The sequence below is a fragment of the Eucyclogobius newberryi genome, unplaced genomic scaffold (assembly GCF_026437365.1).
Source record: "Eucyclogobius newberryi isolate DKJ021-1_F unplaced genomic scaffold, fEucNew1.0.hap1 SCAF_9, whole genome shotgun sequence".
In the NCBI taxonomy this organism is placed as follows: Eukaryota; Metazoa; Chordata; class Actinopteri; order Gobiiformes; family Gobiidae; genus Eucyclogobius; species Eucyclogobius newberryi.
This window is the reverse complement of record NW_027316532.1, coordinates 6,588,078-6,650,090: the sequence shown is the minus strand read 5'-3', so window position 1 is coordinate 6,650,090 and position 62,013 is coordinate 6,588,078. Positions and strand designations below refer to the sequence as shown.

The 62,013-nt window shown below is 41.9% G+C and overlaps 3 protein-coding genes across 4 annotated transcripts in view; all 3 read left to right on the top strand.

Annotated features, from left to right (window-relative positions):
• The first annotated feature begins 1,349 nt into the window (after nt 1–1,349).
• On the top strand, nt 1,350–18,495 carry LOC140353964 (desmoglein-2.1-like). The gene is made up of 14 exons (XM_072438763.1): nt 1,350–1,482; nt 10,295–10,408; nt 10,818–10,973; nt 11,057–11,201; nt 11,526–11,683; nt 12,228–12,362; nt 12,445–12,630; nt 13,045–13,463; nt 13,925–14,067; nt 14,542–14,763; nt 15,523–15,768; nt 16,538–16,668; nt 16,769–17,149; nt 17,226–18,495. The coding sequence occupies exons 1-14, from the start codon at nt 1,435–1,437 to the stop codon at nt 18,258–18,260; spliced, it is 3,519 nt and encodes a 1,172-aa protein (XP_072294864.1). The 5' UTR covers nt 1,350–1,434; the 3' UTR covers nt 18,261–18,495.
• Nucleotides 18,496–21,759: 3,264 nt separating this feature from the next.
• Nucleotides 21,760–31,592, top strand: LOC140353969 (desmoglein-2.1-like). Its single transcript, XM_072438768.1, is given in 14 exon segments — nt 21,760–21,890; nt 23,183–23,296; nt 23,706–23,861; nt 23,945–24,089; nt 24,414–24,571; nt 25,116–25,250; nt 25,333–25,518; nt 25,933–26,351; nt 26,840–26,982; nt 27,457–27,678; nt 28,432–28,677; nt 29,625–29,755; nt 29,856–30,251; nt 30,328–31,592. Coding segments are annotated over 14 exon segments (3,534 nt in total). The 5' UTR covers nt 21,760–21,842; the 3' UTR covers nt 31,363–31,592.
• A 3,268-nt stretch (nt 31,593–34,860) lies between these two features.
• LOC140353416 (desmoglein-2.1-like) overlaps nt 34,861–62,013 on the top strand; it is a 35,317-nt gene continuing 8,164 nt past the window's right edge. The window contains exons 1-14 of one of the 2 annotated variants that reach the window (XM_072437969.1): nt 34,861–34,991; nt 36,284–36,397; nt 36,807–36,962; nt 37,046–37,190; nt 37,515–37,672; nt 38,217–38,351; nt 38,434–38,619; nt 39,034–39,452; nt 39,941–40,083; nt 40,558–40,779; nt 41,533–41,778; nt 42,726–42,856; nt 42,957–43,322; nt 43,399–44,076. In XM_072437969.1, the coding sequence (XP_072294070.1) occupies nt 34,944–34,991; nt 36,284–36,397; nt 36,807–36,962; nt 37,046–37,190; nt 37,515–37,672; nt 38,217–38,351; nt 38,434–38,619; nt 39,034–39,452; nt 39,941–40,083; nt 40,558–40,779; nt 41,533–41,778; nt 42,726–42,856; nt 42,957–43,322; nt 43,399–44,076 (3,147 nt within the window). In that variant the 5' untranslated portion in view covers nt 34,861–34,943. Of the gene's footprint in view, nt 34,992–36,283; nt 36,398–36,806; nt 36,963–37,045; nt 37,191–37,514; nt 37,673–38,216; nt 38,352–38,433; nt 38,620–39,033; nt 39,453–39,940; nt 40,084–40,557; nt 40,780–41,532; nt 41,779–42,725; nt 42,857–42,956; nt 43,323–43,398; nt 44,077–56,384; nt 56,470–59,507; nt 59,607–60,604; nt 60,764–62,013 lie in introns of those variants that run through there. The other variant, XM_072437970.1, reaches the window with a different exon arrangement.

The following is a 62,013-nucleotide window of genomic DNA, read 5'->3' as shown; positions in this document are numbered from 1 at the left end:
GGTAACTACTACAAAACGAGTATACTTCTATAGCCACAGCGGGCCTGGAAAGATCAATATGTCGAAATGCTTTGAATATAAACAGAATTTGAAACATGCACAATATCATCTACTATCTCTATTTCGATATATCGCCCACAAAAACATGCCCTGCAGATGGATAAGTTGATTAAAAAGGTCTTGAAACTATTGAGTATCTCTTTGTATCGAACCCAAACTGGACTCACAAGACTAAGATGGCAGAGTTAATTTTAAACCAATTATTTATACAGAAAATCAACAAAACAGCACATGTATTATTGAGTAAAAAGGCAAATTCTTCACATTTCGGTTTATTTTGTTGGCTATAGATTGAACTAAACAGACTTAATTCTTTCTCTAAAAATGTCACGATGATTATTTTTTGGTTCTTACAATTATATTGTGGCCTGAATAATCACAATTACCAATTAACCTAACAATCTTGACATCCCTGCAATACAAATTTCTTTTTAAACAGTTTAATTCCGATTACACACACAAAAAAGTCCTCTTGCTCCCTTTGAGGTTTCTTTTTCTCTTTGGGATGACTCATGTTACAAATGAACGACACTCCTTTCCACACCCGACTTCAGCAGAATTTCCTCATTATGAAACAACTGTCTGCTTGATTTGTCTTTGTTTGAATTCCACCTAAATTGGCTGAATGAGTTCTCAGACAAAAGTCACAGAGTTCTTTTTAATTTGTCGCTGGGAACAATAATGTTCAAGCCCAAACCTAGAGTAGATTTACTCAGTGTAATGGCTCAAGAAAATATGTTTCATACAACTAACAATACAACAAACAGTCATGGATCTACTGTGTTTTCACATGCTTTTCTCATACATTCTCAAACATTCTGCTTTGTCAGAAATGTTCCACAGTACTGTAAAAACGCACCTATCTTTCATTTATTCAGTGCCACTTTCTAATAACAACCTTAATTAGCCGTAATAAAGCATGAACAAAGACTTAAATCATAATGAACAGAGTTTATTAATAATGATTCAGGTTTAGAACAAGGCTACTTATGTAAGGGGTTAAGCTGATGCTTCATTTACATCGTGCGCGCGCTCTCTTTTCTGACACATGGCAAAGCGGCTGGTTGTTCGATGGACACCAGGTCCCGAGCTCCTAGTTACAGGACCCAGAGGCATTCTGCGCATGTTCCTCGTTCTTATTTTAGACTTGATTTTCCTGTCTAGTCTTAAGACTAGGAGGCGGTGAGAGGCGTACGAGAGTGATACGTGAGTGATACGTGAGTGATACGCGCGAGCCCTCCTCCCTGTTTATAAAAGCATCCCATGTGCCTGTTCCGCATCTCAGTTCAGTCCGGACAGAAGACTCCACGGACCAAAGCGCAAGGACAAACAAATAAAAGGACCGTATCACTTTACACGGAGTTTCCTTCAACGATGGGTCGCGTTTTTTCCCCCGCGTGCCTCGTCCTACTATTGACAATTGTGAGTTTTGTTTTACTATTTGTTTTGTAGATGACCTGATCTAACTCCGGGATAAGAGTAACATCAATTAAAGCCGCGGTAGCGGCGATGATGGCTCTCGGCACCCGCTTGACCGCCTTCCCGTGCTTTGTTGTTGTTGTTGCTGTTGTTGTTGTTGTTGTTGTTGTTGTTGTTGTATTTATTGTTGTTGTCGTTTTATGGCGGTTGGCATCCAAGTGTTACATTACCGCCAGACTTTATTCTTCAGACTTTGTAGTATTCTTTAGAAGTTCTTCTTCCATTACTTTGGTGTTTCAAAGCCCATGAGTTCATGAGATGTTTTTGTTGTTATTGTTGTTGTTGTTTTATGGCGGTTGGCATCCAAGTGTTGCATTACCGCTAGTGATGGGTCATTTGAAGCCGAGGCTTCGAGGCTTGTACCGAGTAAAAAGGGGCGTGTCAAATGAAGCCCGGCTTCGAGGCTTGTGTCAGTTTGCTTAAAAACACGTGACCGACAAAAGCGAAGCTTCACTTTTGTTTTTGGTCATGTGACTGGTTCAGGATACGTGTCACTTTCAAATAGAAGCGCGCGATGTCTCGCGGTGCGTCGTGGGTGTCGTGGGTCAGTCAGAAGAAGAACTTCTTTTGAAGTTCTTCTTCCATTACTTTGGCGTTTCAAAGCCTATGAGTTCGAAGCACATTAGAACATCCTCTTCCTCTTCATCCTCGGCACAGTCTTCAAGTTGAAGGTGACCCGGTCTGGGAGAGACGGGAGATGGCGGAGGAGAGTGGATCGGTGGTCGAAGACGTTCTGGACGGCGTGGAGGAGCAGCCTTTTCTGGCTGCACGTGCCCGGAAACGTAAAAGTCCCTTAGCTCGTCCGAGGGTTCTGGGAATGAGCAGCAGGATGAGGCTGAAGCTATTGATATCCGGGGTGAGAGCAGAGACTGTAAGGTGATCATAAAGCTTGCACAGGATAGTGCATCCTTTAAGGAGTGGAATTCAGTGGCATTGTCAAAGAGCCTAACTGTAGCTGTGGGAGTGATCAAGAGTGCGAGTGTCCTTAGAGATGGCTCGCTGCTGGTCGTGTGCAAGGACGCGGCTCAGCAACGGAAGGCGATTGGAACTAAACGTCTGGGTGGAAAGGACATTCTTGTGTCTGATGCTGAAAGAAACATGGTCAGAGGAGTTATCGTAGGCGTCCCTACGGCGACGTCTGTGGATGAAGTTAAGGAGAATTTGACTGGAGCTACGGTGGTGGACGCTAGGCGGTTGAAGGTGACCCGGTTTGGGGTAAGATGTGACAGCTTGTCGGTAATGGTAACACTTGAAGGGAGGTGCCTGCCTAGTAAGGTGTTCATTGGGTTCATGTGCCATGACGTTAGGCCATATGTTCCACCGCCCCTGCGTTGCTTTAAGTGCCAGCGCTTTGGGCATATTGCAGCGGTCTGTAGAGGGAGGCAAAGATGTGGTAAATGTGCAGGAGATCATGAGTATGGGAAGTGTGACGTGGGAGCAAAACTGAAGTGCTGTAACTGTGGGGAAGAACATAGCTCTGCCTACGGGGGATGCAGGTTTAGCAAAAGAGCTGCTGAGGTGCATAAAATAAAGGTCTCTCAAGGTATATCCTATGCAGATGCAGTCAAGAAAGTTTCAAGTAATGAGTTTAGAGTAAATACAGAGAGAGGAGCCAGCGCTGCTCCCAGCCAGGGCGAAATGAGAAAGGCCAGCGTGGCTCCCAAGAAGTGTGAAGGTTTCAAGAGTGGAGGTCCCAAGTGTGCAGGTTCCAGAATTAATGAGAATACCCTGGTTGTGGATAGAGAGGATTTTGTACTCTTTATGGTGGATGTTGTAAACTGTGCTGCTCAGACTCAAAGCAGAACTGAAAGGATCAGGATCATTGCTAAAGCTGCAGGGAGATTCCTTGGAACAAAGGAGCTTGATTGGGCAGATATAGAAAACAGGCTAAAGGCGCTAAATGGGAGTCGGAGTGATGGGGGTCTGCTTTTGGGGAGTCAGAGTGATCAGAGTGACGAGATGGGGGTGGGGGTGGTCTCCTGTCCTCGCCCAGTCTCGTAGACGCACGACTACCAAGCAGCGACATCAGTGGAAATATTGGGGCCTATAGAATGAAGCCTAAAGAATAAAGCTGTACGGTGGAAGCACCGAACGTCAAAGAAGGAGAGGAAGATGAAGAAGGGTCTCCCTGGAATAAAGTTGTTGTTGTTGTTGTTGTTTTATGGCGGTTGGCATCCAAGTGTTGCATTACCGCCAGACTTTATTCTTTACAAAGCCCATGAGGTCATGATATGTCTTTGTGACTAGAATAGTTGTTGTTGTTTCAGAGACCAACCGGCTTTATTCCAGGGAGACTCTTTTTCATCTTCCTCTCCTTCTTTGACGTTCGGTGCTTCCACCGTACAGCTTTATTCTTTAGGCTTCATTCTATAGGCCCCAATATTTCGTCCCCACAGTTACAGCACCTCAGCTTTGCTCCCACGTCACACCTCCCACACTCGTTGTTGTTGTTGTTGTTGTTGTTTTATGGCGGTTGACATCCCAGTGTTGCATTACCGCCAGACTTTATTCCTTAGACTTTGTCGTAGTCCTAAAAGTTGTTGTTGTTGTTGTTGTTGTTGTTGTTGTTGTTTTATGGCGGTTGGCATCCAAGTGTTGCATTACCGCCAGACTTTATTCCTCAGACTTTGTCGTAGTCCTCAGACTCTGTCGTAGTCCGTAAAAGTTCTCCTTCCATTGCTTTGGTGTTACAAAGCCCATGAGGTCATGATATGTCTTTGTGACTAGAATAGTTGTTGTTGTTTCAGACAACAACCGGCTTTATTCCAGGGAGACTCTTCTTCATCTTCCTCTCCTTCTTTGACGTTCGGTGCTTCCACCGTACAGCTTTATTCTTTAGGCTTCATTCTACAGGCTTTAATATTTCCACTGATGTCGCTGCTTGGTAGCCGTGCGTCTACGAGACTGGACGAGGACAGGAGACCACCCCCACCCCCATCTCGTCACTCTGATCACTCTGACTCCCCAAAAGCAGACCCCCATCACTCCGACTCCCATTTAGCGCCTTTAGCCTGTTCTTCTTCCAGTGCCTTGACTTCCAGTGCTTTGTCCTCAGACTCTGTCGTAGTCCGTAAAAGTACTCCTTCCATTGCTTTGGTGTTACAAAGCCCATGAGGTCATGATATGTCTTTGTGACTAGAATAGTTGTTGTTGTTTCAGAGACCAACCGGCTTTATTCCAGGGAGACTCTTCTTCATCTTCTCCTTCTTTGACGTTCGGTGCTTCCACCGTACAGCTTTATTCTTTAGGCTTCATTCTATAGGCTTTAATATTTCCACTGATGTCGCTGCTTGGTAGCCGTGCGTCTACGAGACTGGGCGAGGACAGGAGACCACCCCCACCCCCTCCCACACTCGTGATCGTCTCTGAAACAACAACTATTCTAGTCACAAAGACATATCATGACCTCATGGGCTTTGTAACACCAAAGTCTAAGGAATAAAGTCTGGCGGTAATGCAACACTCGGATGTCAACCGCCATAAAACAACAACAACAACAACAACAACAACACCAAAGCAATGGAAGGGGTACTTTTACGGACTACGACAGAGTCTGAGGACAAAGCACTGGAAGTCAAGGCACTGGAAGAAGAACTTTTAGGACTACGACAAAGTCTAAGGAATAAAGTCTGGCGGTAATGCAACACTCGGATGTCAACCGCCATAAAACAACAACAACAACAACACACCCCAACTCTATAAACGTTTACCCAACCCTGTAAATAAGTAAGTAACTACAGTAGAGATGCACCGATTGCAAAATTCTTGGCCGATACCGATTTCCGGTTTTTAAGGAGGTCTCAGGTCAAAACCGTTTTTTCCGATACCGATATTCTATCTAGCCACTGATTTTCCCACAAACTACCCAGTATTATATATATGAAAAAGGTGCATGTATACAGGACACACGTTTTATAATATAAAATGTAATTTATTTTGTGAAGAAATAGAAGAATAAATATCTAAATATAAAAATAATATATATATACAGAACAGGAACAAAAAGTAGCGCCATCTCTGATTGGCTGCTGCGCTGCCTCGCCACAGAAAAGTTGAACAAATCTGAACTTTTCTGCGGTGAACAATTTTAACGCCTTGAAGCTTATACGTCTGTCAAAGCGTCTAGAGCGGAAAACACAAAAACGCACCCTACAGCGCTCCACACCGAAAAAGCGGGTATCGCGCCGCGGAAAACGCAGGAGAGGTTCGACGCATGTTTACATAGACTTTGAACTGGACGCTTTGGCCGCGGCGGTCTCTTGCTAGTTTTTAGCTGTTGCGCTCTGGGAGCGTTGAGCTGCTACGCATCGAGCAGGTCAGTTTGATCGGCCAAAAACCGGAAATTACGACCGATATTACTATATATTGTCACCGATTGGGGCCGATTGGACATAAAAACGGCTTTTTTAATCGGCGGCCGATTGATCGGTGCATCTCTAAACTACAGCATTACACAAACCCTGTGACTAGAATGTAAGAACATTCCGCAGATTGAACTCCCGCCCATTATTCCGAAACCACAAGCGAAACAGCACGTGCTCGACAGTCTCTGGCACCTGACAATAATTACACAGACCTGTCGGATGTTTGCCTATCCTACTCAGTGACCAATTGAGTCCAGTATGGCCAATCCTCATGTGAGCAAAGGCCCTTTCCTCCCCCGCGTTCCTGCCCATGGATCTACAAGGACCGACACTACCCTGTATGTGATAGAGATGCCGTCCAGTATTACAATGACTCCAAAAATTCCTGCCAAAGGCCATACACGAGAATCTTGATAATGGGCTTGATTTCAGATCTGCTTAACTCACCCGCCACATCAATCGATGGCCGCCTAAGGGAACGTTTTGCCAGCGAATCAGCCATTTGGTTACCATCCACCCCCACATGTGCAGGAACCCAAATGAAGGAAACCCTCACATCCTTCCTGGACAGGGAGAGTATCAGACAGAAGATGCCATACAACACATCCTGCCTGCAATCCGATTTCCCAGATTTATTGCTTTGCAATGCAAAAAGGCTGTCAGAGGCCACCACAATGCCGCAACACAGATTCCGCCCATTCCAATGCTAACCGTATCGCTATGAGTGTCGAGGTGAAAACAGAAAGGCAATCTGTTAACCTCTTCTTGACCGCCAGCTCCAGGATAGGCACAAAATAAGCAGAGCTGGTACGCCCACTCTCAGGATCCTTAGACCCGTCGGTATAAATAAATACATCATCTGAGTGCCTATCAATGAGCTCTTCAACAACAAACTGCGGTGCCCTCCCAGTGACTCCTTTAAGTTTGCTATGCAAGCTAATATCAACAGGAGCCGGAACAAACTTCCAAGGAGCTATAGCAGACAAAGCCACCGAAGGGCTCACACTTAGATCACCAACCCCAGCAAGTCGCGCTTTCGCATTTCCTACCCAGCTAAAAAACATACTGTCAGCCTCATTCTGTCCCCCATCATCCCTGAGAAATTCCCTTACCGGGTGCGAGCTTGTATGACCTTGCACATTCACCCAGTAAGCCAACAGAAGTTCTAGCCTCCGGAGCCGTAACGGCAATTCTCCCAACTCAACCTGCAGCGCCGAGACAGGGGAGGTCCTAAAAGCCCTACAGCAGATGCGCAAGGCCTGGGCTTGCTCCACATCAGGTGTCTTCAAGTTAGTCTCAGACGCAGACATGTAGGCTATACAGCCATAGTCAATAGCTGCCCTCATGATAGCCCAATAAATACTCAGGAGCGACCTTCTGCTGGCCCCCCAGTCATGGCCGGATAGACAACAAAGCAAGCAATTCACCTTTTTGCATTTACCACTGACCTTATCAATGTGCTGTCACCAACTAAGCCTCTCGTCAAAGGTGACCCCCAAGAACCTCACTTCCCTGACCTGTTCGAGTACCTGCCCGTGCAGTCTAAGGGAGACGTCCCTATGCCCATTGAAAAAACAAATCACTTGAGATTTAACAAATACGATTGAAAAGACATAGGACTAGACCAAGCGTGGCATCAGTTCAATGAGAGAGCATGTCATAGCACACCTCATCTTTACCCGGAGTCGTCTGTTTCGCCTTAGAAAGCGCTCTCCTTAGCTCAAACAAACTAAACGGAAGGTCAAGGTCATCTTGAGTCGAAGGCTGGTGCCCAATCAGCTCAGAATTCTACATGAGTATTATCCCTGCATTGCCTTTCCGCAGGTGAGAAATTGTCAGAGCTGTGCACCGACACAAAGGTACTGGCCAACAGTTCAGCTTTGTCAACGTCGCTGACTGCTTCAACACCATTCTTCATTAGGACTGGAGTCCCGTAACAGCGTTCAACTCCATTCATACGCTTAATCATCCCCCAAATATCCCGAGTCATGTTTCTCTCCCAATTTTGGAACAATACTGCCTCCAAAAGGTTCTCTTGGCCGTTCTTACAGTTTTACGCACAACAGCATGAGCCCTCTTGTAGTCAGTGAGGGCATCCTCAGTGTGATCAACCCTTAGCCATTCAAATGCCGTAGTTCTTGCCTTAATAGCATCACCACATGCTTCATTCCACCACCCGCTTCCTATGTCCACCACCGCTACTCTTTGGAATTGCGCCTTCCGCTGACTGCGTGATGAGCGACACAATTGCACTATTTAGATCATCCACCAGAGTCAACCCTCCTTCCTGCAAAACCATAGAACCATCAACAGCATTCCTTTGGAAAGCCTCCCAGTCCGCACTTGCCAACTTCTACCTCTGGATCTTCGTCCCCCTGTCCACATAGCTTCCAACGCCAATCTCAGTGCGTGCTAGATAGTGATCGCTACCAAAAGAAACACTACCAAGAACTTTCCAACTACAAACACCAGCCAACTCCTTGGACAAAAGTGTAAGGTCTATTGCACTTTCCGTATTGGTCCCCATATCATAGCGGGTCCCGCGCCCGTCATTCAGACAAACCAGCTCCCTTTGATTGAAAAAACCTTCTATCACCAACCCATTCCTATCGGTACCACTACCGCCCCATAAAGCGCTATGCGCATTGAAATCTCCACACCACATGGATTTTCCCCCGAACATCCTTGCCGATATAAAGTAAAGACTCTAATGTTAACTCACCACATTATAAAGTGGTGATTATAAAGGTTAACCACATTAACAGCATCGCCACCCAGCCAGACCCTAACAGCCAGAGACTCCGGCGCTTTACTCACACTGACAACAGCGTGAGATAATTTCAAATAAACACAGCTACACCTCCACCTCTACCCTGCTCCCTATCATTCCTAACACACACATACCCATGTATTCTAAAAACCCACCTAGGTTGTAACCAAGTCTCATGCACGCAAATAACGTGAGGCTTGTTCAACAAGGTAGAGACAAAGTGCTTAAATTCCTGGCCATTAGCGCGAAAACTTTGCGCATTCCATTGCAATACAACCACCGCCATTACGAGCCCCCGGAACCTGACGGCAAACCGGGAGCCCCCCCACTCCAACACCCTGAATGGGCCAGGGCGCCTTGACTCCCACGCAGCGCATTCTCTATCTCTGCCCACTCAGGACCCCCAGCTCCAAGGTACTTCCCTGCAGCCTTAGCGATGATCCTAGTCTTTTCAGATTTCTTATCTGTTTGACCAGTACAGTTAATAACTTCCAGCATAAAGAGGAAGAAATCTCAACTCTTCCCAACCAGGACATCCTCAACACAACGCATCCACCTTCACCTCACTACCAGACACTTTCTTGACAGCATTCGCATAGGATATGCCTTGAGAGACTCTAACTCTTTGCACCTCAGCAGCCCTTTTGCTAAACACGCATCCCCGTAGGCAGAGCTATGTTCTCCCCCACAGTTACAGCACTTCAGTTTTGCTCCTACGTAACAATTCCCATACTCGTGATCTCCTGCACATTTATCACACCTCTGCTTCCCTCTGCAGACCGCTGAAATATGCCCAAAACGCTGGCACTTAAAGCAACGCAGGGGCGGCGGAACATATGGGCGTACGCCATAGCGCATGTACCCAATGAACACCCTACTAGTCAGGCATTTACCTTCAACTTGTATCATTATTGACAGGCTGTCACATCTTACCCCAAACCGGGTCACCTTCAACCGCCTAGCGTCCACCACCTTAGCTCCAGTCAAATTCCCCTTTACTTCATCCACAGACATCGTCGTAGGGACGCCTACGATAACTCCTCTGACCGTGCTTCTTTCAGCATCAGACACAAGAATGTCCTTTCAACCCAGACACTTAGTTCCAATCGCCTTCCTTTGCTGAGCCGCGTCCTTGCACACGACCAACAGCGAGCCATCCCTAAGGACATTCGCACGATTGATCACTCCCACAGCTACATTTAGGCTCTTTGTCAATGCCACTGCATTCCACTTCTTAAAGGACGCATTATCCTGTGCAGGCTTTATGAAGACCTTACATTCTGAGACCTGATCCCCGATATCTGCAACCCCCCCGCCCTGCACCTCACTGCCAGAACCCCCCGACACAGACGGGCAAGAGGACATCCCACGTTTCCGGGCACCAGAGTCCCCAGGAGTGTCCTCCCCGCTGTTCAGATCGCTACTGACCAAATTCATGTACTGTTACTTCAATAAAAACAGTCTGACGTGAGAAAAATGTACATGCAACTGAACTATTCATGTATTTTTCGGTACTGTAACCGATAACAGGCGATATCACAAGGACTTTCCCTGTATTGCGGTTACACATTTCTCATGGTTCAGATGCACTCACCTTGGATATATCACCGTGTGTCCTCAGGTTGTTGCTGCGGCTCAAGCTCATTCCCTGGTGAGACGAAGACGAGAGTGGATCCTGCCTGCGAAACCTCTGAGGGAAAATGAGGACTACACCAAAAGAGAGTACATCGCAAAAGTGAGAGACTTTACTTCATTCAGCGCCACTTTATAATAACTACACCTTAACTACACAGACTTCAATCAAACAAACAACAAGCAATGGAAGTCTTTGTTCAGCTTTTATTAAGGCATTAAAAGTGTAGTTATTATAAAGATGAGCGAGAGTCGTTTCAGATTTCTGGAAACATTTGCAAAATGGCTCACGGCAGCGCATAGATTGCCATTTTATTTTTCTCATATTATTCTTAGTTAATCCAACAAATGGAAAATATTAACAATAATTCATAATTTCACATGTGCATATTTTTTTTTACTAAGGATATAAGTGCTATGTAGTTCAATCGGTTAAACAAGATAAGCACCATAATACTTATTCATACATTTCTACATTCTTTTTTCTCACAACTTTCTGCATTTTGTTCCAGATCCGCTCAGATTTCGAGGACCATGCCAACATCATCTACGGTCTGGAAGGGATTGGAGCAAACAAGGCGCCGTTTAATGTGTTTACTGTGGATCCCAACACGGGATTCATCAAAGTGAATAAAATCCTGGACAGAGAGGAGATTGACACCTACAATGTGAGAAATATATCAAAAGTTACTTTGTAACATCCCACTAATGTTCAGCCAATGACTTCTGTTGTTACGCTTTGGTTTTCCAGCTCTCTGGGATTGCTACTTATCCGGATGGGCAACACGCAGAGACCAAGATTGACATTCGAATCAAAGTAGTGGACGAGAATGACAACGCCCCGATTTTCCCCAGTGTCATCAGGTCTGGAAAGGTGTTTGAGCGCAGTCCAGCTGGTGAGAGCCTCATACTGCATCACTAACTACATGTACTATACTGTGCATTATGAAGGCTTTTTAACACCGCAGTCTGAGCGTAAGAGACACTAGCAGAAGGTTCAAGAGTGCTTACACCGCTTTAATTACAATATTAAAATGTGGGGCACTGAAATGATCATAATCTGGTGAAGGAGACCAGACTTTAAAATCATGGAGGAGAACGTCTGGGGCAAATGATTGTAAAGGAAGATGTTAAGACAAAATGAATGACAAATAGTCTCGTGTAGCATTGATAAGAGAACAACTCAAGCTATAACTCTGTGCTGTTTGTCTTGTTTTCAGGCACAGTGGTGATGAATTTGAAAGCCACAGACTTGGATGAACCTGGGAACATAAACTCTAAGATCTACTACAGCATCCTGAGGCAGGAGCCGGAGGATATGTTCTACATTAAGCCAAGTGGGGAAGTCTGCGTGAAGTCGGACAACCTCGATAGAGAGGTAACGTATGGGTTAACGTCACTCTGTCCATCGCTATCGTAGGCATCAGACCCTTTTATACATCTAAAGGACACATATTATGCAAAATGTACTTTCTTGAGCTTTTAATCATGTTATAACAATAATAATGATAAACTAATCAAAACTTGCATTGTAATTAGCTTTATTTGTGCGGGTTTGATGAATCGTGTAGTAAGTCCTCTCCCTCTGAACTTCACAAACGCACCAAGTAGAGCTCTAAGATCTATTTTGCTGTATTTAAGTCCATAAATCATCACCGTTCTGAGCATTTCTGGCACAAAAAAACGTTCATTAGCTCTACATACCTGCATTAACATGTTGAAAGCTAACTTAGTTTATCTCGCCTGTGTAATTCTCTTTGCCACCGGTAGATGGAGCTCTAACTTAGTTTCTGTCCTGGGAAATGCCCGACTCATGTGAAGTCATGTATATTTTTTCTAAATGTATAATGCATATAATGTGTCCTTTTTCGTTATAGAAATGATCTATAGATACATTTGTAATCTTCACATGTATTTTTTAGACTTTGGATCGTTACGTCCTGATAGTGAAAGCTACAGATTTGAACGGTGACCTAAGAGGCAACACTGGAACTGGCACAGTGACCATTAACATCCAAGACGTCAATGACAATCTGCCAACTCTGGAGAAAAGTAAGGTACAGCACAACTCCTTTGTTTTTCTAATGTATTTTAAGGTTATTCTGTACATTTTATATATGCATTCTTTTTGTCTTACAGTATACCGGCACTATTATGGAAAACACGCACGGCGTGGAGGTGATGAGGTTCAAAGCAGTGGACAAGGACTTGGTGGGCACTGCAAACTGGGAGCCAGAGTTTTTGATCGCCAAAGGGAACGAGGCGGGATACTTCAGCATCGTAAAAGACCCCAAGACCCAGGAAGGAATCCTGATGCTCGACAAGGTACGGCTAAAGCACCGGCGTCGTGAAGGCATTATCATTTTAAATTAGACCCCAGGAAGAACAGCAACTGATATTTAGGAGATAATCTGAGAAGGAGGGTCTAAGGACAGTTACCCATTTGCAAAGTTCCTGTGAACTGTTTCTGATTCTCTCTAACCCTCTGCTGGTTAAATCATGAATTTTCTGTATGGTGCTTCCTTACGATAATTGTAGAAAAGCGTGCCACACTGCAGGACAGAAAGAAAGTGTTACTCTACCAAATATCAAGGTCTCATTTACATAGTTTGTGCTATAGCTACTTTTATGCATCAAGGCTAGTTTTCTACCTAATAGCTAACATGCCTCAATATCATTATACTGTTCATACTTTATACCTCAGGCTGTATTTAAATATGACTATTTTGAATCCTGCAGGCTCTTGACTACGAAGATATAAAGCACCTGGACCTCGGGGTGATTGTAAAAAACAAAGCCGAGATGTTCGATGGCTCCGTGTTTTTCACTAATATTGGATTAAGTGGTGCTAATGGGGCCGGTGGGGCGGGCGGGGCCAGTGGGGCGAGCGGTACCGGTGGGGCGAGCGGTACCGGTGGGGCGAGCGGTGCCAGTGGGGCGAGTGGTGCCAGTGGGGCGAGTGGTGCCAGTGGTTCGCCTGGGCGTTACCCTATGCATTCAATTGAGATAAATGTGGAGAATGAGCCTGAGGGACCACGTTTCGACCCCAAAGTCAAAGCGATCCCCGTCTCTGAGGGAAGCACCACCATCTTAAAGGAAATCATCGTTCACTACAAAGCCATAGACCAGGACACGGGCAAACCAGCGGAGAACGTCAGGTATGCCCAAGTCATTACCATAAACTAACAGGAAGTTACTTTAAAGGGGACATATTACACTAAATCAACTTTAGTGAGCGTTTGGCCATGTCACAATCGTGTTTGCTCATCATTAGTTTACTAATTGTTTTACTAATTACTTGTATTTTGAGTGATTTGTGCATGTTTGAGTAAATTCTGCAACTGAGGATCGAGTGTGCTGAAAATTCCTGTTTTCATCTACCACTTATCCCCCCACATATCAGCGCCTAGGTGGGATTATTTGTGAAACTAAGACTCTGAGTGATACAATACATTTTCAAAAATAAAAACAAGCAAACAACATTTTTTTTTTTTTGTAGTTTTGAACAGGAAGTCAATGAACGTTTTAGATCAATATTGCGGTTTACAATGAACAAAGAGTAAAATGATCATCTACACTTATTTGTCTTCTTTAACACTTAAAAACACATGTTCTTTAGGTATTTCAAAGGCAATGACCCTGGAAACTGGCTGATCATTGATCCAGAGACAGCAGCGATCAAACTGAACAAACTTCCTGACAGAGAGTCACCCCTACTGGTCAACGGCACTTACTACACTGAAGTCCTATGTGTTAGTGAAGGTACCTGTTATATTTGTTCATTCATCTCAATGCAGAGTAGCAAAAACAAATGTAAATTCATGTATACGTTTTGGTATTTTCTTTTATGTGTATTATACTCTATATGTGCGCTGTTATAGGACACATACTATGCATTTAGCTTCATTCATGCTTGTTTGATTAATCCTGTTTGGAAAGTCCTCAGAAAACACACATTTTCATAAAATGTTCTAGTTTTGTGACGTCATAAGTTGAGCTCAGAGAGTCATAAATCATTGCCAGACTAGTTCGGAGCATTTCTGCCGTCAAATCACATTCATTACAACTGTGTGCTTACATTAGCATTTAAATGCCAATAAAAATACAAATAATGCATAAACTGTGTCCTTTAAGTATAGCGTATTGTTATAGCAAAAGGGGAAATACACCAAATCTAGACGGTTGGTCCAAGTTATATCCGTTTGCATTTTTAACCTGCTTTCTACCTCCAAACAGACATGCCTGGTCAAACCGCCACAGGGACCATAGCCATCCAGGTGAAGGACATGAACGACCATTGTCCCACTCTGACCAGCTCCGTGCAGACCCTGTGCCTGCCGGACGACGCGGTCCTGGTCAACGCTAACGACGGGGACGCGTTCCCAAACGGGCCGCCTTTCAGATTCACCATCATCCCAGAGAACACGCAGGGAAAGTGGCAGGTGGAGCATCTGAATGGTGAGGACTCTTTTTAAATATTTATTATTCATTTGTCAGACATTTGTTGGCAGTGTACTGTACAAGGAAATCAAGTATGGAAATGAGTTCACGTGCATACAACTTAACAATAAATTACATGTATTAGACAATTGGTAACACACAGTATGATCAGGCTATGGTAATGTCATTTATTGTATTATTTACACACATTATTATTTACATTTATAAATGCTTTGTAGATATGTTTTATAGATAATGAATAGGTGTTTGTTGATTGTTTTCTGTTCAGAATTTGCAAATTATTAGTGGTATTTCTAATTTGTTAATAATGATCAAACATTTGTTAATGATCCCTCAGGAGTGGGATGAAGTCATTTATTCCACCTTCATCTTGAACATTTAATACACGTGTGGACTTCCTGTGAATGCATTATGCAGTCTTACTGTGAAAAATAATAATAATTACTAATATAATTATAATCATTTGAATGTACTGTTAAAGTAGGGCTGAGTCGACTAAAGAAATTCAGTATTTGACAAAAAACTAGGAATGAATTGTTAATCATAATCTAATTTGAAAGGTTACAGTGAGCAAATTGCAACAAATATTCATTGTTCTACGCGGCTTGACCTGTTCATCAATTTTTAAAGTGTATCACAGAAAATATCGCCAATACGACATAAAAGAGTTTCACGTTTCAAGTCAACAGGAAACAAGCTCGGTCGCTGTAGCACTTTAGCTCACAATCAACCTGGAAATGTTGCTCTGCTTGACAGACACAGCGGTGGTTCTGAGGACAGAAGAAGAGCCCCTTTGGCCTGGTGTGTATGAGGTGGAGTTTATCGTCACTGACCAGCAGGGGGAGTCGTGTCCTGAGCCGCAGAGAGTCCAGGTCCGAGTGTGCACGTGTGAGGATGGAGTCAAGTGCGGCAAACGAGGAGGACAGGGAAAACCAGAGAAGAAAGTGAAGTTTGGTCCAGGAGGCATCGGTCTGCTGTTCCTTGGACTGCTTTTGCTTTTATGTGAGAACACTTTCAATCTATATTATTTCTTTTATTTTCTGAGATTTCAGTTTCAAGAATATTTAGCTTAAAGGTTGAATGGACGATTTTTTTGGCCCAAATCTGAGTCTTATTTCCTCGTGGCGTGGACTGCCGATTAGTCCTGCCACGTATCAAACATAAAACGCACCTACCGCTCACCTGCAGCCGCGTGCGGCTCGTCCCACGTTTCTGCGTGCCTAAGCGCATTGATCTAACATAATATAGTTCCCTCAGTGTACGGGGCAAAATGAAGACGGAGAAAGACAGTTCGAGCTGACGCAGAAGTGGACAGAAATCTACGGGAGACGAGAGATGTGATGCGATCCGTCGCGCTAATAAACAAACGCACGTGTGTGTTGTATCGGTCCACACGGGGGAGTGGCATGAGCACTTCCACCTGAGTTCTCAAATCGACGAAAAATCGTCCAATGCGCCTTTAAGATTTTGAGGAACACTTAGTTCATAAACAACATGATTCAGGCCATTTATTAAGTCGTTTGTAAGCCTGAATCTGAACATTCTTAATAAACTACGGTATTTGTTCATTATGTATTAAGTCTTGTTCATGCTTTAGTTATTATGAGAAGTTATTATGAAGTTTACCCCATTTGCTTAACGCATTGGAAGTGTAGTAAGTCAGACAGACATGCCTTGAAACAAGTCAATAATAAGTCCGTGAAGAAATAACACCAACTTACACAACCTATTATTTTGTTGCTCAGTCCAATAAAACACTTTATTTTTGCAGTGCTCCCACTTTTGGCTCTTTTCTGCATGTGCGGAGGAATGGCAGGAAAGGGTTTCACAGAGATGCCGTACGATGGCGATACCAAATCTCATCTCATTAACTACCACACAGAGGGCCAAGGAGAGAACACGGTAAGAGTCTAATAAATGGCTTCCATTGTTGCATTATGTTCAAAATGAATATGTTTAATTCACTAATAAGTTTATTTAAAATGCCTGCCCTTTGTCTCAGGATGTTCCACTGATAAACATGCAAACAGCAGAAGTGGATGGAACGTTGACCAGTGTGACGAAGGGCAATGCCCAAATGTCTAATATGGCGTTCCAGCAGCACACAGGAATGTCCAGAGAGGTCAGCAGTGGATATTATCAAGGCTATGGTGCCGGTCAGATGGAGGGCACCTGGATGGGCATGAGCCAGATGGGCATGAGCCAGATGGGCATGAACCAGATGGGCATGAGCCAGATGGGCATGAACCAGATGGGCATGAGCCAGATGGGCATGAACCAGATGGGCGGCAGTGGTTTCCAGTCCGAGTACAGAGAGAGAGAGACTGGGATGTTTGACGGCATGTCTCTGCCTCTCCACTACCTGGGACAGTACTACAACCAGGTCAGTGTCGCTCACACGCGTTCATAAACACATTTACTCATGAAAGTTTTAACCTGAGTCTCTGTGTGTCCCACAGAAGGTACAGAGCTCTGATGACCAGGCTGGGAAGGACAGTTTCCTGGTGTATGACTATGAGGGCCAGGGCTCCTGTGCTGGCTCCGTGGGCGCCTGCAGCTCTCTGGCTCCGGACAACGACCTGCAGTTCCTTGATGACCTGGACCCCAAGTTTAAGACTCTGGCCGAGATCTGTGGTGGCAAGACTCGGGCTGAAGTGAGGGCCCCCGCTCCTCCCAGCACCTCCATCAGCTCTCACACAGCAGTGTCCAGTGTGATGGTCCAGGGGCCCCTACTAAACCCTGTGCCCACACCACTGCCCGTCCCCAAAGCAGAGGTCATCAGCAGCAGCGAGGTGCGAGAGAGCTCTGACCATTCTCAGACAGTCACAGTCAGAGAGGTGATCAGGGAGGCCCCCAGGGGCCCAGCCCCTCAAGGCCAAATGGTGCTCCTCCAGCAGCAGCAGCCGCAGCCGCAGCTCTACTATACCACGGCTCCGGTTCTACAGCCCATGCACTACATGGTCCAGCCTTCGGTCCAGAACACAGTGATGCTCAGGGAGGCCCCTGGGCCCAACATGCAGAGTGTGATGCTGGTAAATGCCCCCCCGAGCGGCCCCAACCAGGGCCTAGTGATGCAGGGACAAACTACGATGTCCAGGCAAGTGATGATGCAAGGGCAGGTTGTGGGGCAGCCTCAGGTCCCTGGGATGGTGCTGGTAGAGAACACACAGGCGCCAGGGGCCTCTCTCTCCGGCTCACCGACGATGTTGCTGGTGGAGGGGGAGGGCCCGTTGGGCTCCAAACAAGTGGTACAGAGCAGCCAGAGCCAGGTACAGCCCGGACTCGCTGGCTCTCAGACCTTGCTGGTGATGGGCTCTAGCTCAGCTCAGGGCCAGCAGCCTGGGGTCAAGAGCAGTCTGTCAGGAGGATCCCAGAGGGTCCTCAACAAGAGCAGCTCCAGCAGCGTCAGGCACATGACAGGGAAAAGTGCGCCCTCTGGCTCCAGGAGAGTGTTGGTGCAGGAGACCAGGGAGGTCACTCAGACAAACCTGTGAGGAGTTATGGACTTACATAAAACATACACGTGTTGAACTATGAATCTATGAAAAGCCTTTACTAACAGCACTTACACAGAGCTTCACACTAATATGGACTTTACTGCCTATTGTTTTTGTACTTTTGACTTTGTATATTTCCTCTCTTCAGAATGTTTTAATTGTAATATGTATTTTTATTCTTGGTTTGGCATTAGTGATATGCATACAGTATTTTTAAATTGTTTCACTAATAAAATGTAATATAAACCCTATTTATGTATTTATTTATTTGGCAGGGACAATGCAGTCATACATAGTTACAAGCAGAGCATGATGCAACTGATGCAAAACAGTGAATACCTGGTGCTTATTCTCGTCTGTCCCTGGTTGAGCTTTTATCAATAACAGTTCAAAACGTAAAAACACATATCCAAACATGCTACAAGTTCAACACCATAATTAGTTTTAATAGTGCATGAACAAAGACCTGATTCATAATGAACAAAGTGTATTAAGAAGGGTTCAGGGTTAGCTACAGGGAGTTAGGGTATTATGAACTATTTATTCAGGCTAACAATGATGTAGTAATGTAATACCTTATTTTTTATGGCCAAAAATATATTTGGTATAAGTTTTGTGGCATTTTGTGGGAGATTCCTGGGAAAAAAAAACATCTCTATTGAACAATGCACAAAATGCCCCTTTAAATCCAACTTTTGTAAAAAAAATACTGGTTTTGGAACATTTAATAGTCTAGTTAAAATGCATTGTGTTTTTCAAAGTAGGATTAGGTCCAAATTACATTCTGCAAAGTGGATATTTAGTGTGAATATTACAAACTAGTTGTTCTGTATTCTAGTGCACAGCTGTGTGTCCTTTTGCGAGGCCCTGCACTTGACCTGAACGACCCTCTTTAGCCCGAGGGAGGAACACTCACAATCATTACGGATCATTCTAATCCTGCCCTTTATTACTCGTCAATGCCAACACTTCTCTGTAATACTACTTTTCCTCCTGTTTTAGTAACATCTTTTGACAATATGATTAATAAAAAGGGTTAAAACACATTTGTCACCTTTTTTTGCTGGATATATAGACCAAAAGTTTAATTGAACAAAGAGTATAAGAAATAGATTTGCTATCATTTGATCCCGGACAGGTAAAACTTCCTATTATCTGAAGGTGTGGCTTCATTAAACAGTTTCAGTCATTTATTTTTCCCCAAATACTCATGGCAGACAAAAGTACAACCAATTCCTGAAGTCACAGAGGTCTGTAGATAAAGAAAAACTCATCCATTAGGTTTTTGTTTTTTTCTTTTCTTTTTAAAGCCTACCAGCTCATTTCATCTTTTAGTTATATTGTAATGTAATCCCTTAATGTGGCTCTTGTTTGAAGATGTTAGTCATGCGTCCAAGTGGAGGATTTAATTTTAAGACCAATCTTACAAAGCCTGTAATGTTTTCTCTTTATTGAGGGTCTAGACTAGTTCTAGTTCTGTTTAGTCACATTCTAGTCCCAGGCTTAGTCCTATTTTTATTAAGGTGTGTGAAAGTGTTTAGTGTCGTAATCTCGCTCTAGTTTCTCGCCCTTTCCATGGAATCTGCGCCGCGCTCGTGCCCTCAGGCTGCGGATGGGAAAGATGAAGCTGCAGGCCGGAGGGACAGCACTCTGACGCTTCAGCCGCACTCTCGCGCTGCTGCGACACGTTTAGAGAGAGCGCGACCTACTTTTTTGCTCTTCTTCTTTTTTTGTTCTTTTCTTTAGTCTTTTTTTACAATTTGCATTATTTTTTATAATTGTTTTGCATTCTTATAGTTTTTAAATTGCACTCTTCTCTTTTATGCCTTAATCTGTTGTGTACGAATTGTGCTCTACAGATAAACTTGCCTTGACTTACTGTTTGTTAGATAAACTGACTGATGGATTCAATACTATAAAAGGCATTCTGTTTATATGTAGAATGACTAAATTGGTTAATATATAAATAGCAGCACAAAGTGGTAAAAATATGAACGTTACAAATAAATGCAAAAACGTATTCATAATGTTAATTCTGCACTTGTGATATGTGTGCATTGTAGTGCGAGAAGACGTGGCATCTTCTATTTAATGGAACGTGTGTCTACATTTAGTTAGTTAAAGAATGGAAATGTATTGAGGTTGAGATATTCACATTTTTGGACAGCACATTTCTTTTAAACTATTATTGCTTTGTTTCTTGAAATAAATAACTAAATAACAAACCATGAAACAGAAAAAAAACATTTGTCGGTTAAAGCTGTAGCAGAGGCAATATATATTATAATGTGTGCAATTGTTTATGTGTGATGTGTATGGTTAATGGCGGGGTAATTGTATTTTGATAATCGACTTCACTATACAGATTCAAAAACACATACGAAAATCACTTTATAACTAAAATATCAAAAAGAATAAACTATGTGTTCATTATTTAAGCTGATGCTTCATTTACATCGTGCGCGCGCTCTCTTTTCTGACACATGGCAACGCGGCTGGTTGTTCGATGGACACCGGGCCTGCCCTTGGAGCAGGTCCCGAGCTCCTTGTTACAGGACCCAGAGGCCGGTGAGATCTGTTTTCTCCGCGCGTGACGGGACAGGAACGCGCGCCGTGGCATTCTGGGCATGCTCCGCGTTCTTATTTTAGACCAGACAGGACAGAGACAACAGCCAGTGCCCATAGGTGCTCTCTTGTTCAGTGCAGGTGCTGGGCGTTGTCCCTGGTGGGGTCTTCTCTGCAGAGGGTAGAGAAGACCCCACCAGGTAAAACAGCTGATGTTAAATGAGCACAGTCTGCGCTTAAGGATTGCCACTATTGAACTGCATATCCATCTGGAAAAATAAATAAAAATAAGACACTGACAAGCCACGTTTCAGCAACATCCCACAGAGCACATTTTGAACATGAATACAATTATGGAGAAAATAATGTCATGGATATTAACATTGCATTGCAAAATAGACATAACATGTATTATGATTGAATTTATTGTGTTTTGCTTTCACACAAACTCCCCTTATAATATAAACTGAAGCTACAAAATGTGATACTTAAACATCAGGCATATTGTAAATACGTTTTTAATGCATTAAATCACTTTGTGAGGAAAATACACATTTTGTCATGAAATTACAATCGGAGCATATTATAATTTAGTTCAAAGTGATATGGCAAAAATAACTGAGGTGTTAAAATATGAAACATGTATTTTTCTTAATTTAAATGTATAATAATAGTAATGCATGAACATGATAATAAAACGTTTGCTCCCGTGTCCCTTGAGTTCAACATTAGGAGACGTGTGGCTTCCGCTGGCGTCAAACCGCTGTTGCTCCGGCCTGCAGGCTCATCCAGGAGAGATGCATGGAGAGGGGAGGGGCGCGCGCTGCAGGTGAGGGGCGTACGTAAGTGATACGTGAGTGAGACGCGCGAGCCCTCCTCCCTGTTCATAAAAGGGTCCCGCGTGCGTCCGCCTCAGATCAGTTCAGTCCGGACAGAAGACTCCACGGACCAAAGCGCAAGGACAAACAAATAAAGGACCGTTTTATATTCATTTTACAGGAGTTTCCTTCAACGATGGGTCGCGTTTTTTCCCCCGCGTGCCTCGTCCTACTATTGACAATTGTGAGTTTTGTTTTACTATTTGTTTTGTAGATGACCTGATCTAACCCCGGGATAAGAGTCACAACAATTATCGAATGATCAGGCTTTTCATTAGTAATAGGCTTAACAAAGCTTTAAAGTGAAAGATACTATGGCTGCAACGATTAATCGGAATCATCTTGATCACTATTAAAATAATCGTAATTGTATTTTGATAATCGACTTCACTATACAGATTCAAAAACACATACGAAAATCACTTTATAACTAAAATATCAAAAAGAATAAACTATTTAGCCTTCAGTCACTTTATTTTGTTAAAGGGAGTGTATGTTATTTTGTGCCGCGGCTCCTGAAACTCCTGGGCTATTTGACCGCGCCGGGTTAGACCGCGCTGGGTTAGGGTTAAGTTTAGGGTTAAGGTTAGGGTTAGAGTTCGCCATGAGGCTATATGGCCGTGTCGGATTAGGGGGTTAGGGTTCCTGAAACTGCTGGGCTATTTGACCGCGGCTCTGTAGACACTCCCTTAGCATTGAACAGTAATAATTATCGTCTGTCAAGTCTTTTCCACTACATTAAATACATAGGATATAATTGATTTAATACTCGCTGAATAAAGTCGTATATCTTTGACACTCTAGAACTAGAAGTAAGTAAACAAGTATATAGTAATCTAGTCAAAGTAGCTGTACTATGGAAAAAGTATTCAAATATGTAGTTTTTATTTAGGCCGTTATTGTTCTATGTTGCTTGCTGGGTTGTGTAAAATGCTTGTATTTGTATTCGGCGATTCATTTGTGTCGTTTATTTGATGCATGAAGCAACTTTAACTTTTTTTACCTTAAATGTCGTCAAATTTGGCACATTTGTAAAAGGACTGGTTAAATTTTGTGCTCATGGCAAAAGTACGTTTCAAGTATTGGGCCTGGACCAACCAAACGTTCAACCGTCTGAACCTAAATGTAGCACTAGCTTTATTTTAAACCGTTAGTTTTATGGGAACATTTCTTCTATAGTACAAGGAAGTACTGCAGTTTTTTATTGGTATTGTAAGCACAGTCTTAACATTCATGAGCAGATTGTTTTACCATGTTCATAACGTACTGCTTAACTTAACTTGCAGTAAAAAGTAGTGATACTTAAGTACTGCGTAATTGTTTGGACACAACATATTTGATTTATGATGAAATTCTGGTACCTTCATACAATAAACCAAAACAGCAGAAAATATTATCCATCTATTATCTTGCGATCCATGAAAGGCAAATCCATTTATCAGTAAGCATGAAGTTATTGCCTCCGTGTGTCCTCAGGTTGTTGCTGCGGCTCAAGCTCATTCCCTGGTGAGACGAAGACGAGAGTGGATCCTGCCTGCGAAACCTCTGAGGGAAAATGAGGACTACACCAAAAGAGAGTACATCGCAAAAGTGAGAGACTTTACTTCATTCAGCGCCACTTTATAATAACTACACCTTAACTACACAGACTTCAATCAAACAAACAACAAGCAATGGAAGTCTTTGTTCAGCTTTTATTAAGGCATTAAAAGTGTAGTTATTATAAAGATGAGCGAGAGTCGTTTCAGATTTCTGGAAACATTTGCAAAATGGCTCACGGCAGCGCATAGATTGCCATTTTATTTTTCTCATATTATTCTTAGTTAATCCAACAAATGGAAAATATTAACAATAATTCATAATTTCACATGTGCATATTTTTTTTTACTAAGGATATAAGTGCTATGTAGTTCAATCGGTTAAACAAGATAAGCACCATAATACTTATTCATACATTTCTACATTCTTTTTTCTCACAACTTTCTGCATTTTGTTCCAGATCCGCTCAGATTTCGAGGACCATGCCAACATCATCTACGGTCTGGAAGGGATTGGAGCAAACAAGGCGCCGTTTAATGTGTTTACTGTGGATCCCAACACGGGATTCATCAAAGTGAATAAAATCCTGGACAGAGAGGAGATTGACACCTACAATGTGAGAAATATATCAAAAGTTACTTTGTAACATCCCACTAATGTTCAGCCAATGACTTCTGTTGTTACGCTTTGGTTTTCCAGCTCTCTGGGATTGCTACTTATCCGGATGGGCAACACGCAGAGACCAAGATTGACATTCGAATCAAAGTAGTGGACGAGAATGACAACGCCCCGATTTTCCCCAGTGTCATCAGGTCTGGAAAGGTGTTTGAGCGCAGTCCAGCTGGTGAGAGCCTCATACTGCATCACTAACTACATGTACTATACTGTGCATTATGAAGGCTTTTTAACACCGCAGTCTGAGCGTAAGAGACACTAGCAGAAGGTTCAAGAGTGCTTACACCGCTTTAATTACAATATTAAAATGTGGGGCACTGAAATGATCATAATCTGGTGAAGGAGACCAGACTTTAAAATCATGGAGGAGAACGTCTGGGGCGAATGATTGTAAAGGAAGATGTTAAGACAAAATGAATGACAAATAGTCTCGTGTAGCATTGATAAGAGAACAACTCAAGCTATAACTCTGTGCTGTTTGTCTTGTTTTCAGGCACAGTGGTGATGAATATGAAAGCCACAGACTTGGATGAACCTGGGAACATAAACTCTAAGATCTACTACAGCATCCTGAGGCAGGAGCCGGAGGATATGTTCTACATTAAGCCAAGTGGGGAAGTCTGCGTGAAGTCGGACAACCTCGATAGAGAGGTAACGTATGGGTTAACGTCACTCTGTCCATCGCTATCGTAGGCATCAGACCCTTTTATACATCTAAAGGACACATATTATGCAAAATGTACTTTCTTGAGCTTTTAATCATGTTATAACACTAATAATGATAAACTAATCAAAACTTGCATTGTAATTAGCTTTATTTGTGCGGGTTTGATGAATCGTGTAGTAAGTCCTCTCCCTCTGAACTTCACAAACGCACCAAGTAGAGCTCTAAGATCTATTTTGCTGTATTTAAGTCCATAAATCGTCACCGTTCTGAGCATTTCTGGCACAAAAAAACGTTCATTAGCTCTACATACCTGCATTAACATGTTGAAAGCTAACTTAGTTTATCTCGCCTGTGTAATTCTCTTTGCCACCGGTAGATGGAGCTCTAACTTAGTTTCTGTCCTGGGAAATGCCCGACTCATGTGAAGTCATGTATATTTTTTCTAAATGTATAATGCATATAATGTGTCCTTTTTCATTATAGAAATGATCTATAGATACATTTGTAATCTTCACATGTATTTTTTAGACTTTGGATCGTTACGTCCTGATAGTGAAAGCTACAGATTTGAACGGTGACCTAAGAGGCAACACTGGAACTGGCACAGTGACCATTAACATCCAAGACGTCAATGACAATCTGCCAACTCTGGAGAAAAGTAAGGTACAGTACAAGTCCTTTGTTTTTCTAATGTATTTTAAGGTTATTCTGTACATTTTATACATGCATTCTTTTTGTCTTACAGTATACCGGCACTATTATGGAAAACACGCACGGCGTGGAGGTGATGAGGTTCAAAGCAGTGGACAAGGACTTGGTGGGCACTGCAAACTGGGAGCCAGAGTTTTTGATCGCCAAAGGGAACGAGGCGGGATACTTCAGCATCGTAAAAGACCCCAAGACCCAGGAAGGAATCCTGATGCTCGACAAGGTACGGCTAAAGCACCGGCGTCGTGAAGGCATTATCATTTTAAATTAGACCCCAGGAAGAACAGCAACTGATATTTAGGAGATAATCTGAGAAGGAGGGTCTAAGGACAGTTACCCATTTGCAAAGTTCCTGTGAACTGTTTCTGATTCTCTCTAACCCTCTGCTGGTTAAATCATGAATTTTCTGTATGGTGCTTCCTTACGATAATTGTAGAAAAGCGTGCCACACTGCAGGACAGAAAGAAAGTGTTACTCTACCAAATATCAAGGTCTCATTTACATAGTTTGTGCTATAGCTACTTTTATGCATCAAGGCTAGTTTTCTACCTAATAGCTAACATGCCTCAATATCATTATACTGTTCATACTTTATACCTCAGGCTCTATTTAAATATGACTATTTTGAATCCTGCAGGCTCTTGACTACGAAGATATAAAGCACCTGGACCTCGGGGTGATTGTAAAAAACAAAGCCGAGATGTTCGATGGCTCCGTGTTTTTCACTAATATTGGATTAAGTGGTGCTAATGGGGCCGGTGGGGCGGGCGGGGCCAGTGGGGCGAGCGGTACCGGTGGGGCGAGCGGTACCGGTGGGGCGAGCGGTGCCAGTGGGGCGGGCGGGGCCAGTGGGGCGAGCGGTACCGGTGGTTCTGGGGGTTACACTATTATACATTCAGTGAATATAACCGTGCAGAATGAGCCTGAGGGACCACGTTTCGACCCCAAAGTCAAAGCGATCCCCGTCTCTGAGGGAAGCACCACCATCTTAAAGGAAATCATCGTTCACTAAAAAGCCATAGACCAGGACACGGGCAAACCAGCGGAGAACGTCAGGTATGCCCAAGTCATTACCATAAACTAACAGGAAGTTACTTTAAAGGGGACATATTACACTAAATCAACTTTAGTGAGCGTTTGGCCATGTCACAATCGTGTTTGCTCATCATTAGTTTACTTAAAGTCGTATTTTGAGTGATTTGTGCATGTTTGAGTAAATTCTGCAACTGAGGCTCGAGTGTGCAGAAAATTCCTGTTTTCATCTACCACTTATCCCCCCACATATCAGCTCCTAGGTGGGATTATTTGTGAAATTAAGACTGAGTGATACAATACATTTTCAAAAATGAAAACAAGCAAACAACAATCTGCTCTTTGCTACGGTGAAATGTCACTAGGAAGAGGCGGGGCTAATCAGTTAGGTAGTTTGAACAGGAAGTCAATGAACGTTTTAGATCAATATTGCGGTTTACAATGAACAAAGAGTAAAATGATCATCTACACTTATTTGTCTTCTTTAACACTTAAAAACACATGTTCTTTAGGTATTTCAAAGGCAATGACCCTGGAAACTGGCTGATCATTGATCCAGAGACAGCAGCGATCAAACTGAACAAACTTCCTGACAGAGAGTCACCCCTACTGGTCAACGGCACTTACTACACTGAAGTCCTATGCGTTAGTGAAGGTACCTGTTATATTTGTTCATTCATCTCAATGCAGAGTAGCAAAAACAAATGTAAATTCATGTATACGTTTTGGTATTTTCTTTTATGTGTATTATACTCTATATGTGCGCTGTTATAGGACACATACTATGCATTTAGCTTCATTCATGCTTGTTTGATTAATCCTGTTTGGAAAGTCCTCAGAAAACACACATTTTCATAAAATGTTCTAGTTTTGTGACGTCATAAGTTGAGCTCAGAGAGTCATAAATCATTGCCAGACTAGTTCGGAGCATTTCTGCCGTCAAATCACATTCATTACAACTGTGTGCTTACATTAGCATTTAAATGCCAATAAAAATACAAATAATGCATAAACTGTGTCCTTTAAGTATAGCGTATTGTTATAGCAAAAGGGGAAATACACCAAATCTAGACGGTTGGTCCAAGTTATATCCGTTTGCATTTTTAACCTGCTTTCTACCTCCAAACAGACATGCCTGGTAAAACCGCCACAGGGACCATAGCCATCCAGGTGAAGGACATGAACGACCATTGTCCCACTCTGACCAGCTCCGTGCAGACCCTGTGCCTGCCGGACGACGCGGTCCTGGTCAACGCTAACGACGGGGACGCGTTCCCAAACGGGCCGCCTTTCAGATTCACCATCATCCCAGAGAACACGCAGGGAAAGTGGCAGGTGGAGCATCTGAATGGTGAGGACTCTTTTTAAATATTTATTATTCATTTGTCAGACATTTGTTGGCAGTGTACTGTACAAGGAAATCAAGTATGGAAATGAGTTCACGTGCATACAACTTAACAATAAATTACATGTATTAGACAATTGGTAACACACAGTATGATCAGGCTATGGTAATGTCATTTATTGTATTATTTACACACATTATTATTTACATTTATAAATGCTTTGTAGATATGTTTTATAGATAATGAATAGGTGTTTGTTGATTGTTTTCTGTTCAGAATTTGCAAATTATTAGTGGTATTTCTAATTTGTTAATAATGATCAAACATTTGTTAATGATCCCTCAGGAGTGGGATGAAGTCATTTATTCCACCTTCATCTTGAACATTTAATACACGTGTGGACTTCCTGTGAATGCATTATGCAGTCTTACTGTGAAAAATAATAATAATTACTAATATAATTATAATCATTTGAATGTACTGTTAAAGTAGGGCTGAGTCGACTAAAGAAATTCAGTATTTGACAAAAAACTAGGAATGAATTGTTAATCTAATTTGAAAGGTTACAGTGAGCAAATTGCAACAAATATTCATTGTTCTACGCGGCTTGACCTGTTCATCAATTTTTAAAGTGTATCACAGAAAATATCGCCAATACGACATAAAAGAGTTTCACGTTTCAAGTCAACAGGAAACAAGCTCGGTCGCTGTAGCACTTTAGCTCACAATCAACCTGGAAATGTTGCTCTGCTTGACAGACACAGCGGTGGTTCTGAGGACAGAAGAAGAGCCCCTTTGGCCTGGTGTGTATGAGGTGGAGTTTATCGTCACTGACCAGCAGGGGGAGTCGTGTCCTGAGCCGCAGAGAGTCCAGGTCCGAGTGTGCACGTGTGAGGATGGAGTCAAGTGCGGCAAACGAGGAGGACAGGGAAAACCAGAGAAGAAAGTGAAGTTTGGTCCAGGAGGCATCGGTCTGCTGTTCCTTGGACTGCTTTTGCTTTTATGTGAGAACACTTTCAATCTATATTATTTCTTTTATTTTCTGAGATTTCAGTTTCAAGAATATTTAGCTTAAGATTTTGAGGAACACTTAATTCATAAACAACATGATTCAGGCTGTTTATTAAAGGCCTAATGGACGATTTGATGCGCACTCCCCCCGTGCGGAAGCGCACAACAGCCTCGCGGGTACATGTGCGTTTGTTTATTAGCGCAACGGATCGCATCGCATCTCTCGTCTCGTCTTTCTCTGTCTTAATTTTGTCCCGTACACTGAGGGAACTATATTATGATGGATCCATGCGCTTAGACACAGGGAAACGTGCTGCTCTCCTGGGGACGGCGAGGCTGCAGGTGAGCGGTAGGTGCATCCTAAGATTGATATGTGGCAGGACAAATCGGCCGTCCACGCCACGAGGAAATGAGACTCAGATTTGGGCCAAAAAATCGTCCATTACGCCTTTAAGTCGTTTGTAAGACTGAATCTGAACATTTTCAATAAACTACTGTATTTTCTGGACTATAAGTTGCAATTTTTTTCATTGTTTTGGCCGGGGTGCAACTTATACTTATATTTATACTTATATACTTGTACTTATACTTATACTCCGGAGAGACTTATATGTGATATTATCTGTTATTTTCACACTTGCAACCGCATTTCATACTCCACTGCAACTTATATATTTTCTAATATGCATTTTTTGGCTGGTGCGACTTATAGTCTGGAAAATACAGTATTTGTTCATTATGTATTAAGTCTTTGTTCATGCTTTAGTTATTATGAGAAGTTATTATGAAGTTTACCCCATTTGCTTAACGCATTGGAAGTGTAGTAAGTCAGACAGACATGCCTTGAAACAAGTCAATAATAAGTCCGTGAAGAAATAACACCAACTTACACAACCTATTATTTTGTTGCTCAGTCCAATAAAACACTTTATTTTTGCAGTGCTCCCACTTTTGGCTCTTTTCTGCATGTGCGGAGGAATGGCAGGAAAGGGTTTCACAGAGATGCCGTACGATGGCGATACCAAATCTCATCTCATTAACTACCACACAGAGGGCCAAGGAGAGAACACGGTAAGAGTCTAATAAATGGCTTCCATTGTTGCATTATGTTCAGAATGAATATGTTTAATTCACTAATAAGTTTATTTAAAATGCCTGCCCTTTGTCTCAGGATGTTCCACTGATAAACATGCAAACAGCAGAAGTGGATGGAACGTTGACCAGTGTGACGAAGGGCAATGCCCAAATGTCTAATATGGCGTTCCAGCAGCACACAGGAATGTCCAGAGAGGTCAGCAGTGGATATTATCAAGGCTATGGTGCCGGTCAGATGGAGGGCACCTGGATGGGCATGAGCCAGATGGGCATGAGCCAGATGGGCATGAACCAGATGGGCATGAGCCAGATGGGCATGAACCAGATGGGCATGAGCCAGATGGGCATGAGCCAGATGGGCATGAACCAGATGGGCGGCAGTGGTTTCCAGTCCGAGTACAGAGAGAGAGAGACTGGGATGTTTGACGGCATGTCTCTGCCTCTCCACTACCTGGGACAGTACTACAACCAGGTCAGTGTCGCTCACACGCGTTCATAAACACATTTACTCATGAAAGTTTTAACCTGAGTCTCTGTGTGTCCCACAGAAGGTACAGAGCTCTGATGACCAGGCTGGGAAGGACAGTTTCCTGGTGTATGACTATGAGGGCCAGGGCTCCTGTGCTGGCTCCGTGGGCGCCTGCAGCTCTCTGGCTCCGGACAACGACCTGCAGTTCCTTGATGACCTGGACCCCAAGTTTAAGACTCTGGCCGAGATCTGTGGTGGCAAGACTCGGGCTGAAGTGAGGGCCCCCGCTCCTCCCAGCACCTCCATCAGCTCTCACACAGCAGTGTCCAGTGTGATGGTCCAGGGGCCCCTACTAAACCCTGTGCCCACACCACTGCCCGTCCCCAAAGCAGAGGTCATCAGCAGCAGCGAGGTGCGAGAGAGCTCTGACCATTCTCAGACAGTCACAGTCAGAGAGGTGATCAGGGAGGCCCCCAGGGGCCCAGCCCCTCAAGGCCAAATGGTGCTCCTCCAGCAGCAGCAGCCGCAGCCGCAGCTCTACTATACCACGGCTCCGGTTCTACAGCCCATGCACTACATGGTCCAGCCTTCGGTCCAGAACACAGTGATGCTCAGGGAGGCCCCTGGGCCCAACATGCAGAGTGTGATGCTGGTAAATGCCCCCCCGAGCGGCCCCAACCAGGGCCTAGTGATGCAGGGACAAACTACGATGTCCAGGCAAGTGATGATGCAAGGGCAGGTTGTGGGGCAGCCTCAGGTCCCTGGGATGGTGCTGGTAGAGAACACACAGGCGCCAGGGGCCTCTCTCTCCGGCTCACCGACGATGTTGCTGGTGGAGGGGGAGGGCCCGTTGGGCTCCAAACAAGTGGTACAGAGCAGCCAGAGCCAGGTACAGCCCGGACTCGCTGGCTCTCAGACCTTGCTGGTGATGGGCTCTAGCTCAGCTCAGGGCCAGCAGCCTGGGGTCAAGAGCAGTCTGTCAGGAGGATCCCAGAGGGTCCTCAACAAGAGCAGCTCCAGCAGCGTCAGGCACATGACAGGGAAAAGTGCGCCCTCTGGCTCCAGGAGAGTGTTGGTGCAGGAGACCAGGGAGGTCACTCAGACAAACCTGTGAGGAGTTATGGACTTACATAAAACATACACGTGTTGAACTATGAATCTATGAAAAGCCTTTACTAACAGCACTTACACAGAGCTTCACACTAATATGGACTTTACTGCCTATTGTTTTTGTACTTTTGACTTTGTATATTTTCTCTCTTCAGAATGTTTTAATTGTAATATGTATTTTTATTCTTGGTTTGGCATTAGTGATATGCATACAGTATTTTTAAATTGTTTCACTAATAAAATGTAATATAAACCCTATTTATGTATTTATTTATTTGGCAGGGACAATGCAGTCATACATAGTTACAAGCAGAGCATGATGCAACTGATGCAAAACAGTGAATACCTGGTGCTTATTCTCGTCTGTCCCTGGTTGAGCTTTTATCAATAACAGTTCAAAACGTAAAAACACATATCCAAACATGCTACAAGTTCAACACCATAATTAGTTTTAATAGTGCATGAACAAAGACCTGATTCATAATGAACAAAGTGTATTAAGAAGGGTTCAGGGTTAGCTACAGGGAGTTAGGGTATTATGAACTATTTATTCAGGCTAACAATGATGTAGTAATGTAATACCTTATTTTTTATGGCCAAAAATATATTTGGTATAAGTTTTGTGGCATTTTGTGGGAGATTCCTGGGAAAAAAAAACATCTCTATTGAACAATGCACAAAATGCCCCTTTAAATCCAACTTTTGTAAAAAAAATACTGGTTTTGGAACATTTAATAGTCTAGTTAAAATGCATTGTGTTTTTCAAAGTAGGATTAGGTCCAAATTACATTCTGCAAAGTGGATATTTAGTGTGAATATTACAAACTAGTTGTTCTGTATTCTAGTGCACAGCTGTGTGTCCTTTTGCGAGGCCCTGCACTTGACCTGAACGACCCTCTTTAGCCCGAGGGAGGAACACTCACAATCATTACGGATCATTCTAATCCTGCCCTTTATTACTCGTCAATGCCAACACTTCTCTGTAATACTACTTTTCCTCCTGTTTTAGTAACATCTTTTGACAATATGATTAATAAAAAGGGTTAAAACACATTTGTCACCTTTTTTTGCTGGATATATAGACCAAAAGTTTAATTGAACAAAGAGTATAAGAAATAGATTTGCTATCATTTGATCCCGGACAGGTAAAACTTCCTATTATCTGAAGGTGTGGCTTCATTAAACAGTTTCAGTCATTTATTTTTCCCCAAATACTCATGGCAGACAAAAGTACAACCAATTCCTGAAGTCACAGAGGTCTGTAGATAAAGAAAAACTCATCCATTAGGTTTTTGTTTTTTTCTTTTCTTTTTAAAGCCTACCAGCTCATTTCATCTTTTAGTTATATTGTAATGTAATCCCTTAATGTGGCTCTTGTTTGAAGATGTTAGTCATGCGTCCAAGTGGAGGATTTAATTTTAAGACCAATCTTACAAAGCCTGTAATGTTTTCTCTTTATTGAGGGTCTAGACTAGTTCTAGTTCTGTTTAGTCACATTCTAGTCCCAGGCTTAGTCCTATTTTTATTAAGGTGTGTGAAAGTGTTTAGTGTCGTAATCTCGCTCTAGTTTCTCGCCCTTTCCATGGAATCTGCGCCGCGCTCGTGCCCTCAGGCTGCGGATGGGAAAGATGAAGCTGCAGGCCGGAGGGACAGCACTCTGACGCTTCAGCCGCACTCTCGCGCTGCTGCGACACGTTTAGAGAGAGCGCGACCTACTTTTTTGCTCTTCTTCTTTTTTTGTTCTTTTCTTTAGTCTTTTTTTACAATTTGCATTATTTTTTATAATTGTTTTGCATTCTTATAGTTTTTAAATTGCACTCTTCTCTTTTATGCCTTAATCTGTTGTGTACGAATTGTGCTCTACAGATAAACTTGCCTTGACTTACTGTTTGTTAGATAAACTGACTGATGGATTCAATACTATAAAAGGCATTCTGTTTATATGTAGAATGACTAAATTGGTTAATATATAAATAGCAGCACAAAGTGGTAAAAATATGAACGTTACAAATAAATGCAAAAACGTATTCATAATGTTAATTCTGCACTTGTGATATGTGTGCATTGTAGTGCGAGAAGACGTGGCATCTTCTATTTAATGGAACGTGTGTCTACATTTAGTTAGTTAAAGAATGGAAATGTATTGAGGTTGAGATATTCACATTTTTGGACAGCACATTTCTTTTAAACTATTATTGCTTTGTTTCTTGAAATAAATAACTAAATAACAAACCATGAAACAGAAAAAAAACATTTGTCGGTTAAAGCTGTAGCAGAGGCAATATATATTATAATGTGTGCAATTGTTTATGTGTGATGTGTATGGTTAATGGCGGGGTAATTGTATTTTGATAATCGACTTCACTATACAGATTCAAAAACACATACGAAAATCACTTTATAACTAAAATATCAAAAAGAATAAACTATGTGTTCATTATTTAAGCTGATGCTTCATTTACATCGTGCGCGCGCTCTCTTTTCTGACACATGGCAACGCGGCTGGTTGTTCGATGGACACCGGGCCTGCCCTTGGAGCAGGTCCCGAGCTCCTTGTTACAGGACCCAGAGGCCGGTGAGATCTGTTTTCTCCGCGCGTGACGGGACAGGAACGCGCGCCGTGGCATTCTGGGCATGCTCCGCGTTCTTATTTTAGACCAGACAGGACAGAGACAACAGCCAGTGCCCATAGGTGCTCTCTTGTTCAGTGCAGGTGCTGGGCGTTGTCCCTGGTGGGGTCTTCTCTGCAGAGGGTAGAGAAGACCCCACCAGGTAAAACAGCTGATGTTAAATGAGCACAGTCTGCGCTTAAGGATTGCCACTATTGAACTGCATATCCATCTGGAAAAATAAATAAAAATAAGACACTGACAAGCCACGTTTCAGCAACATCCCACAGAGCACATTTTGAACATGAATACAATTATGGAGAAAATAATGTCATGGATATTAACATTGCATTGCAAAATAGACATAACATGTATTATGATTGAAATATTGTGTTTTGCTTTCACACAAACTCCCCTTATAATATAAACTGAAGCTACAAAATGTGATACTTAAACATCAGGCATATTGTAAATACGTTTTTAATGCATTAAATCACTTTGTGAGGAAAATACACATTTTGTCATGAAATTACAATCGGAGCATATTATAATTTAGTTCAAAGTGATATGGCAAAAATAACTGAGGTGTTAAAATATGAAACATGTATTTTTCTTAATTTAAATGTATAATAATAGTAATGCATGAACATGATAATAAAACGTTTGCTCCCGTGTCCCTTGAGTTCAACATTAGGAGACGTGTGGCTTCCGCTGGCGTCAAACCGCTGTTGCTCCGGCCTGCAGGCTCATCCAGGAGAGATGCATGGAGAGGGGAGGGGCGCGCGCTGCAGGTGAGGGGCGTACGTAAGTGATACGTGAGTGAGACGCGCGAGCCCTCCTCCCTGTTCATAAAAGGGTCCCGCGTGCGTCCGCCTCAGATCAGTTCAGTCCGGACAGAAGACTCCACGGACCAAAGCGCAAGGACAAACAAATAAAGGACCGTTTTATATTCATTTTACAGGAGTTTCCTTCAACGATGGGTCGCGTTTTTTCCCCCGCGTGCCTCGTCCTACTATTGACAATTGTGAGTTTTGTTTTACTATTTGTTTTGTAGATGACCTGATCTAACCCCGGGATAAGAGTCACAACAATTATCGAATGATCAGGCTTTTCATTAGTAATAGGCTTAACAAAGCTTTAAAGTGAAAGATACTATGGCTGCAACGATTAATCGGAATCATCTTGATCACTATTAAAATAATCGTAATTGTATTTTGATAATCGACTTCACTATACAGATTCAAAAACACATACGAAAATCACTTTATAACTAAAATATCAAAAAGAATAAACTATTTAGCCTTCAGTCACTTTATTTTGTTAAAGGGAGTGTATGTTATTTTGTGCCGCGGCTCCTGAAACTCCTGGGCTATTTGACCGCGCCGGGTTAGACCGCGCTGGGTTAGGGTTAAGTTTAGGGTTAAGGTTAGGGTTAGAGTTCGCCATGAGGCTATATGGCCGTGTCGGATTAGGGGGTTAGGGTTCCTGAAACTGCTGGGCTATTTGACCGCGGCTCTGTAGACACTCCCTTAGCATTGAACAGTAATAATTATCGTCTGTCAAGTCTTTTCCACTACATTAAATACATAGGATATAATTGATTTAATACTCGCTGAATAAAGTCGTATATCTTTGACACTCTAGAACTAGAAGTAAGTAAACAAGTATATAGTAATCTAGTCAAAGTAGCTGTACTATGGAAAAAGTATTCAAATATGTAGTTTTTATTTAGGCCGTTATTGTTCTATGTTGCTTGCTGGGTTGTGTAAAATGCTTGTATTTGTATTCGGCGATTCATTTGTGTCGTTTATTTGATGCTGGAAGCAACTTTAACTTTTTTTACCTTAAATGTCGTCAAATTTGGCACATTTGTAAAAGGACTGGTTAAATTTTGTGCTCATGGCAAAAGTACGTTTCAAGTATTGGGCCTGGACCAACCAAACGTTCAACCGTCTGAACCTAAATGTAGCACTAGCTTTATTTTAAACCGTTAGTTTTATGGGAACATTTCTTCTATAGTACAAGGAAGTACTGCAGTTTTTTATTGGTATTGTAAGCACAGTCTTAACATTCATGAGCAGATTGTTTTACCATGTTCATAACGTACTGCTTAACTTAACTTGCAGTAAAAAGTAGTGATACTTAAGTACTGCGTAATTGTTTGGACACAACATATTTGATTTATGATGAAATTCTGGTACCTTCATACAATAAACCAAAACAGCAGAAAATATTATCCATCTATTATCTTGCGATCCATGAAAGGCAAATCCATTTATCAGTAAGCATGAAGTTATTGCCTCCGTGTGTCCTCAGGTTGTTGCTGCGGCTCAAGCTCATTCCCTGGTGAGACGAAGACGAGAGTGGATCCTGCCTGCGAAACCTCTGAGGGAAAATGAGGACTACACCAAAAGAGAGTACATCGCAAAAGTGAGAGACTTTACTTCATTCAGCGCCACTTTATAATAACTACACCTTAACTACACAGACTTCAATCAAACAAACAACAAGCAATGGAAGTCTTTGTTCAGCTTTTATTAAGGCATTAAAAGTGTAGTTATTATAAAGATGAGCGAGAGTCGTTTCAGATTTCTGGAAACATTTGCAAAATGGCTCACGGCAGCGCATAGATTGCCATTTTATTTTTCTCATATTATTCTTAGTTAATCCAACAAATGGAAAATATTAACAATAATTCATAATTTCACATGTGCATATTTTTTTTTACTAAGGATATAAGTGCTATGTAGTTCAATCGGTTAAACAAGATAAGCACCATAATACTTATTCATACATTTCTACATTCTTTTTTCTCACAACTTTCTGCATTTTGTTCCAGATCCGCTCAGATTTCGAGGACCATGCCAACATCATCTACGGTCTGGAAGGGATTGGAGCAAACAAGGCGCCGTTTAATGTGTTTACTGTGGATCCCAACACGGGATTCATCAAAGTGAATAAAATCCTGGACAGAGAGGAGATTGACACCTACAATGTGAGAAATATATCAAAAGTTACTTTGTAACATCCCACTAATGTTCAGCCAATGACTTCTGTTGTTACGCTTTGGTTTTCCAGCTCTCTGGGATTGCTACTTATCCGGATGGGCAACACGCAGAGACCAAGATTGACATTCGAATCAAAGTAGTGGACGAGAATGACAACGCCCCGATTTTCCCCAGTGTCATCAGGTCTGGAAAGGTGTTTGAGCGCAGTCCAGCTGGTGAGAGCCTCATACTGCATCACTAACTACATGTACTATACTGTGCATTATGAAGGCTTTTTAACACCGCAGTCTGAGCGTAAGAGACACTAGCAGAAGGTTCAAGAGTGCTTACACCGCTTTAATTACAATATTAAAATGTGGGGCACTGAAATGATCATAATCTGGTGAAGGAGACCAGACTTTAAAATCATGGAGGAGAACGTCTGGGGCAAATGATTGTAAAGGAAGATGTTAAGACAAAATGAATGACAAATAGTCTCGTGTAGCATTGATAAGAGAACAACTCAAGCTATAACTCTGTGCTGTTTGTCTTGTTTTCAGGCACAGTGGTGATGAATTTGAAAGCCACAGACTTGGATGAACCTGGGAACATAAACTCTAAGATCTACTACAGCATCCTGAGGCAGGAGCCGGAGGATATGTTCTACATTAAGCCAAGTGGGGAAGTCTGCGTGAAGTCGGACAACCTCGATAGAGAGGTAACGTATGGGTTAACGTCACTCTGTCCATCGCTATCGTAGGCATCAGACCCTTTTATACATCTAAAGGACACATATTATGCAAAATGTACTTTCTTGAGCTTTTAATCATGTTATAACACTAATAATGATAAACTAATCAAAACTTGCATTGTAATTAGCTTTATTTGTGCGGGTTTGATGAATCGTGTAGTAAGTCCTCTCCCTCTGAACTTCACAAACGCACCAAGTAGAGCTCTAAGATCTATTTTGCTGTATTTAAGTCCATAAATCGTCACCGTTCTGAGCATTTCTGGCACAAAAAAACGTTCATTAGCTCTACATACCTGCATTAACATGTTGAAAGCTAACTTAGTTTATCTCGCCTGTGTAATTCTCTTTTCCACCGGTAGATGGAGCTCTAACTTAGTTTCTGTCCTGGGAAATGCCCGACTCATGTGAAGTCATGTATATTTTTTCTAAATGTATAATGCATATAATGTGTCCTTTTTCATTATAGAAATGATCTATAGATACATTTGTAATCTTCACATGTATTTTTTAGACTTTGGATCGTTACGTCCTGATAGTGAAAGCTACAGATTTGAACGGTGACCTAAGAGGCAACACTGGAACTGGCACAGTGACCATTAACATCCAAGACGTCAATGACAATCTGCCAACTCTGGAGAAAAGTAAGGTACAGTACAAGTCCTTTGTTTTTCTAATGTATTTTAAGGTTATTCTGTACATTTTATACATGCATTCTTTTTGTCTTACAGTATACCGGCACAATTATGGAAAACACGCACGGCGTGGAGGTGATGAGGTTCAAAGCAGTGGACAAGGACTTGGTGGGCACTGCAAACTGGGAGCCAGAGTTTTTGATCGCCAAAGGGAACGAGGCGGGATACTTCAGCATCGTAAAAGACCCCAAGACCCAGGAAGGAATCCTGATGCTCGACAAGGTACGGCTAAAGCACCGGCGTCGTGAAGGCATTATCATTTTAAATTAGACCCCAGGAAGAACAGCAACTGATATTTAGGAGATAATCTGAGAAGGAGGGTCTAAGGACAGTTACCCATTTGCAAAGTTCCTGTGAACTGTTTCTGATTCTCTCTAACCCTCTGCTGGTTAAATCATGAATTTTCTGTATGGTGCTTCCTTACGATAATTGTAGAAAAGCGTGCCACACTGCAGGACAGAAAGAAAGTGTTACTCTACCAAATATCAAGGTCTCATTTACATAGTTTGTGCTATAGCTACTTTTATGCATCAAGGCTAGTTTTCTACCTAATAGCTAACATGCCTCAATATCATTATACTGTTCATACTTTATACCTCAGGCTCTATTTAAATATGACTATTTTGAATCCTGCAGGCTCTTGACTACGAAGATATAAAGCACCTGGACCTCGGGGTGATTGTAAAAAACAAAGCCGAGATGTTCGATGGCTCCGTGTTTTTCACTAATATTGGATTAAGTGGTGCTAATGGGGCCGGTGGGGCGGGCGGGGCCAGTGGGGCGAGCGGTACCGGTGGGGCGAGCGGTACCGGTGGGGCGAGCGGTGCCAGTGGGGCGAGTGGTGCCAGTGGGGCGAGTGGTGCCAGTGGTTCGCCTGGGCGTTACCCTATGCATTCAATTGAGATAAATGTGGAGAATGAGCCTGAGGGACCACGTTTCGACCCCAAAGTCAAAGCGATCCCCGTCTCTGAGGGAAGCACCACCATCTTAAAGGAAATCATCGTTCACTACAAAGCCATAGACCAGGACACGGGCAAACCAGCGGAGAACGTCAGGTATGCCCAAGTCATTACCATAAACTAACAGGAAGTTACTTTAAAGGGGACATATTACACTAAATCAACTTTAGTGAGCGTTTGGCCATGTCACAATCGTGTTTGCTCATCATTAGTTTACTTAAAGTCGTATTTTGAGTGATTTGTGCATGTTTGAGTAAATTCTGCAACTGAGGCTCGAGTGTGCAGAAAATTCCTGTTTTCATCTACCACTTATCCCCCCACATATCAGCTCCTAGGTGGGATTATTTGTGAAATTAAGACTGAGTGATACAATACATTTTCAAAAATGAAAACAAGCAAACAACAATCTGCTCTTTGCTACGGTGAAATGTCACTAGGAAGAGGCGGGGCTAATCAGTTAGGTAGTTTGAACAGGAAGTCAATGAACGTTTTAGATCAATATTGCGGTTTACAATGAACAAAGAGTAAAATGATCATCTACACTTATTTGTCTTCTTTAACACTTAAAAACACATGTTCTTTAGGTATTTCAAAGGCAATGACCCTGGAAACTGGCTGATCATTGATCCAGAGACAGCAGCGATCAAACTGAACAAACTTCCTGACAGAGAGTCACCCCTACTGGTCAACGGCACTTACTACACTGAAGTCCTATGCGTTAGTGAAGGTACCTGTTATATTTGTTCATTCATCTCAATGCAGAGTAGCAAAAACAAATGTAAATTCATGTATACGTTTTGGTATTTTCTTTTATGTGTATTATACTCTATATGTGCGCTGTTATAGGACACAGACTATGCATTTAGCTTCATTCATGCTTGTTTGATTAATCCTGTTTGGAAAGTCCTCAGAAAACACACATTTTCATAAAATGTTCTAGTTTTGTGACGTCATAAGTTGAGCTCAGAGAGTCATAAATCATTGCCAGACTAGTTCGGAGCATTTCTGCCGTCAAATCACATTCATTACAACTGTGTGCTTACATTAGCATTTAAATGCCAATAAAAATACAAATAATGCATAAACTGTGTCCTTTAAGTATAGCGTATTGTTATAGCAAAAGGGGAAATACACCAAATCTAGACGGTTGGTCCAAGTTATATCCGTTTGCATTTTTAACCTGCTTTCTACCTCCAAACAGACATGCCTGGTAAAACCGCCACAGGGACCATAGCCATCCAGGTGAAGGACATGAACGACCATTGTCCCACTCTGACCAGCTCCGTGCAGACCCTGTGCCTGCCGGACGACGCGGTCCTGGTCAACGCTAACGACGGGGACGCGTTCCCAAACGGGCCGCCTTTCAGATTCACCATCATCCCAGAGAACACGCAGGGAAAGTGGCAGGTGGAGCATCTGAATGGTGAGGACTCTTTTTAAATATTTATTATTCATTTGTCAGACATTTGTTGGCAGTGTACTGTACAAGGAAATCAAGTATGGAAATGAGTTCACGTGCATACAACTTAACAATAAATTACATGTATTAGACAATTGGTAACACACAGTATGATCAGGCTATGGTAATGTCATTTATTGTATTATTTACACACATTATTATTTACATTTATAAATGCTTTGTAGATATGTTTTATAGATAATGAATAGGTGTTTGTTGATTGTTTTCTGTTCAGAATTTGCAAATTATTAGTGGTATTTCTAATTTGTTAATAATGATCAAACATTTGTTAATGATCCCTCAGGAGTGGGATGAAGTCATTTATTCCACCTTCATCTTGAACATTTAATACACGTGTGGACTTCCTGTGAATGCATTATGCAGTCTTACTGTGAAAAATAATAATAATTACTAATATAATTATAATCATTTGAATGTACTGTTAAAGTAGGGCTGAGTCGACTAAAGAAATTCAGTATTTGACAAAAAACTAGGAATGAATTGTTAATCTAATTTGAAAGGTTACAGTGAGCAAATTGCAACAAATATTCATTGTTCTACGCGGCTTGACCTGTTCATCAATTTTTAAAGTGTATCACAGAAAATATCGCCAATACGACATAAAAGAGTTTCACGTTTCAAGTCAACAGGAAACAAGCTCGGTCGCTGTAGCACTTTAGCTCACAATCAACCTGGAAATGTTGCTCTGCTTGACAGACACAGCGGTGGTTCTGAGGACAGAAGAAGAGCCCCTTTGGCCTGGTGTGTATGAGGTGGAGTTTATCGTCACTGACCAGCAGGGGGAGTCGTGTCCTGAGCCGCAGAGAGTCCAGGTCCGAGTGTGCACGTGTGAGGATGGAGTCAAGTGCGGCAAACGAGGAGGACAGGGCAAACCAGAGAAGAAAGTGAAGTTTGGTCCAGGAGGCATCGGTCTGCTGTTCCTTGGACTGCTTTTGCTTTTATGTGAGAACACTTTCAATCTATATTATTTCTTTTATTTTCTGAGATTTCAGTTTCAAGAATATTTAGCTTAAGATTTTGAGGAACACTTAATTCATAAACAACATGATTCAGGCTGTTTATTAAAGGCCTAATGGACGATTTGATGCGCACTCCCCCCGTGCGGAAGCGCACAACAGCCTCGCGGGTACATGTGCGTTTGTTTATTAGCGCAACGGATCGCATCGCATCTCTCGTCTCGTCTTTCTCTGTCTTAATTTTGTCCCGTACACTGAGGGAACTATATTATGATGGATCCATGCGCTTAGACACAGGGAAACGTGCTGCTCTCCTGGGGACGGCGAGGCTGCAGGTGAGCGGTAGGTGCATCCTAAGATTGATATGTGGCAGGACAAATCGGCCGTCCACGCCACGAGGAAATGAGACTCAGATTTGGGCCAAAAAATCGTCCATTACGCCTTTAAGTCGTTTGTAAGACTGAATCTGAACATTTTCAATAAACTACTGTATTTTCTGGACTATAAGTTGCAATTTTTTTCATTGTTTTGGCCGGGGTGCAACTTATACTTATATTTATACTTATATACTTGTACTTATACTTATACTCCGGAGAGACTTATATGTGATATTATCTGTTATTTTCACACTTGCAACCGCATTTCATACTCCACTGCAACTTATATATTTTCTAATATGCATTTTTTGGCTGGTGCGACTTATAGTCTGGAAAATACAGTATTTGTTCATTATGTATTAAGTCTTTGTTCATGCTTTAGTTATTATGAGAAGTTATTATGAAGTTTACCCCATTTGCTTAACGCATTGGAAGTGTAGTAAGTCAGACAGACATGCCTTGAAACAAGTCAATAATAAGTCCGTGAAGAAATAACACCAACTTACACAACCTATTATTTTGTTGCTCAGTCCAATAAAACACTTTATTTTTGCAGTGCTCCCACTTTTGGCTCTTTTCTGCATGTGCGGAGGAATGGCAGGAAAGGGTTTCACAGAGATGCCGTACGATGGCGATACCAAATCTCATCTCATTAACTACCACACAGAGGGCCAAGGAGAGAACACGGTAAGAGTCTAATAAATGGCTTCCATTGTTGCATTATGTTCAGAATGAATATGTTTAATTCACTAATAAGTTTATTTAAAATGCCTGCCCTTTGTCTCAGGATGTTCCACTGATAAACATGCAAACAGCAGAAGTGGATGGAACGTTGACCAGTGTGACGAAGGGCAATGCCCAAATGTCTAATATGGCGTTCCAGCAGCACACAGGAATGTCCAGAGAGGTCAGCAGTGGATATTATCAAGGCTATGGTGCCGGTCAGATGGAGGGCACCTGGATGGGCATGAGCCAGATGGGCATGAGCCAGATGGGCATGAACCAGATGGGCATGAGCCAGATGGGCATGAGCCAGATGGGCATGAACCAGATGGGCGGCAGTGGTTTCCAGTCCGAGTACAGAGAGAGAGAGACTGGGATGTTTGACGGCATGTCTCTGCCTCTCCACTACCTGGGACAGTACTACAACCAGGTCAGTGTCGCTCACACGCGTTCATAAACACATTTACTCATGAAAGTTTTAACCTGAGTCTCTGTGTGTCCCACAGAAGGTACAGAGCTCTGATGACCAGGCTGGGAAGGACAGTTTCCTGGTGTATGACTATGAGGGCCAGGGCTCCTGTGCTGGCTCCGTGGGCGCCTGCAGCTCTCTGGCTCCGGACAACGACCTGCAGTTCCTTGATGACCTGGACCCCAAGTTTAAGACTCTGGCCGAGATCTGTGGTGGCAAGACTTGGGCTGAAGTGAGGGCCCCCGCTCCTCCCAGCACCTCCATCAGCTCTCACACAGCAGTGTCCAGTGTGATGGCCCAGGGGCCCCTACTAAACCCTGTGCCCACACCACTGCCCATCCCCAAAGCAGAGGTCATCAGCAGCAGCGAGGTGCGAGAGAGCTCTGACCATTCTCAGACAGTCACAGTCAGAGAGGTGATCAGGGAGGCCCCCAGGGGCCCAGCCCCTCAAGGCCAGATAATGCTCCTCCAGCAGCAGCAGCCGCAGCCGCAGCTCTACTATACCACGGCTCCGGTTCTACAGCCCATGCACTACATGGTCCAGCCTTCGGTCCAGAACACAGTGATGCTCAGGGAGGCCCCTGGGCCCAACATGCAGAGTGTGATGCTGGTAAATGCCCCCCCGAGCGGCCCCAACCAGGGCCTAGTGATGCAGGGACAAACTATGATGCCCGGGCAAGTGATGATGCAAGGGCAGGTTGTGAGGCAGCCTCAGGTCCCTGGGATGGTGCTGGTAGAGAACACACAGGGGTCAGGGGCCTCTCTCTCCGGCTCACCGACGATGTTGCTGGTGGAGGGGGAGGGCCCGTTGGGCTCCAAACAAGTGGTACAGAGCAGCCAGAGCCAGGTACAGCCCGGACTCGCTGGCTCTCAGACCTTGCTGGTGATGGGCTCTAGCTCAGCTCAGGGCCAGCAGCCTGGGGTCAAGAGCAGTCTGTCAGGAGGATCCCAGAGGGTCCTCAACAAGAGCAGCTCCAGCAGCGTCAGGCACATGACAGGGAAAAGTGCGCCCTCTGGCTCCAGGAGAGTGTTGGTGCAGGAGACCAGGGAGGTCACTCAGACAAACCTGTGAGGAGTTATGGACTTACATAAAACATACACGTGTTGAACTATGAATCTATGAAAAGCCTTTACTAACAGCACTTACACAGAGCTTCACACTAATATGGACTTTACTGCCTATTGTTTTTGCACTTTTGACTTTGTATATTTCCTCTCTTCAGAATGTTTTAATTGTAACATGTATTTTTATTCTTGGTTCATTAGTGATGTACATACAGTATTTGTAAATAGTTGTTTTCCACCAATAAAATGTAATATAAAAAGCATGATGTATAGCTGGTGCTGATTCTCGTCTGTCCCTGGTTGAGCTTTTATCAATAACAGTTCAAAACGTAAAACCACATATCCAAACATGCTGCATTTTAGCTACAACTGATGCTTCTTACACCTTCATTTACTCAAGGGTCAAACATGGGGAGTTTATTCAGCTACCACAAAAGGGAATACAATCATTCTGACTTGGGGACTGTTCACCAATCCATGTGTGGCCCGTGTCTGTCCCGTCTGCTGCAGGGATGGGTGCAGGACTGGTTGGACCGGCTGCTGTGTTAGAACATGCCTGTGTGAGTTGTTTTCTTTGCCTCCCTGACAACACCACGCCCTGAGGTGGGATTGGGTGACACTAGAGACACGATTGTCTGCTTGAATGCTGCTCAAATGAGTTTCGGGAAGTTTCTTTGAAAAAATGAATTAGTTACACATTAATATGATTTATGTTATATAATAAGCTACTTATGTAGTTTGCACCTCAAGACATTAATCTTATGTACCTTTTAATTTGATTGATTACATTTAAACAGAGGTAAACAACAAATGAGTTTAAACACCCACAATAGAAATACATTTACACATCTTTTAAAACCTACATGAAGCTCACTCCAGAGACTTGATGTGTGAATTGTGCAGATGTTCCAGACTCACACAGGTTTTTTCTTCTATAACTTAATTTTAAATGGCTTTAACAATATTGACAATTCAATCAAGCTTTGAGTTGGCTTATTCTTACATATGATTTGGAAACATACAAAATATAAAACTTTGAATTTAATTCCTTTATCCAATGTACCCATTATAACCAAATATGCCTTTCTAATCTTATGTTTTACGTAATTCATACTAATTTTACATGGTGGACTGAACATGTGCATCTTGTCTTTAGAAGTAGCTGACTATTTATTTGTGTTTATGTTTTGGAAGCGGCAATTGAACATTTTTACTTTTATTACCGAAGTTAAAGTACTGAACTATTTACTTAAGTAATACTTTCACTGAGCTACATTTACTTGTATTGGAGTATTATTTGACCAGGTGAATCTGTACTTTTTACTCAAGTAATGAAACGTATTATCAATAGGCCTAAGAATATGACAAATATTAAAAAATGTTTAGGTGTAATATGTAAACAATAATTACAACAACCCTACATTAATTCCACTTCTGAACACCAGAGGGCATATTTTTGTGAACTTTTGTAGATCACCATCCAATTCAATAAAACCTAATAACGAACGCGAGGCTTCACAAAAATGAATTATATTCAGGGAAGGTCAAGGAGTGGATATACTGTAGCATCAAGCTTGACCAGTTGGGGTGGATAAGATAAGAGCATCTTTATTTGTCCCACAATGGGAATGTCCAGTGTTGCAACACAGATTAGGCAGGGAAGTATAATAATAAAAACAGATACACTCTTATACTCTTAATAAAAATAACACTTATTTACAGCCGTTATATGGAGCACCAGGATGATAGTATTGCACATAATTATGACAGTATTGCACGTGATTATGAAGCTGAATGACACATGTGTTTGTTGTAGAGTCTGACAGCAGCAGGAAGGAAAGACCTGTGAAACGTCTCCTTCACACAGCGAGGGTGGATCAGTCTGTCACTGAAGCTGCTCTCCAGAGTGGACAGAGTGTCCTGTAGGGGGCGACACTCATCGGGGGTCTTGTTCGCAAGTGAGAGAAGGATGGAACATGAGACTGATAGGCGGCTCGGTGCAGCGGCTGCAGTGATACGTACCGAAGTAACGTCTACGGATGCTAAGAACACAACATTCAGTAGCCTCACAGCCGTGAGCCACAAGACATCTGCCCACTTACCCTCACCATGCCCGCACACTGTAATAACTGAGCTGGACGCCTTGCAGCAGTAATCTTAGTGCTCCTAATCGCGGTCCACACACAACCTCATATCCTGCAGCCATAACAGCGTGTGAAGCCAGCATGTGACATCAGAGGTCGGAGGACAAGAAGGAGGACTTCAGAAGGGCCACATTGGTATGGGTGAATCCATCATTATCATACTAGGGTGGAGCAAAGTGATCCCATTGGGCTCTGGACACCACATGACCTTCAGGCTTGTGGTTTAGTACGCCATCTACAAGCAAAATCTATAATATATTTGAAATATGTAGAGACGCCTACACACAGAGATTCTGCAGTGGTATAATATAATGGTACTATTCTAAAATATTATTACTTTTGTTGTCTTTTTGGTTAAAAAATAAAAAAAGAGATTGGATCAGTAACCAAACTTGTTGGGTAACCTCTGGAAACAACAGAATTACACACATTTGCTGGTGAGGTGCCACCCTTGTCCCTCTGAAGCTGTGTAGAGCTGGCAGGAAGTGGAGAAAAGTCACATAAAATACATTGTACAAAATACACAGTGCTTTCATGGCTGTAATACAACCTTAAAGTGACTAATAAGGTGAAGTTTTGTTTTTTTTGCATATTTGATTTGAGCCTATATATTGCATGATTCACGATCCTATGGGGTCTGACCTCCACCCAGAAGTTCTCAACAAAAGTCATATAATTTCCTGTATTCTGCAGCATTTTAGCAATACCTATTACTAGCATCTTATTCCATTATTGTGAGGGCCCCCCAGAGTCCCTACATTTGCCTGCTCTGCCCCTGCTCCAGTGATCACACAAAGCCCTTCTCCTACTTTTCTGTAGGATATGGAAGCCCTAGAAAACCCTACAGGCTGCAAACTATTGATGCTTTCCGTTGCATTGATAAAAACATGATTTAGACATTTATAAGAAGTTGATCAACCTTGCGTTTCTAATTGAATATGAGGCCAGTTTTTGTAATCTAAAGACCGATTTGCTCCATGTGGTTCGTACATATGTGGGGGAAAAAAGGTGAATTGTTACAATATACAATTTTCCACTCTCACTTGTTGAAACGACATTCTTCAAAGAGGTGTGGGCCTGGCGCTTGATCAAAGCTGAGAGCAAAATAATATCAATGTACAAGCAGAGCCTAGGGCAGATGCTGGGAAATGCATCCCATTTAGTGTTTAGTTCATTGTTTATGGAAGAAATACAATGGGATTCCATTTTTAAATGAATAAGAAAACTGAATGTCTTTGAAATTAAATGATTTCTCATGAAGGCAATCCTTAGAAAAAACGCTTTACTAAAACTGCATTTACGCATTAAAAAGTATTGTTCTAATTTATCTTTCTCAGGAAAATACTATTAATACTATTCTCATAAACTATTACTTTTTCGGTGGGATCTGTCGAAGAGGCAATCAGCAACAAAACTTTCAAAATTTTCACATTTCAAAAATGACAATGGGAAGTTTGTGGTACCTGCGATTACATTTTAATAGATTTAATCATACATTTACCCGTCATTACTGTCTGACTGAGTACAGGTTGCGCTACGGATTAAAACTCTTAGAAAGTCGGTCTAATCCTTCATTTGTCCAGAAAAAGTTTGGTAGGTACCGTAGTCATGTGGAGACTGTTTTTGAGACATTTGACTGCCGTCCGGAAGTGTCCATATAATTACCTTTAAAACCGTTTCTACTGCTGATTAAAGGGATTGCATAATGTGTTGTAGTGTTGTCAGTAAACAGTGCAAGTGCTCGGGTGTTACTCATGATGTCTGGCAACAGAAACTTCACTCACATAGGTGTGGTGCAGGTTTGCCTCTGTCTTCTTATCATCACAACTGAATTATTATTTTAAGAACGGGGGCGTGTGAAAAAATTGAGAGGATGAAAAATAGGCGTATTTTTGGCGACACGTAACAGTAGTGTTAAACCCTAAACTCTATTTTTTTTTCATGTTCTTTCTTTGTTATTGAGACATTATTTTTAGAAACATTATGTGTAATTGTATTTTATGTGTGGCTAATGTATTTTAGTGCACCTGTTTGTACAGCACTTTGGGCTTTTAAAGTGTGCTTTAGAAATATACTTTGACAGTGAGATATGTTGCTTCGATTTAATATTTCTTTAAAGTATATGATTTATGGATATTTTAGTGTTCATGCAAAATTATTATATAGTAATTATTGGTTTGTGTACTTCAATTGGAGTTATTTACCTTTTTATCAAATTAATGATTTGTCCTTTTCACGGTCTAGTTGCCGTCTTCACTTCTTGTTCCAGTCATTTTCTGTGGGAATTAGACAAGTCTTGCTCAAACAAATCTAAACAAAAAAGAAGTCACAGCAGAGAGTGAGTTACAGATGGATAATCACAGGCAGCATCTCACATCTTTTACGCATCATGAAAATATGTCACCAGAAGAAACCTACGTGTTTGTACAAGTACGTGTTTTTGTCTCGAAGCTAAAGGCTAGCATACATTAAGTTAAATATAAAATGTTAGTTCGGTTTGTGATGAATTCCTGCTCCATCAGCCAGAGACCGAGCCAATGTTTCAACATCAAAAGCACCACAACCTCAGCCTCCACCAAAGGATTCATCAGCAGCTGCTCCACCACCACCAGCAAAGGATTCAGCTCCAGCTGCTCCACATTCACCTCCACCGCCTCCAGCAAAGGAACAATCTTCAAAGGCCTTGGACCCATCTGTGACAAGCCCAACAACATCCCTGTCATCGCCCCTGCCTTCACACCAGCCCTGGGTTCCCCCTGCAACATCTACTCCCACTAAAGATTCATCATTCTCCTTCTCATCTCCACTCTCACCCATGGGCCTTCCCAGCCATTTTGAAAGTCTGATCAAATCAGGCATTAAGATGGCTCCACTCACGCCCAATATAGCAAGATCAAGGGCTATGTCAATACTTATCAACTCTTCCCTGCACAAGCCGATTACACCAACAAAAGCCCCACCACCCATCCCCCCTCGCCTCTCACCTGGTCCCAAACTCTCCTCGGCTACAAAAGCCCCACCACCCATCCAACCTCGCCTTTCACCTGGTATCTCCCATAGCTAGGATGCACTAGGTCTCAGCGTTGCCGGGACTTATTGTCATATTAAAAATCAAACCAACCCGGGGCCCTATGTAAAAAAAAAACCCTAGTGCTATTTCTGTAGTCACATCATCACACAGATGGAAAAACAAAATGCGAGTCAGGCCCAAGCTGAGAAATGTGATTCATTTTCCCTGTGAAAAGATAAAGCCCAGTCCCACTGAAACTAGTCTGAAACTTGCTGTGCTAAATGTCCGATCCTTATGTAACAAATCACTCTTAATTAATGATTTTATTTTCTTCTTATAATCTTGATTTTATGTTTTTAACTGAAACATGGCTTGACAAAAACACAGGAAATGTAGTTCTGATAGAATCTGCTCCACCTAACTTTAAGTTTGAATCTGAAACATGAGAAAACAAAAAAGGGGGTGGAGTTTGTGCTGTCTTTAGAGATGAAATAATTACCCGCAGGTTGTCTTTTGGGGTGTTTTCATCATTTGAGTATGTATCCTTTAAAATGGAGCTAAAACGGTCTCCATCCATTCCCTTCATTGTTTTATAAAAGCCCCCCCAGCACTGCCAAAGTTTTATTGATGATTTTACTGAGATGCTTTCAGTCGTATGTACAGACTTTGATGGTTTGGTCATTACAGGTGATTTCAATGTGCATGTTGATAATATTTGTGACAGAAACTGTAAAGAGCGTGATGCTGTCCTTAAAACCTTCAGTCTTACTCAGCATGTGAGTGGCCCCACCCACAGCAAAGGGCACACTGTAGATCTCATAATTACAAAAGGGGTAAATATTTCAAATGTTAATGTGGTCGATGTTGCTCTGTCTGATCATTTCTGTGCCTTCTTTGACATGTCTGTTTCTCCCAAACCACCGGTTGGTCCTGCAGTTGTTCAGAGGAGACACATAAGTGATGGCACAGGTGCACTGTTTATGGAAATGATAAACATTGAAAATGTCTCATGTTCTAATGTAAATGATTTGTTGAACTCTGTTACATCTAATGTTTTGAATGTTCTGGACACCATCGCCCCTATAAAGGCTAAAATGGTTAAAAATAAGCAGAAGGCGCCATGGAGAAATGATGATTCGGTCAGGGCACAGAAAAGAGAGTCTCGCAGGGCCGAACGGAAATGGCGCAAGTCAAAGCTCCAGGTTCAAAAAGAGATTTACAAAGAGAAGCTGAACATGTACAACCTCATTTTATGTAGAACTAGGGAAAGATATTTCTCTGAAATAATTGGAAGCTGCAGTAACAACTTGCGTGTCCTGTTTGCCACAGTAAACAGATTAACAAACCCTCCAGCTCAGCTGCCGTTAGAACTCATTTCCACATCCAAGTGTAATGAGTTTGCATTATTCTTTAATGACAAAGTTCAGGGCATTAAAAATGCTATAAATCCCACAATGCAAAAAATTACCCTAAAACCACCAAGACACTTAGAGCTAACTCACTTTGCACCAGTAACTGACAAAACTGTCCATGAGATCATCACCAGTCTGAGTTCATCTACATGCTGCCTCCATGTGTTATCCACCAGATTTCTAAAGTCTGTGCTGAACAGTTTGTTAGCACCACTCACTCACATAGTAAACATGTCGCTTCAATCTGGAACATTCCCAATGTCTTTGAAAACTGCGGTCATAAAGCCTCTCCTAAAGAAGAGCAGTCTTGATGCCGCATTACTGAGTAATTACCGGCCCATCTCTAATCTGCCATTTTGGGGCAAAGTCCTTGAAAATGTTCACAGATTTCCTCTTAATAAACTACTCATTTGATGTTTTTCAGTCAGGTTTTAGACCTCATCACAGCACTGAGACTGCTCTTGTCAAGGTGACAAATGACATCCTCCTGAACACTGACACGGGCAAAGCCTCAGTCTTAATTCTGTTAGATCTGAGTGCTGCTTTTGACACTGTCGATCATGGGATCCTCTTACAGAGACTAGAGGACTGGGTGGGCATCACTGGCACTGCCCTAAACTGGTTAAGGTCCTATCTGGAAGACAGGAAGTACTTTGTTGAAATTGGTAGGTGTGTCTCAGATCACATGACCCTGACCTGTGGAGTGCCCCAAGGGTCAGTCCTGGGTCCCCTTCTGTTCAACCTCCACATGCTGCCGTTAGGTCAGTTGATACGCAGTGAAAATGTGTCCTATCACAATTATGCAGACGACACTCAGATCTATGTTTCACTATCGGCAGGTGACTATGGACCAGTAGATTCACTCTGTCACTGCATCCAACAGATCAGTTTGTGGATGCAAAACAACTTTCTCCAGCTGAACTCAGACAAGACTGAAATAATCGTTTTTGGCCCACAGAAACAAAGAGAAAGTGTTAGCGGTCACCTCCAGAGTCTCGCTCTAAAACCTACAAACCAAGTTAGAAATCTGGGGGTAATAATGGACTCAGACTTGACTTGAACTTGCTACGTCAAATCAATAACATCAGCAGCTTTTTACCATCTAAAAAACATTGCCAAAATCAAAAATATACTATCAAAACCAGATTTAGAAAGACTTATCCATGCGTTTGTCTCCAGTAGATTAGACTACTGTAACGGCCTGCTCACTGGCCTCTCCAAACGAGCTGTAAAACAGCTGCAGTACATCCAGAACGCTGCTGCTCGGGTCCTGACTAGAACCAGGAAGTACCATCACATTAGTCCTGTTCTCAGGTCTCTGCACTGGCTCCTGTGGCTCAGAGAAGAGACTTTAAAGCAGCTCTGCTTGTGTACAAGTCTCTCCATGGCCTAGCACCAAAGTACATCTTGGATATGTTAGTGCCATATGAACCATCTCGGACTCTGAGGACCTCAGGGACCGGCCTCCTGCTGGTGCCCAGAGTCAGGACTAAACATGGGGAATCTGCGTTTCAGTTTTATGCAGCTAAAATCTGGAACATTCTTCCTGAAGATGTGAGACAGGCTTCTACTCTGACAATGTTCAAATCTAAGCTAAAAACAGTTTTGTTTAGCTGCGCATATGACTGAAAGGATTTTTTCTTTGCACTCTTCTCTTTTGTTTGTGATTTTATTAGTTTAGACAATCAGTAGGATTGATCATTTTTAATTTAGTTATTTTTATTGTATTTCTGTTTCTGTAATTTCTTTGTAATTTTAATGCATTTTTCCTGCTGTGAAGCACTTTGAATTGCCTTGTGTATGAAATGTGCTCTACAAATAAACTTGCCTTGCCTTGCCTATTTTTTATATTATTGATTACATTCATTGTACATTAGCATTAGCTTAGAGACAAAAGCACTTACTTTTATAAACAGATAGATTTCCCCAGATGAAGTATTTTCATGGTACAGGTCTTAACATGCTCTCTGTGATTATCCATCTGTAACTCGCGCTCCACTTTGTGTTCACTAATACTTGATTTTTTTGAACAAGACTCTGTTAATCCCCCACAAGGAATGAATAGAGCTGGAAGTTGAGCTCCGCAGGAAAGAGAGCAACCAGAAATAACCGGTCGGTTTTGTGAAAAGGGCCTATTGTTAATGTTGTTCATAATTTATGAATGACGTATTCTAGTGCATCCTGGCTGATGTGGGGGGGGGGGGCGGTCAGTGCCACTTCACAATTAGTTGAATCTCTATTGTTTTATCAAAGTGTCAAGAATTGGATTAACCACCAAACCCCCCCAAAAAAACAATCACACACGAAGCCCCCTTACATGTTTTGACCAAGCAATGTAATGTAGATTAAAATAGTTTCATCATTTTGCGTAAATACCATAAATATGAGTACATTAGCTGAGTTACATTCATAAATAAAAGTAAACAATACTAACCGTACACTTACAAATAATGTTTTTTTAAATTATTGATATTGATTGTTGTGAACATTTGTCTTGCAACTTCACCTGTAACATTTTTGTGTGATTCCTGGTTAAATAGGGGGTGGAAAAAAACCTTCATCAATTACAGCACAGACAGACTTGACCCTTTAAAATAATATGGTATTGAGGCGACTGGAGGCTAAATGAAATGGATCTCCTACAAATGCTATTTTTAGGCCTCTGATTTGTATTTGTGCGTCACAAAAATCATAATATGTGGTAAAGTACTAGGTAAAATAATGTGAGGTTTGTCCAGTAGATCCTAAAAATCAGGATTTTAATCTTCCAAAAGTAAAAACATTCAAACCAGGCTGTGATATCACTTACATAGTGGTCATAATGTATTGTTTTTAGACCCCCATTAGCATTGGTGTACTGCGTCAGCTACTCTGTAATTCTAATTGTAAGCAAATGTTCATGACTGACAATAATTCACTTAAAACAGTTAGAGACTGCTGCCTCTAATAAAGGAAAGCGGACTAAAATTCATGGATGGCATTTTTTTATAACAAAAAATACAAAATGCGAGTTAACATATGCCATATTCACATTGATTTATACATTTGTTTATAATCTGAATCAGAAAAAGGCTTATTGCCATTGCAAAATATATAATAATAAGGCGTGCATAAAAAACTAAGTTAACTAAATAAGATATAAAATAAACGTATTATCATTTAAAACTAAATACGTTGACTGAATAGATTTACACACAATTTATAGTTTAGTCAAATCGAGTGCAAAAAGTGTAGTTGGAGATGTTAATTGTCAACTTAGGTTCGGGAGCAGGACCACGCCTCACTCTTTAACCACACCTCTAATTACCCAGAAGCCCTATTTATAAGGCCTATTCACAGCATCTCTTGTTGTCTCTGCTCTCTCGACCCCGCCCTCCCACCCCATGTCTCTATCATCTCCACCTTAACACATCACCATCTAAGGAGGGGGGGGTTCTGAATTGGCTGGGCTGATTACCCGAGACAGAGCCCCCATCCTGAGTCTCCACCCAGCCAACTCTCATCGATTCCATCATCGCTCCATCGTCGCTCCATCATCGCTCCATCGTCGCTCCATCATCGCTCCATCGTCGCTCCATCATCACTATAATCAATAAACATTCTTTCATATTCCATTGTTGTGGCGTGGTCCTTGCTAATGAACTAGCAGTGTTAATGCATTCTTTCTGAAGCTGTAAGTGCCACTTTATTTTCATATATATACTAAATGATTCCACTCATGCAGGACTCTGAACAACACTGTTTGCTGGCCAGAACTACAGTTTCACATTTGACATAATATTATTACTTGTCGGATTCTTATATAACTTAGAAAACAAGATAGGATGTGGTCGTGCGGATCAAAAATTATTTATTTCCCTAACAATTACAAAACCAACAAATTGAAGCACACATGTTGTCCCTCAGAGAAGGTCTGCTTAGAACCTTTTTCTCACCCACACAAGACAAAGAATATTGATATTCATAAAAAGGTGTGTGTGCGTGTGTGTGTGTGTGCGTGTGTATGCGTGTGTGTGTGTGTGTGTGTATGTGTGTGCGTGTGTATGCGTGTGTGTGTGTCTGTGTGTATGCGTGTGTATGCGTGTGTGTGTGCGTGTGTGTGTGTGTGTGTGTGTGTATGTGTGTGCGTGTGTATGCGTGTGTGTGTGTCTGTGTGTATGCGTGTGTATGCGTGTGTGTGCGTGTGTGTGTGTGTATGTGTGTGCGTGTGTATGCGTGTGTGTGTGTGTGTGTGTATGTGTGTGCGTGTGTATGCGTGTGTGTGTGTCTGTGTGTATGCGTGTGTATGCGTGTGTGTGCGTGTGTGTGTGTGTATGTGTGTGCGTGTGTATGCGTGTGTGTGTGTGTGTGTGTATGTGTGTGCGTGTGTATGCGTGTGTGTGTGTCTGTGTGTATGCGTGTGTATGCGTGTGTGTGCGTGTGTGTGTGTGTATGTGTGTGCGTGTGTATGCGTGTGCGTGTGTGTGTATGCGTGTGTGTGTGTGTATGTGTGTGCGTGTGTATGCGTGTGTGTGTGTCTGTGTGTATGCGTGTGTGTGTGTGTGTGTGTGCGCGTGTGTGTGTATGCGTGTGTGTGTGTGTATGTGTGTGCGTGTATGCGTGTGTGTGAGTCTGTGTGTGTGTGTGTGTGTGCGTGTGTATGCGTGTGTGTGTGTCTGTGTGTATGCGTGTGTGTGTGTGTGTGTGCGCGTGTGTGTGTATGCGTGTGTGTGTGTATGTGTGTGCGTGTATGCGTGTGTGTGTGTCTGTGTGTGTGTGTGTGTGCGCGTGTGCGTGTGTGTGTGTGCGTGCGTATGTGTGTGTGTGTGTGCGTGTGTGTGCGTGTCCAGTAGGCATAACAATGAAAGGTTTATTAATGCATTAAACCATAATTGTTGGATCCTTATATGGTCATGAGATAAGACACTAAGAGTTGGCTATACCTGACCTTTGGTCTCTGAGAGAAGCAGACAGAGCAAGAATATATTTGCATATGTGTGCAATATGTGTGTGTGTGTCCTGTATGCATAAAAATGAAAGGATTATTAATGCATTACAATATTAAAAGTTTATTAATGACAACATACTGAAAGGCCATTTTCGGTAGAACATCCATTTGCCAAATCCCTCTATTTTTCATATTTTGTGATATCCTGAGAGAGATATCCCAAGTTTCTCATTAAAATCACATTATGTTCCACTTCCTGTTGCCTCCAGCATTCCGGAATGTACCTGCTCAATTGAAATTATGCTTATTTCATTATATATTTCTGAAGTATTTAAAGGATGACATGATACAAAGAAGCAGAACAGTTGAGCGTCAGCACCATGTCTACAGAAAGGGTGTGTGAATGTGGTTCCCTCCCATTTAAAGCGCCCTCCATCGCTGCATTCACTCACTCACAGAGCCACAGTCACAGTCATCGCACCTGGACTACAGCGGATCAGCGGATATGGCTCAGGTTTCTCTACCTGTTCTCACCTTTCTCCTCTGCACGGTACGCCTGTTTATAATTTCTACATTTTACTGACTTCAAACTAAACAGAATTGTATACTGAAAGTAGAATCATACGCTGAAAGTAAGAATTGTACATTTAAAGTAGAACTGTACATTTGAAGTAAGAATTGTATGCTGCAAGTATGAATTGTTTGTTTGAAGTAGAATTGTACTCTGAAAGTAGAATTGTATGTTCGAAGTAGAATTGTACTCTGGAAGTAGAATTCCACGCTGAAAGTATGAATTGTACTCTGAAAGTAGAATTGTGCCGTTCCCATCTCTGATTGGATACTTGTTCTCTTTATCCGTTACATTGGTTATTTCTGTTGAACTGGTGTATGATTGGCTGCGTGTAGAAAGTGGGCGGTGTTTACAGCAGACAGCGCGTCATGTGATTTGACCATGGAGCTGACAAAAAGGCCTTTTCTACATCATTTAACTAAGGTTTTGCAAAAAGTGAAGGGCATAAATAAGAGCAGATCGACTGGAAAAAAAGAGACATTCGTCACTGATTGTTTTAAATCAAACCACCAAGATGTACAATTTCATGTAACTAAATGCTCCCACCTGTGCTGTTCTGTTCAACGTTTATGGAGGGAGGAGCTCTCTCAGAAGGCAAATAGGCTATGATCTGTCTTTGCCTTTGGAGGGTTATTGTATGTACAGAAAATACAGTATTGGGGGCACTTAAACCACGTCATATTGGCCCGAATGAACCCCCTGCCTTTCTTTTTGGGCTAAGCTCCGGATGTTTAGGATGTCTGGTTCCGCCTCTGGCTGAAAGTATGAATTGTACGCTGAAAGTATGAACTGTACGCTGAAAGTATGAATTATACGTTGAAAGTATGAACTGTACCCTGAAAGTATGAATTATACGTTGAAAGTATGAACTGTACCCTGAAAGTATGAATTATACGTTGAAAGTATGAACTGTACCCTGAAAGTATGAATTATACGTTGAAAGTATGAATTATACGTTGAAAGTATGAACTGTACCCTGAAAGTATGAATTATACGTTGAAAGTATGAACTGTACGCTGAAAGTATGAATTGCATGTTAACTATTTTAAATCTTTTGAATGTTTCTCTTCCACTGGGATTTTTGGTGGACATTTTGCATGATCAGGAGTTTACCAACAGATGAGTCATTGGGTGTTTTCTTTAGACGACTATTGTCTGTTGAACGTGGGGTTGTCTCTAGACATGCCCGTGCAGTGACGAGGAACACCACACTAATCCTGGGAGGGAGAAGGGCGAGGCAGGGTGTGTCCTCGGTGTCAGTCGTCAATGGGAAATGGAGCAAACGACAAGTGCGTTCACAGTCAAATAACAAGACTAGGAAAAAGCAGAAGAATAACCAGTCCACCCATCTTCAACACCTAGCGACTTGTCTCCATTAAACAGTGGATTTTTAGAGTACCGTTTTATTTGGACGACAACGTAGAATAGATTTTACTTTTTTTTTTTTACTTTTTTTCAATACTTCAACATTAACGCAAGAGAAAATACACTCAAAGACATACATCAAGAAACAACATAATAAATAATAATTATACGATTGTATTGTCACCTTATTTTGCCTTTTCTTGTTTGTATAATTTTCATTAGAAATCAGATTACTCCTATAAAATGTAACAGCAGAATTCAGAACATGATGCCATGCCAAGGGAGACAAATACATATACATTAAACATTCAAATTTGAACTTAATTGTGATCGGCTGTAATACATACATCGTTGTTGTATTGTGATATTCCTAATTATTTCGGTTCAGTTTCAGTTACTGGCCCTGGCCCTGCTTAAAATAACAATATTAAACTAGTTTCCATTGGCAAAGTCTCACTCGAAACAGGCTATATCAACAGTACACTTACAAATGTTTTTAAATAGGTGCGTTCTGTGCAAAAGATCTTTAAAAACTACTTGAGATGGTCTAATATGGATTTTTTAAATATATACATTATTGATAAGATTGATGGAAATTCAAATTAACCTGTAACATTTTAGTGTGACTTTCCTGGTTAAATAAGTGAGGAAAAAATATTCATAAATGACCAGCTAATTGTCTTAGCTATGGGACATGTGTCTGCACTTCACAGTCATAAAGATTACATGATATATATATTATTTTATACATAATATTTTACAGAGATCATGTTTATAATGATACAAATTTGTTACACCAATGATATCCGGCCTTCTGCCACTTGTCTGGATTCGAATACGGCCCTTGGGGAAAAATAATTGCACGCCCATGTCATAGAGCCTACGCAATGCTCTGCCGTCAGAATGTTCCGGAGGCAAAATGAAGTAGAACAGTACATATGTTTAAACTGACGTCAGATCTAAATTTGAATGGTTTTAAGTCTTTAAATACATAGAAAATAGCAACTTTCCTGGGCAGAAATGTCAGTAAGTGTGATGCGGACCGGGTCGCTTTAGAGCGCTGTGGAGTGGTTTCTGTTATTAGCACACTGAGACATTTTTATTGTCTGTTTATTTCTTTTTTGGCGTTCTCTCTTGTCCAATCATATCATGCTAAAGCGTTCCGGGAGCTGAAAGTGAGCAGGGATCTCTTAAATGGGCCGGGACAGTTCGCGTAAGACGGTGGAGAAAACTAAGCGAACCAGTCGAAACGTGGCTATAGAAACATGCACAACATTAATCTGTAAACTGTTTTCAAGTCACAGTGTTTCCATTGAACTCATCGTCTTGGAGTTAAAACAGCTTTATGTGTTTTAGCACATTCAGACTGAGGATTTATTGCGTTTGTTGCGCTGGAAAGTTATAAGGACATTAACAGAACAGAACAGCACTTCATGTGTTTGTTTGGCTGTGTATGTCTTTTATTCTTCACGGCAGATTTTGCTTTTCCTGGACGAATAGCCAAGTCAATGGCTAATAGGGATCCACAAAGCATTAAATTAAATGTTTATGCGTGTGCCAAGAAGTCACAAATCAGAAACCTAAAACAGAGAAACTCAGAAAGTTGTCCTGAAAAAAGCAGATACAGTACAGTGTTTGTTCTTTGCCCTAAGGCTGCTGCTGCTGCTCTGGTCCGACACAAGCGAGAGTGGATCCCTCCTCCCAAAGCCCTCCACGAAAACAGAGACTACAAAGGCGAGATTGTGGCAAAGGTGAGTGGTGTAGAATACGACAACACAAAGCAACAACAGAACAAAAGACAGCGATACAGTCCATCCCAAAGACGTTTGTCAGGTTAGCTGAGGCAAGAAGGTATTTGATTTCATTCAAGCAAAGTGCATTTTCCACTAAATAAGTACAATAAACTTCCAGCTACTGCATGACCCAGGTTCAGTGTCCTGTTTAATGTTGTGTCATCAGTGCGAAGATATTAACATTGAATCAAATACATTCTTATACAGGGACGATCATATATTTTGATTACTTGGAATTTGGCTGAGTACTATACTTCTCAACAAAGGAAATCTGTATATTGCACATGTTGTTGAATACGTTGAAGTAGCCCGAGAGTTTATTTCCGTTAGTATGGGACCTGGCATCTGGAGACATGAACCCGAAGACATTGCAATTGTGTATTTCAGTCCAGTCCAGTCCAGTCTGCCTATGCTTCTTCTTAACGATGTAGGACAGGGCTATTCAACATGAGGCCCAGGGGCCAAATCAGGCCCGCCAAGTGAATTAATCCGGCTCACAACCCATCATAAAAAATAAAAAAAAGTAGAAGTTTCATTCTGGGTTGGTCCTGGTTCAGACCTGGTTGGTACTTGTCTAGTCCTAGTTGAATTCTAGTTCAGTATTAGATGGGCAATTTTGCAATGTTAGTAAATCATTTTACATATTATTACTCACAAAAATAAAATCTATCAGTAATTATTTATTGTATTAACTACATTTATCGAAACAGTGTTGGGGATATTTTGAGTTGAATAGCCCTGATGTAGGACAAGATAACCAGAGCTGATCTTGCAGTGTTTGACCCGCTTTACCATAATCATTCTTAACAAAAATATAGTTATTGTGTAGAAGTGAATATAGGTTGTTTCAATTCAACAATAAACGTAAAATGTGAAGTTGATTTTTTTTGTTCTAAATCTGGCTGTTATTGTCATTAACTTTGGCACTGAATTAAAATGATATTTTGATGCTATAGATTTTTTCAGATTTCGCTGATGGCACGGGGAATATCCGGTACTCATTGGAAGGCCCGGGGGCGACCCAGTATCCATTCAACGTGTTTGTGGTCAACCCTCAAACGGGGGACATCCAAGTCATGAGGGAACTCGACCGGGAGATGTTCAGCGAATACAACGTATGATTTTCCTTTGACTTTGTTTCTAAAACTAAAGTGCAGTGTGTGACTTTTGTGGGGTCGGATTTGTCACCGACGGGCAGAGAAAAAAAAATATTATTAGATTTTCTTGGAGCCAGATCACAATTATTTTATCATGATTCATTCTATTTTCTATTTGTATCTTTATATTGCCTTGAAGAAGTAAAAAGTATCCTGCTTCCGCTGAAAGGTCGCACTTCATTGCAATTGGTTCAATCCGCCTGTCACTCAATCAAAGCATTGCTGAGGCTGACCAATAAGAAGTGTGGGAAAAGTGAGCGTGGAGCTGCATTAAAGGGGACATCATTATTATTATGCATAATCAACTCGACTGAGCTTTTAATCTTGTCACAACAGTGTTTCTTCATCGTTACTTCACTCAAAGTTATATTTCAATTGATTCATGTTTGAGTAATCCTGTGTTGTCTGGCAACTGAGGCTGGAGAGCTCAGAAAATTCCTGATTTCACCTACCACCAATTCCCACCCACGTCAAAAATTAAGACTTTAAGTGACACATGTTCAGTTCTAAAATGTCACGCAGCCACTTCTGAAAAAATAATGTCAATGATAATGTAAATCAACAATCTGCTGCTTGTTACGCTGAAATGTCACTATGAAGAGGCTTATCAGTCCTGAAGTTTTACAGTCAGTGGACCTATTTCTATTATTGAGCCATTTTAAATCAATATTGCAGTTTTACAATTAACACAATGTAAAATTATGATCTACTTATGTTATAGTTTAGGTCTAAGTACCTGAAAAAAAAGTCTCCTCTAAACAACCAAACCAGTATATTGTCACAGGATTGAGCGTTCAATTTGATTGTTTATCTCCATAATACCCAGCCTAGATGCTGGTCTCCATGGAGATGTTTTCCATGTGGAATGAATGTCCCGCTGTATGGAATTAAACCAACCTATCTTCCTGGGGATAGATGGATAACACTTTATTGTCAGAGCAGAAAGAAAGAAATGTGTCTTGCATTGACACAGATAAAGCAGATAAAGCCAAAGTGTGTTACATGTCAGGTTTGTGAAGAGGCAATCCTGCTCACTGTATTAGTACGCCTGCTTTTCAAGCGGTAAAAACATGTGTAATTGAATGAATGCTAGATACATGTAATGCCATATTGTCACATGCCACATTCCAGACAAAGAAACAAAATCTCCATGGAGACAGGCATGTGGCGGAACCTCCACTAAACAGATACATAGTGCACCTGTAATG

Bases quoted from the DNA above. Each gene is read 5' to 3' on its own strand.
- LOC140353964 (XM_072438763.1), top strand. From the start codon at position 1,435: ATGGGTCGCGTTTTTTCCCCCGCGTGCCTCGTCCTACTATTGACAATT. The intron at 1,483-10,294 runs GTGAGTTTTGTT...GTGTGTCCTCAG, and splicing joins TCGTCCTACTATTGACAATT to GTTGTTGCTGCGGCTCAAGC. The intron at 10,409-10,817 runs GTGAGAGACTTT...ATTTTGTTCCAG, and splicing joins AAAGAGAGTACATCGCAAAA to ATCCGCTCAGATTTCGAGGA.